A 69,704-nucleotide genomic window follows, 5' to 3' on the forward strand; every position below is an offset into this window, starting at 1 on the left:
TCTGCTAACAAGATAAGTTTGCTGCTTGTCTCCTTGCACCTGCCCCCCACCCAAATTAGCTAGGGAGCTGGATATTAGCTAGAGGTGGGTATTACGACCTTATTCTTTCAACATGAAGATCTCATGGGGGTAGTTATTATCATGAGCTTGACTGCTAAATTAGTGTGTTGTTTTTTCCTTACCATTCTCCCTACCCCCTGCTATTTAAAGAATATTCTTAGGAAGCATCTGCTTAATACAGCTGCTAACAGCTAACCTTACCCTGCACTGAGGGTGGTACTAAAGCTGTTCACACAGAAAGTGAGCCTGGGTCAGTGAAAACCAGAATTTGGGCAGTTAAATGATAACAAAAAAACCCTGAACAATAAGCACCGTCTCTACAATCAGAAGTTGCCTCTTTGAGGCAGGAGGAGAGAAGCACACAGTCCTTAGTTCCCTGAATTAAAGATGCCAGGGAGCAGAAGGGAGTTGTCCTGGTGGATTTTGTGTCCCCCATTTAGGAGTTACTTTTAGAAGGGGAGTGAAATAAATTTGGCTTAATAATTGTGTTCTGACTGAACTTCCTAGTTTTTGTATGAAACTCCATGGTATGATATTGCCTCAGCTGTTCTTTTAGTATAATATTGACAAACACTTGGTAAAGTATGTTATCAAAGGTTATCATGGCTTCAGCCTTCCCTCTGCACTGACTGAGTTGCCTTTTCTAGGATGATTCCTGTTTTATTAGTGAAAGGATATGAAGTGTCTCAGGGATTTCCTTTTGATGAGAACCTGAAACTACCTGGAGAAGAGTTGGAACTTTCTGGACTGCTTTTGTAAAAACTGCTTTGTACTTGTCACTTCCTTAAATATGTACCTTGATTTTGCTCTAAGGGTCAGACAAACAAAATATTTAGCTTCATTTCTTACCCCTCAAATAAATCAGAATTACTCAGATTTTCCTGCCTTCTACCAAAGGTACAAGGAAACTAAGCCAAAAGGTGAATATATTGGGGGAAAGAAAAAAATTAATTAATTAATGGTTATATGTGCCACTGATCTCAACTACAGCATTTGTTGCTGATATAGAACATGTGTGTGTATAAGTCTGTACACATGGCATGTATATAAAAATCCTTCACACTTCTAGCAGTGTGTACTGGGTATTGTAAAGGGGCACTGTGATGATACTTCACAAACCAGATGGGAAAGATGCATTAATAGCCACAGGTGACGGTAAGGAGCAATTCAAGAAAATGTACAGATTTAACCAAAATTTGTCATGAATTTTGGCATTGAGACTGTCTTCATACTATGTATATATAATAGACAAACATTTCATTTTATAGTAAGTGTTAGCACAGCCGAATACCTGAATTCAGGCAAGCAACACAATTCACTGAAGTGCACCCTATGGAAATGTATCTGGATTAAGTTTCTCCACTTAAAAAATGGGTGCAACCAGAGTAAAAGTAGTAAATGGGCGCAAGGGAGTGTGAAAGGTGACAAACCATTGGCAAACAATTACAAGGCCAGTACTGAGGCCAAATTCGAGAGCAGGTGGTTAGAGACAAAGGTAAGTTCAAAGGGCTATGTGCTGCACCTCACTGGGAAGGAGGCAGGACTCCGCTGGGCTCTGAAACTTTACTGGCGTTGGGTAAAAACCTCGGCTCTCCGCCACCTCGTAAGGGACCCTCCGGGCAGAACCAAGATGGCGCGCAGCATCAAAGAGGCTCCTGTGTCACGTGTGAGGGAGCGCCGGGGGGGCGGAGGCGTGGCCTCGAGGGAGTCGGTCAGGCCCCGCCCTTGAGGTGGGGCCAGGGACTGTCAGTAGAAGGAGGGGGTAGGACCTTGAGGAGGGGCGCCACGGCGCTGGTGGAGGCTGCAGCTACGTCCGCGCCTGCTCGGCTCCCTAGGACGCGTCGGGCTCCCGGGGTCCGGGGTGGCTTCTTGCTCGAATACGAGCAGCCCGGCCTTCAGTGATTGCAGGCAGGTGAGCGTCCAGAGCCCGGGTTGGGGAAGGATGCCTCTTTTTCCCACTTCCAGCTCCCCTCACAGTTTGGGGAGGGGGTCTCAGTCTAGCGGTTCTTGGGAAACAGCACCTTTTTACTCAAATGTGTCGTCTCCTTTAGACTTCGCTACTGCTTCTTCTGCCGCCCCTCACCAGCCTTTGCAGTGCCCTGTGCCCTTGGAGGTGAGAATGGGGGGGACGATGCCCGATTTGCGGGGAGGCCGTGGAGTTCGCCTTCAGCTCCATCAGCTTGGGGGAGGGGGGGCTGAGTTGGCAACTCTCCCGGTGGGAACTGGATGGACTGCGCCCTCATTTCCCCTCCAGGAGAGTCAGAGAAGAAGCGCCTGGGCCAGGTCCGCTCCTTTGGCACAAGAGGTACTGAGGTCTTCGCTCTTCCCGGGGGTCTTATTCCTTCCCACGTTGCTCATATCACCCGTTCTTAATATTGCTAGCTCTCCATTCCTCGAACTGCCAGTCTCAGGCTGTGCCAGAGATGCCCCCGTCTCTGCAGTGCCAGGGCGGTGGAGTGGAAGGAGCGGCCAATCCGAGGTCTGGTGAAGGTGGGGTTGAGGGTGGGCGCAACCATAAGAGAGTGCTGGAATACAGATTCCTGAGCTGGGAGGGTGGGAGTGGGGAACTGACTTTCCACCACGCAGTAGGGATGTTTTCCCCGTACAGTTTGGTGGTGGGTGGGAAGAGAGAGGTCCGGTTGAAGGACTTGGAAACGAGGTGTGGCTGGGTTTTTTGTTTTGAGGAGGAGGGATTGAGGACAAGGTGCCACCAAGTGCTGATGTCACCTTTGAGGAGAGGTATGCTGGTAGAGGGGTCGGGGAATTGGGGCTGCTGTCCTATGTGGTGAGCAAGTGGTTAAGGAGGAGACTCTGCTTAGCATGGAGATGCCCTCCTGGCGGGAGCTTAAGGGGCTCCTCCAGTAGCCACGTTTCAGGTTCTTCCCTCAGTCTTCCCCGTTGGAACTGGTACCTAGTACTTTGTTTGACATCCAACAAACATTAATTGGGCACCTACTATAATGCCAGACACCATGCTAGGTGCTAAGTCTTCTGAAGGCAATTTAGGGCTATGGAGCACCTGAAAGGTACACACAGTAGACACTGTTAACAGCTCTGCACACCGCCAGGCCCCCCTCCCCGCCCCCAGCCCCAATTTTGTTACATTGCTATTAGATTAGAAAAATCCAGAGCCCTGTCCACATCCTTTCAAATAACTGTCTGAACTGGATTCCAACCCATCCACCCCCTACCACTATTAATCAGCAGGCAGTCCCAAGGAAAGCTACCTTAGCAAAAGGAACAGTTTGAATGATTTCCTTTGGCTATTTTCTAGGACTTTGTCCTGAGGTGTGAGGAGGCTGCCTGGGATAAAAGGTATCTCAAGATAAAAATGAGACAATGAATGGCACAATGGTTATCGGGGGCCAAGAATGCACTAGACACCCAGCACAATGGGAGACACCATCTCTGGAAGATAGAAGAGTGGGGGTGGGGGGATGTGAAAAGGAAATCTCGTCCAGTGGCATCTGGGCATGTGCAGCTGAGCACGTCATGATGCCGGAACTGTGGTATGTATAAGGAAGGTCTGGCAGATGGGTGCTAAGGAGGGACTGGAGGGGCAGGGCAGGGCAGGCAGCCAGGCTGCTGGGTCTCCTCTCTAGGAGATTGCTGAAATCTTAGAGCTGGAAAGAGCTGTCAGGGATTGCTTGTGGATCCTTTCAGAGAGAGCCTCTGAGGATAGCAGGGTGAGAGCTAGGGAGAGGAGCAGGGCCAGGGAGGTGGGGGCCAATGGGGCTTTAGGATATGGGGGAGATATCTGAGGTCTTTCTGTGCCAGGGATACTCTACTCTGGGGCTTTAGGCCCTTGGATGGGTTGACATAGAAACAACGTGTGGTTTCTGAGTGGTATGGAGTTGTGTGTGGTGTGTGTGTACTGGAGAGGAGGAGTTGGTATGGAGCAGGGAGGACTGAGTGAAAGCTGCCTCAGAGTCTAGGTCCCAGGTAGGGAATTGGGAGAAATGGAGGGGAGGGAGTGGGGTCAGAGGGAGGGGTGAGTGTGTACTGCAGCCACATGAAGTCACCATATGTCCCCCCTCTGGCCTGCTTGCTCACTGAGCTATAATTAGCTCTGGAGGGCATGTGGTGCTGGCTCACAGGAGTGTGGCACTTGGGATGGCCAGCAGAGTAAAGAGTACTCAGAGAGGTGCTGGTGCTGGGCGAACTCTGAGAGGGGGTGTTTCTAGGGGACCTTTGCTGAATTGGGAGTGGCCTGTTAGGAACTGAGAATGTCATGGGGAAATAGCAGTGGGGGAAGGAGCTCTAAGCCAGGATGGTATGAAACTCCAGGGCTGGCAGAGCCTGAGGACTCCCGTCTTATCTTCTGGCCGCTGGCTCACCAGTCACACAAGAAGCATGATTGCTGCCCAGCTCGTTGCTCTGCTTTCAGAGAGCATTGGGAGCTGCAGCCCCCCACCTCCCTCAAGTGTCTTCTGTTCCCCCAGGTGAAGTTAGTTCTAATCCAGAGCAGCTTCTTGCCTGTCAGTCAGGGGCTGAGAGGCCTTGGCTGGGGTTGCTTCATTCTCAAAGAGCTGGAGGAGAAACTATCACCAGTTAATTCAATTGGTCATACTCCAAGTGGTGCTCAGTGCTGACCCCCAGGCTGTGCCAGAGACTGAATATTTGATCACATGCTACTCTGTATTGCTCCCAAATGATTACTTATATATCTTATGTTCTTTCAAGTAGACTGTGAACTTCTTAAGGGTAAAGATTGTATCTTACTTGCCTTTTGTATCCATAACAATTCCTAGCTAAGTAAGTAATCTACTACAGCATAGGAAATCTACTCACAGTAATCGTTGGATTGAATTAAAGAGGTCTGTCTTCAGATCCCCTGGGATCAATGAAGCCTCCTTGCAACTAGAAATATTTAACCAGGAGCAGAGGATCCTCTGGGGACCCAATACAGTGGTATTACATCAGAGGGAGAATTAGATTCTATAGGCAGTGAAGTGAAAATTCCTAAATCTCCCATAAAACCATGGTATGTGGTTTAGGTTTATAACTCTGAATAATAATACTAATGTACAGATATAGTATATATTATAGAGTAATTATAAAAATACATAATGTATACAATGATTTAAAAGAGTATTTAAGTACAAGTATAATTTTGTAGTTAAGTGTCAGATGAAATAGCTGGTTTGCATTTAGAGGCCTTTATTGCTCACTTTGCCCAGCCAGCGGAATTTAATTTATTCTCATAAATTAAATGCATGTCTGATGTGACTTCATGGCCACTGTCTTCAGATAGATAACTGTCATTTTAAAGGAGAGATAGGTTTCCATTTAATTTAAGAAAAACTTCCTTAGGACAATGAGGGATTCCTCATTTAGTAGTGAGCTCCTTATTCCTGAAGGATAATCAAGTAAAGACTGAACTGTCAGGGATGTTGTGGAAGGAGCTCCCTCCCAGGGTGGGAGGTTGGCCTGCATGACGTCAGAAAACCATTCAAGCAGGGATCTGCAGTTCCAAGTACGGGCAGGGGTGGGCGTGGGCACTGGATGATAGAGGTTCTTGACAGCTACTACAGAAGAGGATTTTCCTGTGTTTAGCTTAGAGCAGGGGTCCCCAACCCCCAGGCCGCAGACAGGTACCAGTCCAAGGCCTGTTAGGAACCAGGCAGCACAGCAGGAGGTGAGTGGTGGGCCAGCGAGCGAACCTTCATCTGCCGCTTCCCATCGCTCCCCATCTCTCACATTACCACCTGAACAATGCCCCCGCCAACACCGTCCGTGGAAAAATTGTCTTCTACGAAACCAGTCCCTGGTGCCAAAAAGGTTGCGGACCGCTGGCTTAGAGGATAGCTGCTGAGAGGAGGGCCTGGGAAGTGCGGCCAGGCCAGGAGCTTGGCGTTGACTGTTCCATGAGGAGTGAGCATTCTGGGAGACTTAGGGGGTGACCACCGCCATCTCTAATGCACACGGAGCCCTGGGCTTGGGAGATTAGGCAGTGGAGCTCTGATGGATGGTGGTAAGTAGAAGGGTAGGCTGGGACCAGTTCCTTGACCTCAGCTCACACTAGGCCAGTTGTGGAGTACCCCAAAATTTTGGCCCTTGTTTGGGACAGAGCACATGGAACAAGTGGAATTTTCATTCCTTCATTATTATCCTCATCCTTCCCTCCTTTCCTTCTCATACATTCTCACAGAAATTCAGGACCACATATACTCTTATACTCTTTCATGACCAGTGATACGCTTTCATGATCATGCACACACACAAAGCTCTCACGGCACCCATGAGCTCTTATGAACATACATGATTTCATGACTCCCAGATGCATTCTTATGACTGCACACACACATGCATTCTCACGACCACAGTCGTATACCATCATGAGCCCTGACATACACTTATGACCACACACATCCACACACAATCTCACCGTTATACATACCCACTTATGCTCTCTCATGCACATGCGCTCAGGACCCCATTTTCATGACCATACTCTTACACACACACACACATGCTTCTCTTTCATGATTACACATTTACACCACAAATTCTCATAACTATGCACTTACACACTCTGTTGTGTGAATATACATGCCTTCCCCCACGTTCTCTCTGTGTCATAACCACATATAGCCCCCACACTTTTGTGACCACATACACTTACGCACTTTTGGTGGTGCCTACATTTCTCTGGGCAGTTCTGTGTACTCTGGACCTTTCACACCCCAGCACCTGGCAGCACTCCCTTCTGGTGTTCCTGATTACCCCTGAGCAGTTCTGTTTTCTGCTATGTGACAGCTCTCTAATCTGATGGGCTGACCTACTAATGTAGAAACTTGTGGGCAGTTTTTTGTGAACACCAGAGGACCCATATTCGTTCCACACAGACCTCTAGTTTGAAAGATTTTTATCCTCCAAATAAATGACATTTATTACTTTGTTTCTTCTTTTGCAAACATTATTTGAAGACATCTATAAGTGTTAATCAATGGCTCTGATTAACAGAAGATGGTTAGGTTTACTGTACTTAATGATGTAAGTTCAGCGAAAGCCAGGTCCTGCCTATCTTAGCTTTTGTAAATAAATGATCTCTACTAGACATTTAGAATGTGGGTCCCCAGTGTCACCTGTGTAGCCTTCCCAGGTTTTTTTCTCTGTTGCATTGATGTGCTGCCTCTCTGAGAGAACATGTATTTATTTTAGCAGAGGTCTCTGTAGACAATACTTACCAGGGATCTTCTAACCTCTTTTTAGGCTTGGAACCCTTTTATACAAATGAAACCTTAATCAGATGTCCAGTAAAATTGACAGACTTGGAGTTGATGAGATTAAAGAAAGGAAAGAGAGTTCAGAGCCCTTTGTGTCTGTCTCACCTCTTTCCCCTTTTTTCGTCCTGGGCTGCCCCAAAGGTACTCTATCATAAAGCCCAGTTTGCAAATCCCTGGCTTAATTTAAAGAGGTAGTTGTGGTGGCTGTAATTTTGGTTATTTTAGAAGCGGAACTATTTTGGAGGTGCACAGAGACTTTCAGTCCTCCTTTCCCCACTAGCCTTTGACATTAGTCCTCCTGGGGTGGTGAGAATGCGAGTAACCATACGGCTAGGCATGCCCGGGGCAGCTGCAGTTTATATCTGTGTCCTGGTGTGGTTGTTAACAGTGCCTCCATTCACTATCCTGGTTTGGACAGAAAGTTGTTTGCTTACCCAAATGATAGGCCATGTCTTAGCAAGAGGTGGTTCATAACTAACTCCTGGGGAGCAGCTGGAGAGATGGGCTTCACAGATATGGGCCCAGAGGAACCTGTCAGATAGAGAGGCCTCTTCCTGAATCAACTGAATGTGCCGACATTCAGAAGTTGAGTATCTGGGCTGGCAGTCAGTGCTAACCTGTGCTTGGGTAGCATTTTATACTTTTCAGAACAGTTTCATGTCTCTTAACTCCTTTGACCCTCATGACACCCTGTATGATCACTGTATCGTGTTGTGTGTTATGACCTTCATTTTCCAGATTTGGGAACCTGATGCCCAGAGAAAGTCTAACTGCTGGCCTTTTAGGGGCCCAGGGAACTGGATGATTTAGAAGTGATTTGTGGCCAGCAGTGAGAAACTGTCAATAAAGCTTTTCCAAGAGTGTTTTCCCCTTGGAAGGCTTACTGTAGCTAATATAGATTTTTAGTTTTCTTATTGTAATTGGAGTGGGCCCAGCCTTGAGGTGCTTCAGGAGCCTGGGGTGCTAAGAGTTAACACTTACTGTTTGCTGGACACTGATGTCAACACTTTGCATATGTTAACTCTAGTAATCCTCACATCAGCTATGTGAGGTGAATATTATTATCATCTCCACTTCACAGATGAAGAACTGAGGCTCAGAGAGATTAGGTATCTTTCCAGAGTCACATGTCAGTGGAGGAGACAGCCCATCAACCTGCTCCAGAGTCTTCCTTTCAAGGCAGGAGTGGCCTCCATCTTGCTGTAAAGAAGCTTTAATTTTTCAGAGGGGAAGATAAATGAACCTATTCCCAAGCCTTGAGTCAGTATTTTCTATTTTAGAGTTCCCCTTCTTTAAAGTTGGTCAGAGATGCACTTCCCAGAATGACTCTGTCACATGTATCCATTCAGCTCCATGTATGTTAAGACCATGGTAAGTGTTGGAGCATCCAAAGATAATTAGTTTATGGTTCTCACCTTAGAGTCTTCAGATGAGTCTATGTTGCACAAACAGAGGGAAAGGCTGTGCTGGGTCCGTGGAAGAGCCAATCTTATGTATGGGGGGGAATCAGAAAAGGCTCCATGGAGAAAGTGGTATTTAAGATGAGCTTAGAAGGGTCATCAGGAGTTTCTTAGGCTAACATGGAAAGGAAGACTGAGGCAGGCCAGGTGAGGTGCTAGAAGCTCATGAGCAATAGGTGGGCTCTGGGAACATGACAGTGAGCAGAGCTAGGGAGTAGCAGGGGAGAAGGGGCTTGACTGGGCTTTGGAGAAGAGGATGAGTGAGGGCAAGTCTTCTTGGGATGTTGAGCTGGATAGGGAGAGGAACAAGGGAGGAGGAGAAGCTTCTGGATTAGAGGGAAAGAGAGGTGGGGAGTGAGACTTCATTCCACTGGGAGGATGGTATCTGAAAACCCCACAGGGTGAGGGGAGCTGAGGGCTCAGAAGAATGTGTTCTGTAGTTCCTGTGAGAATGTGGTATGGTATGGGGAACTCAGTCAGTCTCCTTACAACTCAGTATGGAGCCAGCTAGGCAGTAGATGGAGAGAATTGGGTAGGTGGTAGATGAGACAGGTCACTTCCAATGGGGAAGTGGCTGCCTCATGACCATGATGCCTGCTATGCAGAGGCCTTCGCTCAAGCTAGAGGAGGATCAGTGGAGGAGGGCCGAGGTGAGCTATCTCTAGGCTGCCATCTCCCTGGATGAAGGCGAGAAGGGCCGGGGCCCAAGTGCCTTGGCCTCTTGGAAGAAACACGATGCCTGAAGGAGTCATGTCCACTCCCTCTTCCTCCATCCCCTACCCCTCTTTGGAGTCAGACTGGAATTGAATCCTAGCTCTTCCTCTTACTAGCTGTATAGACTTGATTACATGACTTAAGTCCCAATTCTCACATCTGTGAAATGAGAAGAAGAATTGTGTCTTCCTTGCAAGGAACTGTGAGGATTAAAGTAAGTTAATATATGTCCACTGACAACACAGTGTCTGGCACATGGTAAATATTGAATAAATCATAGTTGCTATTATAATTGTTATTATTTTCCTAGATGACCACTTCCCTCCCCATTTTCTCAGGTCTTCACCCTACCTCCAATTGGGTGGGTATCAGACCTTCCTCTTTTACCTCTTTACCTTGAAGCGCCCACTTTGTGTGGCTCATGGCCCACTTAGACTTGAGCACAGCTCCTGGAAGCTTTGCCCTGGCCCTTTGGCTTCTATGGGAGCTGGTAGCTTTGCCTTTGCTGAGCTGTCTCACCATGGTGGGGCCTGCCATCTGGCAGGGCAGTGGGGAGCCAGCCTGTCTGTGTGTGCATGTGGCCAGCTAGAGCATCAGACCCAAGTGCCCATCCCTCCTGTTTGTTAGGGAAAGATGGGGGTGATTTTTGGGGAGCCAAAGAGGCCTCAGAGTCTGCCTCTTCTGTGTTTATAAGCCCAGAGGCCTGGTTTTCATCTGATCCCTCCCTCCTCACACACACATAAGCTCAGTCTGGAGCCCTTCTCTGTTGTGTCACAGCCTGCCCACACTCCTCACTGGCAAAACCCCTCACATATGTTTGCTTTGGGGGCTGGTAGCTTTCACCTCTGAATCAGGACTTGTGAGTGTTACTTAGAAATTATGCAGGAGTTGAGGAGGCTTCTGTTAAGCTGAGATGATAATTGCGCTATTTAAAGATGGCCATGGAACCAGAAAGAGCCAGGCGTCCCGACGTGGCTGTCTTCAAGCTCCCTTCTGCTCACCATGCTTGTGCAGTTTGTGGGGACAGGGATAGGAAGTCCTGGACAGTCATCTCAGGGACATCTGTCTGGCATACATCTCTGGCCTCATCTTCAACCTGCTCTACATGATGCCAGTTCACTAGGGGAAGTGGAGTCGCTACCTGGCTCTTGGTTTGGAAGGAGGCTGGGAAAGGGCTGATGGCACTGAAGCCAGCTTCTCAGTTACCAGAATGACTAGGAGGATTTGAGGAGGCCAAGTCAGACCAAATAGCCAGCACATCACTGTAGGCAGCCTGAGGTCCTATGTTTCCTTCCTGAGAACTTCCCAACTGCTTTCCTATAAGGAACCATAAAAAACCCACCCACAGGCCCACCTTTGCCCACTACTAAGGTAATTCATACTCCCCTACAATGGTGGGGTGCTTTCTGCTTTTCTAAACTCTTTATCCATGATCTCATCCCTCTGAGGTGGACTAAATAAGGGTTGTGGCTTCTGTCTTACAGTAGAGGCCTTAGTAGGTCATGACAAGCCCAAGGTCACTCAGCTGGTCTGTGGCAGAACTGCAGCTCAGGTCGCCAGAGTCCCCGCTCTGGACTCCTTCCTCTATATTACACTGCAGGCTGCCTGGAGATCTGTTGGATTGAGTCCCTGAGCTCCTGAGCACATTATACTCTTTTCCAAAAGACAGCCTTTGCCACAGGGGCCCCCTTCCCCAGACTGGCCTTCTCTTCTGCTTCTCATTTCTTCTTGGGATGGGGGTAGGGGAGTGGGAAGGGATGAGGGTCTGGCTGTTGATGAGCTTGGAGAGGTATGATGGGGCCAATGTGGCCTTTAAACCTCACAGATTGGAGCTTTAGGGTGAAGTGGGTGGGAGAATCAGAGGACTTGCTGTTATTAACATTAGTGAGATGGCACCTCTGGCAAGACTGGGGTAGCAGCCCCTCCTATCTGCTCCCAGCTGCTCTGTGGGGCAGTGATGTTGGGGTAAGGTAGGGTGCAGACCAAGGTGCTACTTTTCACCTCTTGGAACCCTGCCCTTTACGGTGGCTGTGCGGCTTGGGGAATGGATCCCTGGATCAGAGTGTGTATCCAGTTTCTGTGTCTGGGAACATGTGTATGTCCTAAGTCTCCAAGTTCCTGTGTCGCCCTGTGTGCATGTGTGGGCACGCCCACATGCTGCCTGAACTACTGGGCCCTCTGGGAATGGCTGTGGGTATGAGCTTGGGAGTTCTCAAGCTGGCACTCTAACTTTTATCTTATCCAGGCCCAAGTTCCTCCCCAGCCTCACCTTGGCTATCCCCCATTTCTGGGGGAGGGGATAAGAGGATGACAGGGGGTTCAGGTAGAAGAGACTTGGCCCGTTTTTGGTTCCCCTGCTAGGTTCAACCTTGCCACAGGCCAGAGGTTCCCTGTGTCTGACTTTTCACCTCACACTGGGTCCAGATGCCGCCTGTCCTCTCCCTGACCCTCCCAGTCTGCCTATTGCCCAGTCTGCTACCTGAGGGGTGAACAGGAAGCTGTCCCTGTGTCTCCCAAATGGGGATGGGGTAGGGAAGGAAGGAAAGCACCATTTACAGGGCTTCTCTGAGTGTTCATCACTGTGCTGGGTGTCTCACATCCCATCTCTCATAAAACAGGAGCTCTGAAGACAGCTCCCTCTGAAAACTGATTAAGGTGGTAGCCTTCCAGCAGTGAGCAGGGAGGTTGGAACCTGATGGCAGGCAGAAATCCCTAGCTGCATGCTGCCTTCCTCGGTTCACCTTCCTTTGCTCTGACCACTGGGATTCCCTGTGCCAGGCTCAAGGCGTTACTGCCAGGCTGTGCACATGCTAATCACCCTAGCTGGTGACTTCTGACAGTGCCAGCATTGGGCAGTTACATGGAGGGAGAAGATTCCCAGACATGAGCAGGGGCCCCACATGGAAGCCCTGCCCTAGGAGAGTAACATCTCCCCCACCTACCAACATCAATCCTTTACATCATTCTGCCTCTGCTCCAACCCAGAGGTGGTAGGCCATGAGTTCAGAATGGAAGCCTGCTGTCTGCCAGGTTTCAGGAGTAGGGGATGACTTGAGCCAGAGCCTCCTCCCTGAATGATGGGCATGGAGCAGGTCAGGGCTGTCTGCCTGCCCCAGTGTCCAGCCTGTGCCTTTTCAAGGAGCCATGTTGTGCCAGTGGTCAGGGTAGGAGCTACTCTCTCCCTGTTTCCTACGAACCCAGTAGTCCATCCTGTATGGGACTCATACCCACTAAGAGCCCTTTAACCCCTTCTGTGCTTGCCTTGGCCTGAATGTGGGGGAGAAACCTATGGGGTGGGGCAGGGACCCTATTTCCTCTCCTCCCACTCTCAAAGCCCCAGGTCTCAGGAGGACTCTGGGCAGCCTTCCGGCTGCTCCCTTGCCGCTTACTGAATTATTTCTATATTTGGCCAGCAAGCCACATGGGTGGGGGAACCACTCCACTGCAGCTGCACTTCTGACAGCTGTGGGTGGGGGAAGCTGGTGACAGAGGCTACAGCAGTGGGCATGTGCATTTCTTGGGAGAACTAAGGAAGGCACCATCTGAGTGAGTAAGCCCAGAGAAGCGGCACGCACCAACTCCCCACCCTCTTCCCCCACGTTCTGGTCCAGGTTCCTGCCTCCTCTCCCCTCACCCACCTCCTGGATGCCCTTCTCTGCTCAGCTGTTTCTCACAACAATCTCTTCTCCAACAGACCACTGCCCTCCAGAAACGATGGTTGTCGCTGGACCCAGCTGGGACTCTGCCAGGCTCCAGTGCTCAGTCTAAGGAAAGGGCCCTCTTCCAGCCCTGCTCTCCCTGTCTGTCATGGCCACACTCAGCTGCTGCCTCCTTGCCTGGGGACATAGGGCACCCAGCCCCAGCGCTGAGAGGTTAAACCAGGCCCTCTTGCTCCATTTCACAGGGGCACTCTGGGCACCAGGCCCCTTTCAGACCGAGAGCAACTGATGCCATGGGAGAAGCCCCTGCCCATCTGTTCACTCACCTGGCACTGCCTGCTCTGAGACCCCTACACGGGTCGCCCTGGAGGTGCCAACCCTGTGAACCCCTCCCCTGTGCCCTGACACTGAGAAAGCCCTGCCCACCCCCACCATGTGTGAAGTGATGCCCACAATCAACGAGGGGGACCCCCTGGGGCCTCCCCATGGAACGGATGCTGACGCCAACTTTGAGCAGCTGATGATGAACATGCTGGATGAGCGGGAGAAGTTGCTAGAGTCCCTTCGGGAGAGTCAGGAGACTTTGGCGGCGACACAGAGCTGGCTCCAGGATGCCCTGCATGAGCGAGACCAGCTCCAGCGCCACCTTAACTCTGCCCTTCCCCAGGTAAGGCCTGATAGTCTGCATCTCCCTCATCCCCTCCCCTCACCCAGCCTTTCAGAGCCCTCAACTTCTGGGTCCTCAGCTCTCTTCATCTATTAGCATCTCAACAAAGGGAATTCACAGAGCATTTACTCTCCTTCACCTTGCTTCATAATACTTTTCCCTGTTACTCCCAAGCTCCTCAGGCTGAAATTGGCTCCACCTGGAGAAAAGGATGGACTTTGATGCAGGAAGAGAACCCAGCCTTAGTTGCCAACTGCAGTGAACCCATGCAGCCAGAAGGTGGCAGGCTGTACTGGAAAGACACCTCCACCTTGGCTGCTCCTCACCAGTGTCCTATTCTTGGAAGTGGTGGGTGGCGAACCACAGAGAATGGAGATGGGAGAAGCCTTAGAGGTTATCTAGTCCACCTCTCATTGCACAGATGAAAAAAACAAGAGGCATCACATGGAAAATTATAGGCAGAGCTGTGATACCCCTCTTATTCTCCTCAATCAACATGACTACTAGCAATAATAGTCACCATTTATTGTGTTTTCTGTGTGCTAAGCACTTTGACTGGAATTTCCTTCACTAAATTCCACAGCGATGAAGTTAGTGCTGTTATCGCCATCATCTCTAATTTACAAATGATGAAGCTGAAACTTGAGGAGATTGGTAAACTGCTCATGGCCACCCTGCCTGTGGGGGTGCTGCAAGGGTTAGGGAGGCAGCCCTGAGGGGCCACACTGCTCAGGACTCAGCTCCAGGCCCTCTCCCCACGTGTGGGGAGAAGAACCAGAGTGGCTGAGTTTCCTACCCAGGGTCCAGAAGGGTTCGGGGGGCAGAGTCTTGTGATGCTTTGTAGATAGGAATATGGAGCCCTGGTGAGGGACTGGGGTGGGAAATGGGCCCATCCTACCCCACTGTGTTTGGAGCCCTGAACAAGCCCTAGGATGAAGGAGTCAGTCCCTGCCCCCAGGGAGCTCGTACACTAGAAAGGAGATAGACAAGAGCCCAAATGATAGGAAGAAAATGTGGAGGAAGAGAAGAGGGGCCCCCAAAGGATTGTTAAAACAGTGTCAAGACCTAAAATAGCTGCCAGATAATTGATCCTCAGAGCAACACTTGAGGGAGGATTATCTTTCGGATTAGAGGTTCAAAGGGGTTAGGTATCTTGTCCAAGGTCACAAACGGGCAGAGCTGAGATTTGATCTCAACCTCTCACTGGGAGCTTCATGAGGGCAGGGATTATGTCTTTCCTGTTACCGTGTTTCCAGTGACCAGCACAGGAGCTGGTACATGGTAGGTGCTCACAGTGCTGGTGTTCTTAACAGTTTTCAGAGGAGGGAGGAAGCCTTCCACTGGGAAGTCTGGAAAGGTCCCAAGAAGGTGTGTCCTTTGAGATGGGCTTTGAAAGATCAGGTGTTGACAGAAGATTGGGCTTTCAGGGGTGGGGGGAGCCCACTGAGCAAAGGTGTGGAATTAAGAAGTTTACTAGTGACTGTCAACAGCGGTTACCCAGGTTGACCAGGTCTTAGGGTGTATGGAAAGGAACTGTGAGAGAGAAGCTGGAAACCAGGATAAGAAGTTTGTATTTAATGGTGTAAACAACATTGTGCTTTGGGAGATTACCCTGGCAGCAGTGTGTCAGAGGGGTTAGAGTTGGGGCGGGACGTTACTAATATCAAACCGGAAGTGAAACTCCCCTCCATCCACTTCTAAAGGGAAATGTCACTGGATTGTTGGAGAAACAGAAATACAAAATGGGAGGGAGGACATAATCAGGTTATATTGGTGGCTGGAGGGGGAAGGGGCCGCAGGGCTGACTTGGTGACTTTCTCACTCTTATATCTAACTGTATTCCCTTGCACCCTACTACATACTTGGAATGCTTCCCCTCTTGAGAAGCACATGCTTAGTAGTATGGATGGATAGGGATTTTTCTGGGGACAGTTGGTGGAAGTAAGGGACGAGTGAGAGGATCCCACCACTGACTTGGGCGTGCAGGATACTGCTTAGGTGGTGGATCCCCAAGCACTGAGGGGCCTTGGGGGTTTTCAGGAATTTGCCACCTTAACCCAGGAGCTGAGTATGTGTCGGGAGCAGCTTCTAGAGAGGGAGGAAGAGATATCAGAGCTGAAAGCAGAGCAGAATAACACAAGGGTAAGTGGGGTGACCTGGCGTGTGTTTGTGCTTTGGGGGTGGTGGGTATGACCAAGGGAGCAGGCATGGCCAGGGCCAGGACATCCCCAGCCCTATCCTAAACTCCTCCTGCCTTATATTCTGGGGTGATAGTCAGTTTGTTCAACCATCAGTGCTAGGCTTTTCACTTCTAGTTCGGGGTCATGGGAAAGGTTGGGGTCTTGGGAGAGAGGCTAGGGCAGGTATTCAGTTGGGGCAGCAGCTGTTTACCCACATGGAAGTATTTCACCATTCTAACAATGGTACACATGGCAGTACTCGTGTCTGCTGGGTGTTCATGTGGACCCTGCTTATAGCCCCTGGGGCATAGGCTCACAGCCCTTCCTCTTGCCCTCCCCTTCTCTCTGCCAGTTGCTTCTGGAACATCTGGAGTGCCTAGTGTCCCGTCATGAGCGGTCACTGAGGATGACTGTGGTGAAGCGTCAGGCTCAGTCACCTTCAGGGGTTTCCAGTGAGGTGGAGGTGCTGAAGGCTCTCAAGTCACTGTTTGAGCACCACAAGGCCCTGGATGAGAAGGTACCTAGGCTGGCCCACAGCCTGCCTCCACCCCCAATCCAGCCAGGCTTCCCCAGAGCCTCTGTGCATCCCTTCTCTGAGATTTCTGAATCCTGTGTTTAGGGAAAACTGCCGTCTAGCTTCGTAACTGGCTCCCTCCTACAATTAATCCAATTTCCAGGTCCTCCTATTAGGTTCCCTCTCAGAAATTTGCCTCTTGGCAGGTCCTTCTCTTTGCCTTATGCTCAGTGGTGGTAGACCAAACCCAGCCTTCTCCAGCTTGAGTCCAGTGGGGTCCCTGTTTCTTTCTTCATCTCCCCTTTTATCTTGGACAGGTGCGAGAGCGGCTCCGGGTGGCCCTGGAGAGAGTGACCACCTTGGAAGAGCAGTTGGCGGGTGCCCACCAGCAGGTAAGCTGCTTGCCCTCCCTCCATCTGTAGACTACAGCTCCTGGAAGCCAAGGCTGGTTTACCCCTTTTCCCCACTCTGTTCCTCATCAGATTTCTCCCCTCTGTCTTAACTGGAGACTGTTAGCCAACAGGAGACATCTCTCTCTAGGAGATGGGAGACTTGGAAGTGTCTAGAATATATAGGAGGTTCTCTTCTCTTTGACCCACTGCCCTGGGGACTGTGCCCTACAGGTGTCTGCCCTACAGCAGGAGGCAGGGGTTCAGGATGGAGTGGCAGAAGAGGAGGGGACTGTGGAACTGGGACCGAAATGCCTGTGGAAGGTGGGTCATGGGGAGCTGCATAGAGGGGACATGTCTTACCCCAGACAGGAGGTGGGGGCCCTGCCCTGCCTTAGTGCAGTAGAGCAACTGCTTGAATTAAATTTGGAGCTTTCTCCAATGTTACCATCTCTCTTTCCTGCTCTCCCCTACCCCATCTGCAAAGAAATCTACAGATTTTTGTTTTAGTGTCCAGTACATACACTGCTAAGCATATAATGTGTTTGTCCACTTGAATTGTTAGGTGCCATGTACCTAAGAGATCACTTTTCTTTCTGAGCCTCTGTTCCCCTAGTCATGCCCCTTTCTAGGTTACAAGAGGCTGAAATAGCAGGTAAAACTAGAAATGATTATGATTTCAAGAGATACACAGGAGAGTGAGAGTGTTCGGTCATTGTCTGGAATGAGCTTCTGGAGCCCAGAGGAAGAAGGGTGTACCTGGAGGTGTGCTCTAAAATTGAGGGCAGAGCTGTGATCTGCTCTGGTTGTGCTGTCCCTCTTCCCACCTCCCCAGGGCAGGGCAGGGGAATGGGATGCCCAAGGCTCTGATGACTGACTGATAGTTCACTGTCTCTGGAGCATGACGCGGGCCAGGTAGAAGAGCTGCAGGAGCTCCTGGAGAAGCAGAACTTTGAGTTGAGCCAGGCCCGGGAGCGACTGGTCACCCTGACAGCAACCGTGGCCAAACTTGAGGAGGACCTGGGCACGGCCTGCCGGGACCTTATCAAGTCGGAGGAGCTGAGCAGCAAACATCAGCGGGACCTCCGGGAAGTGAGCAAGGGCCTGGGCCTGACCCTATCTTTCTGGGTGCAGGTATTTGGCACTCAGGAAGGTAGCTGCTGGATGTCCTGGGTGTAGAGGGAGAGCCAGGCAGGGGCTGAGGAGTGTAAGACTGAACACTTGGTAGGGTCCAATGTGGGGAGGAGTGGTGGGAGGGATGGATCAAGGTCAGAAACTGATAAGGTAATGTGGAGGAGATATAGCCAGCCAGATTTGGTGGGGAGGTGCGGACAGGATGAGGGCAGGAAACAGATGATGACCTTCATCTCATCCTCTCCTGTACCGCTCAGGCTCTAGCCCAGAAGGAGGACATGGAGGAGCGAATAACCACACTGGAGAAGCGCTACCTGGCTGCTCAGCGTGAGGCTACATCGATTCATGACCTCAACGACAAACTGGAGAATGAGCTGGCCAATAAGGAGTCCCTGCACCGCCAGGTAACTCATGCAGATGGGGTTGGGGGACACTGTACTTGACCGTGGAGGTCCTAATGATCGTGCTGGAACCTCCCCTTGGTGGCCCAGGAGACCCTGAGGTGCTGGTCACCTTGGGAAAGGGAAAGTCAGGTATCTCTAGGTAGCCAAGAATCAAGATTGCCCCCTGCTGCTTCTGACCTATCACTTGCTCTCTACTGAGGATGGGCCAGGGGGTGGGGGAAGCTTCAGTGCTCCCTCTTGACTCTTCTCCCCACCCCCCACTTTGCTAGTGTGAGGAGAAAGCCCAACATCTGCAGGAGCTGCTGGAGGTAGCAGAGCAGAAACTGCAGCAGACGATGCACAAGGCTGAGACACTGCCAGAGGTGGAGGCTGAGCTGGCCCAGAGAATTGCAGCCCTCACCAAGGCAAGTGGGCCAAGGGCCTGGGAATCTTCCTCTGTTCCCTGCTTCCTGAGCTCTTATGTAACCAGGCAGTGAATGGAGAGAGTGGGAGGCACGTTGGGCTGGGGGCCAGGAAACTGCTTCTCATTGCATGACTCCAGGAAACACACTTTGTTGTGTCTGTCAGATGGAAGAGTAATCCCTGCCCTCATCACCTCACAGGGATGTGACAGTCCCATAAGAAGGGATGTAAGAGTACTTTAGTAAGTAGAAGAAACTGTGCTGATGCAAAATATTTTTATTATCATTTATACCATTGTAGTTAATACTTCCTTTTGGGGGGCTCTGAAGTGGAAAAAATAGGACTTTCATTTCTGGAAAGGTAAAATCTGAGAGGAAATATGATCAAAGTTTATACATCTCTGAATGGGGTGGGAGTTTAGGCTGAGCATATTTTTTTTTTTTTTTTTTTTTTTTGTCAAATTGAAGCATTCTAGATCTAGGGACCATCCCTAGCTGTTTGAAGGATTCAGCTTTTGGACAAATAAAAGGGAATATAATTTTACCCAATGGATAGTTAACTTCATGGAGGTATGCAGGCTGAAAACATCCTAGGTCTGGAAGAGCTATGTAAATGCATGGACATCTACATGTGGTGGCTTAATCAAGAGAATTTAGGAGTGTTTACAGTGGGTCGGAGGCTTTCAGGGGTGCCTCATGTGTGATCACCATAGCTATCCACTCAAGCAATGGAGAGAAGAAAACCAATATTTAGTAAGCATCAGACCCCAGAGCCTCTGGAGAATAGAGGCTGGCCATTGTGCCAGTGTGGCAGCTTGGGGGCTCTGGGGATGGAACCTGCAGCCTGGCTGTACCTCAGTAGACTCAGGACCACGTTTGCTTCTGCCACTGACTTGCTCTGTGACCTGGGAAAAGTCACTCCCTCCCTAATTGGGTGTCTGTGTCATTATCTCTGTGATGATGTCATCATCTCTATAATGATGGGGTTGAATTTGGTCATCTCTAAGGCCTTTCAGGCCCCTAGGAATGAAGGGCAGAGTTTAAAGTGCAGCAGAAGACATTATGTGTGGGATGCTGAACAGTCAGGTTTAGTAACTCTCAAAACTGACAAGAAAGGATGGACTGAAGTGATTAATATGTTCAAGGGAGTCATAGTAGAAGGGCTTTAAGGAGGGATTTCCTGACTGTAAGATGTGTGATTGTCTGGAATACCTTGTCAGAAGAGGCAGTGGGATCTCCATCTCTGAAGATGCATGAATGGAAGGGGAGACCACTCTACTCAGGCTGGTTTAATAACAAAGGTAATCACCATGGCTAACATTTGTTGAGTGCTTACTGTGTCCTAAGTGTTTGCCATGGATTATCACCTTTAGTCCTTGCAATGGGCATAGGTGCTGTTACTACAACTGAGGAGATAAAGGCTCAATAGTGGTTCAGTAACTTGCCCAAGGTCACACATCTGGGAAGGGAGGGAGCCAGGATTTGAACCAGTCTGGTTTGAGTCCATGCTCTTAAGGGCAATTCCATCTATCTGGAGGCATAGAGATTTATGGTCGCTCATACTTTCGAGTGGAGTTTTTTTCTGGAAGCGTAGGGAGAATTTAGCCTCTTGAGCTGCCAGCTCCGGGATGTTTCAAGGCTAGCCCTGAGCAGGAAGGAGAGGGTGTGGGTGGGGGGAAAGCGGCAGGGTTGGGGTACTTGGGAAGAAAGGCAATGGTGGTGGCAATTATGCTCCAAGATGGTAAGTGGAGAGCTTGGCTTCATTGGTCCCTGAGGCCCTGATTCCCAAGGGCGGCTCTGGCACCTGGGTGCATGGGATACAAGGTCTGAGCAGGAAGGCAGATGATCTTCAGGCTGCACTGACCCATTCCTCCCTCCAGGCTGAAGAGCGGCATGGCAACATTGAGGAGCACCTGCGGCAGCTGGAGGGACAGCTGCAGGAAAAGAACCAAGAGCTGGCAAGGGTGAGCTTACTGGGCCAGACTCTCGAGCCTCCTCTCAACCCCAGGGCGGCATCCCAGGATGGTCTGTGGATAGGGAAAGGAGGAAGAGTGAGAGCTAGGGAAGGACCTGGCTAGGGACAGAGACAGAGCCACAGAGGGGTGGGAGGAGGTGGTCAGGAAAGCTGCAGACAGGGGCCCCCAGAGGATAAGAAGGGGACAGATGAGTGGGCTGGAACCACAGCAGGAATGAGTGGCTCCCTGGGATTGCAGTGAGATTGCCCTGGGGTGGCTTGGTGCAAGGTGGTCTGGTTATGCAGGTGCGCCAGCGGGAGAAGATGAACGAGGACCACAACAAGCGACTGTCAGACACTGTGGACCGACTGCTTAGCGAGTCGAATGAGCGCCTGCAGCTCCACCTCAAGGAGCGCATAGCGGCCCTAGAGGAGAAGGTGCTGTGGGTGGTGGGTCTGGATGGGCAGGGCTGCCCAGAAGGATGGCGCTGGCGGAAAGGGGCGGAGTGGGTAAAGGTGTGGGTGGAGCCGGGTGAGCAGGAATGGTTGGGATGTGAGAGCTTAGTCAGGAGCGGGGCGGGGGTGGAGGGCTGGGCGAGGCGGGGACTGCGGAGGGGTGTGGAGTGGAGTTAGGCTGAAGAGGAGCAGCCTGGTCTGGGGGTGGGGCGGTCTGGCAAGGAGAGGTAGGGCTGGGAGAGCAGACCGGAAGGCAGATCTTGCTGGAAGGGGAAGGCCTGAGCCGGAGTAGAGGAGCCGGGGTGGAGGGGAAGGGGGCTTCTTGGCTCACAGCTGTTCTCCCCCAGAACACACTGATCCAAGAGCTGGAGAGCTCCCAGCGGCAGATTGAAGAGCAGCACCATCACAAGGTACCCAGCTGCTGGCCAGCCCTGCCAGCCTGGGAGGGCTGAGCTTGCTGTGAGGAAAGAACAGGACTGTGTTTCAAGCAGCTGCCCTGAAACCCAGCACTGTGCTAGCCAGTTTGTTAGTCCATGTACACACATTATTTCACTAATCCTCCCTAAAGCCTATCATAGTAGATGCGTCACCACCACCCACCTGTAAAGAAGAAACTTAGCCATAAGCATAGGGCAGAGAGTGGGTAGCAGAGAGTCAGGACACAGTGAAGGACTCGACAAAAGGATTTGGTGGGGCCTCAAACCTGGTGAAGCTCTTGCTTTCTGGTGATTTGGGGCGGATTAGCCACTATCCCTATGCTAGCAATGTCTGTGAAGTCTGGGAGTTCACTGAGGGCCCCTCTGCTGCCCAGCCTTATTTGTCATGCATTTGCTTGTTAGTGAGGGCTCAGCAGGCCTGTTCTGGTAGAGTCCTTCCAGACAGACCTCTCTTCGGGCCCTGCCCCTGCCAACCCTTCTACTCATTTTCCAGTTGGACCTCTTCTCTTTTGGTGTCATCTGTGGGCTTGGCCTTTGGTCCCTGGCTTTGGACTTTGCAGTGCATTCTTCTGCTTCTCCCCAACTCTGCTGTTCTCTTTGTCCTTCTCTCATCTCTCTTCCCCTCCCTCACCCCTACCCCAACCATGGCTCTGCCTGGCACAGGGCCGCCTGTCTGAAGAGATTGAGAAGCTGCGCCAAGAGGTGGACCAGCTGAAGGGTCGAGGAGGGCCATTTGTGGATGGCATCCACTCCAGGTACTGGAGCTCAGGAGGCTGAGCGTGCTGTGATGGAGTCCTGGACGGACCTAGATGGACCCTGGGGGAGGAGACTTCCTCCCACCAAAATACCGCCCAGGACCTCAGGGTCCTCCTTATATTCAGGGTGGGACACTGAGGCTTCGAGAACTTTGTAAAGTCATCCAGCTCACTTGGGCAGTTTAGAAGGGAGCACCTGTCCTCTGAGGGATGCTGAGAGGCAAGTAAAACACAGGATGATCCTTTCCCACTGCCATGAGACACAGAGCATGATTCCTGCTTCCTTGACAGAGGGCACGCCCTTGAGAGGGGTCTGCTGAGTTACATGCTCACCCATGTCCCACAGGGCCTGCTCACAGGGAATATCTGGGTTCACTCTAGTTACTTTGAGACACCTTATTTAGGGCTCTGAACCTAATGCTTAAATTAGGCCCATGTTTTAGGGAACTTCTGGATTTTTCTTCATATTTTGTGAAGCATTTGGCAGTGAACTCAGACCTCAAGCCTGCCCTCAGTTCTTTGCCCAGAGAGGAGACTGAAGTAGATGGTGCCACTCAAGGTTCATGGCTCCTGGATATTTTCTGTCCAAACCAAAGTCTCTTAGATCAGAACACATAAGGTTCCCTATGGTCATGCTCTTGTTATATCAGGGAAATAGGGATCAGCTTCTTTGAAGAGAGGTTAAAGGAGAAGTGTACATGTATATGTGCAGAGGGGTAGGGCTTAAATTAGGGAAAGAGATGTTGAACTTGAAGAAGAGAAGCCTGTGGGTTTCTGGGGTGTTAGAGATTTGGGTATCAATTTCAAGTTTGTTAGGAATTATTGTATAGGAGTGTGGAGAGAAGCAGGGAATAGAGACAGAAAATGGTAGTTGGAATTCCTCATACTTCTCCCTTCCTGTAGGTTGCTCAGAAGAGACCAACTCCCTACGCCAATTAAAAAGGCATAGCTCAGAGTACACCAAGCTATTTGGCACTGCTTGCTTTCCTTAATGGTTGGAAATTCTTGGCTTTGACTATAGAAGCACTGGCCCCATCATGGAATTGGGACTGAGTTGCAGGGAAAAGGGGGTGATAAGCAGAAACTCCCCCATCCCTCCAGATACCTTGTGTAATCTGTTGTAGGCTCACCCTGTTCCTTTGCTCTGGGCTCCCTCAAGTTCTAAACTGGGAAGGCATAGGAAAGAAATGTCAGTAGGGGAGGCTCCAGATATTCCAGAGGATCATTACTGTGATCCTAAAATTTCAGGGTTGGGATAGACCCTTGGGGCAATCAAAATGCTTTCTCTAGCCCATGTCTCTGATACAGTGTCAGGGCCTCCTGAAGCTTCCTGGGGATAGGGAGTATGCCTGGCTTGAATTTTGGCCAGGGACTTAGTCCAGAGGAAGACCAGAGGTAGTTGCTAGGGAGAAGACCACGAAACAAAGACGCTCAGAGTTCAAAGGACTTTTAGAGATCATCCCTTCCAACTTCTCTTGGTGCCATGATCCCTCCCACACATTCTTGTCAGATGGCCAGAGAGTCTCCACCTGAATACCTCTCTGAGGGGAGTTCAGCTTTTTTAAAGCTACCAGTTGCATCATAAGCCAACTCTTGCTATTTGAAGGTGCCTCTTGTGTTAAGTCTAAAGCTGCCTCCCTAGAACTTTCTCCCCTGGATCATACTGATCCCTGGAGCACCAGAGAATAAACCTAATCTCTTGCTTACGTGGCAGCCCTTAAGTCATTAACAAAAGCTCATGTCCTGCTAAGACTTCTCTTTTCCAAGCTAAAGATCCCTTAACTCTTTGGGCCCAGTGGGTGTAAGCTGGGGCTGTCAGTCCTCAGGGCTTGTCTTTTCTCCCCCATCCGCCACTCAAGGGTGCACATAGGCAGTGCAGCAGATGTGCGGTTCTCCCTGAGCACAACCTCCCACGCACCTCAAGGTCTGCATCGTTGCTACTCAGCACTGCGGGAAGAGTCTGCCAAGGTGAGGGGGTGGAGGGGTGAGTGTGGATGGGTCTACCCTGGGGAGTTTGGGGTCAGTTCAGCCACGTGCCTTGCTCCAGTTTCACAGACGGCTGGTGTGTGATGCAAATCCTCCCCCTACCCTCCCCTGTGTCAACGACAGCTGCAGCCTTGGGGTTGGGGCCATCACTGCAACAGCTGTGTCTCGCCTCGACCTCCTGGTGGGCAAGAGGTAGAGGCTGGTGGGTGGTCAGCTAGTCCCTGAGGCCCCACTGAGTCCTGTGCATGTGTACCTGGGTGTGCAGGCACGTATTTCTAGTGGTTGGGGTGGGGGATGCAGGGGCAAGATGGAATTGGCAAGCTTTCTGGAGCAAAAGCTGTGGTTTATGGGTAGATGAGAGAGGATGACAGGTTAACTGGCCTTGGGACGGCACCTGAAGTTTTCTGAGAAGCATGTAGTTCATGTGGAGTCTGCCTAGGGAGATTTAGAGGGAACAGGAAAGATTAGGGGCAGAAAAGGACTGACTTCAATCTTTTGGGGAAGTCTGATTCCTTCCTAGCCCCATAATTGTTAACCATGCTCTGTCTCGAGCCCAGATCCTCTACATGCTCTAGGGCACTAGAAGATATAGGTGGAGAGGGAGGGAACTCCTAGTCTGATGGCAGAAGATTCATCTCTGCCATTAGGAAACCCCTAGTGTGAGGGGGGAGTTGAAGTCTGAAGTCATCTCTTTTTCTCTCTCCCCTCTCTCCCTTTCCTCTGTTTATAAGAACACAGCAGCTGCCCAGGACCTCAGTCTAAAGGCTGCAGGAGTGGGAAAAGAGCCCTAAGGGGATCTTGGGGGTTTGGGTCATACAGGATGGGGTTAGAGATGGCCTCTTTCCTTTTCTTCTGCTGCTCTTCTCACACTCCCAGCCCAGTTCTGTGCTCTTTCTGCTTCTGGGCCTTTGTCTACCGAAGGGGTTTGTAGAATGATTTCTGAGAAGCTACCTCCTCTGAGGGTTGATCAGAGGGTCCTGTAATGTGCTGAAACTCTGAGACACAAGACAGTCAGGCCTGCTTGGCTTTTTCTCGTTCCCTATATCAAGTCACCTTTTGTGTGAGTAGAAACAAATAGCCTTTACATAATGCTTACTTGGTGCCAGACCCTGTGCTAAGTGCCTTACATGCATTTCCTAATTTAATCCTCAGCTACCTATGAAGTAGGTACTATTACTATTCCCACTTTACAGATGAAGAAACTGAGGCACAGAGAGGTGAAACAACTCTCTCATAGCTTGTATTTGGTGGAGCCAGGATTCAAAGCAAGGCAGTATCTGGAATCTGTTCCTAACCATTCTGCTATCTGGCTCCTTGAGTTTGAGTAGTATTTCTTAGACTTTAACATACAAGTAAGTTACCCAGGGATTTTGTTAAAATGCAGATTCTGAATTAGTAGGTCTGGGATGGGGCCAGAGATTTAGCATATCTAACAAGATCCTAGGAGATGCCAGTGCTGCTGGTATAGGTGGGGAGGGTCCTGCCCCTTAGTCATCTGGTGTGTCTTATTACTACTCCTCTGCTCTTCTTCTCTGCTAAGGACTGGGAGCCATCTCCACTGCCTGGGGTGCTGGTCCCCACAGCCACCCCTGCCTTTGACAGTGACCCTGAGATCTCTGATGTGGATGAGGATGAGCCAGGGGGTCTGGTGGGCTCCATGGACGTTGTCTCCCCCAGCAGCCACTCAGACGCCCAGACCCTGGCCATGATGCTGCAGGAGCAGCTGGATGCTATCAACGAGGAGATCAGGTTAGGGCAGGGGTGGAGGGCCTGGGAGGTTCCTTGAAGGACAGAGGCTCTTTGTGTTTGGTCACTGCAAGAGAGATTCTACATGTGTTTGCTTGTCTCTTACAGCTGCACCTTAGAGTGCCACAGTTTAGGGACCCTGTGTGGAGCATCAGGCAAGGTTCTGGCCCAGTGCTGGACAGAGAGGGGTAGGACCTCAGATTGACTTCTTAGGCTTCATTTTCTCTCCCAGGGCTATGGAGACTGTGTTCCTGAAGCTCCTGAAGCTAAACATAATCACTAAGAGTGTAGTTCCCACATACTGAGGCCAACTCAGGGTGAGAGCTTTTGTCAGTCTAATCACAGTCACTGGAGGAGACAACATTATCTCCATTTTATGGACAAGGAAACAAACCAGAGAGATTAAGTGATTTGTCCAAAGCGATGCAGTAAGTGGCAGAGCCAGGATTCAAACTCGGGTCTAAACTCAGTGCACTGTGTCATGCCTCCGGTTCCTAATGAGGCATCAAACAGAAACCATTTGCAGGGAATGTTATGAAGACCTGCACTTTACCCTGCCTTTGTAGAGAGTTTATTAATGTTCATGACAAACAGCAAGGGAAAATCCAAACCAGAGAACATCAGAGCTTTACAGGGCTGTAGGGGTCATCTGGTTCAATGGTTCCCACACTTTTGGATTTCACAGACGAGCTAAGAAGAAAACACTAGACACACACACACAGAAAGAGAAGGGTACTAACATAGGACTGCCAACTTTCATTCTGCAAAATGAAACATTAAAGATAATTACCATTTCCTATCACAACCATTCTACAAAAGAAACGATATTTTAACATCCCTAAAGTTGGAAAGACATGCTCTGAGAATAAAGATAGGTCCTGCTCCTAAAGAATAGTTGGCATCTTTACATTAGTTGTGTGTGTGTGTGTGTGAGAGTGTGTACGTGTGTGTGAGTGTGCATACACACATTCCTCTCTGAGTGCCCCCTTCATACACATAACATTATCACTATTATTCTAACTTTTCCATGGAACAGGGAAAGCTCCATCAGGGATCAGTATCAATTAAAGGTCCTGTGTTTGAGAAATACTGACCTAGACCATTCCTGACATTGGGTATACTGGGAAACTGAGGCCCTATAGATAGTGGTAGGTCAAGAATTCTGACTTCCAGGAAGGTTAATATTCCACTGACTAAATTGCCTCCTTTCCCAGCAACTGCTTTTGTTAAATTAGGGAATTTTGTTACATTAGGCCAGTTAACAAGAAAGAGAGAAAATTGTCTAAGCTGCAGTGGGATAGAACCAACTCTGCCCACAAGGCCTTGTATGTCCCTGCAATGCCGAAAACAATGGGGCACACCTGGCCATTGCCTTCTACCTGGGGTCACTGGGTGGTGACTGCAGGCAGTGCCCACATCTGCCTCCTGCTGGTCCTCTCTGGGGCTAATCATGAGATCCGGTTTTGCCCGCCTCCCAGGATGATCCAGGAAGAGAAGGAGTCCACAGAGCTCCGTGCTGAGGAGATTGAGACACGAGTGACTAGTGGCAGCATGGAGGCCCTAAACCTGACCCAGCTGCGCAAACGTGGTTCCATCCCCACCTCTCTGACTGCCCTGTCCCTGGCCAGCGCGTCCCCTCCATTCAGCGGCCGCTCCACACCTAAGCTTACTTCCCGCAGTGCTACCCAGGACCTGGACCGAATGGGGGTCATGACCTTGGTGAGAGTCTTGGGGCAGTTGATGAACAACCTTGTCATCACTGGGCTTGGCCAAGGGGAGTTGACAAGGCACAGCAGGGCTCACTCTCTCTCATTTGGGCCCCAGCATCTTCTTCTCATGATGTGTGCAGACCCTGGCATACCAGGTCACCAGCATGTCCTTCTGGGTCTGGAAAGGGCTATGTAGTATCTTCCTTACCCTCTCCCTTGGATAATGCTTAAGAAACTCACCCAATGCCCATACCTCTTTCTCTTTTCCAGAGGTAGCCCTGATTTATTTTTTCAAGCCAGTTTTTTGTTGTTGTTTTGTTTTGTTTTGTTTTGTTTTGTTTTGCTGTGATATTCTCTTCAGGCCTGTGTGAGGCACTGAATCCTATCTTCTCATCCTAAGACCACTGGGCTCCCCTTGGGGTAGACTTTCAAGCATCCAAAGGGTGAGTCCAAGCTCACCCTTCACTCTCTCTTCCAGCCCAGTGACTTAAGAAAGCATAGGAGGAAGCTGCTGGTGAGTGCTGCCTGGTGACCCAGGTACTAATAGGTTAATTCTCCCAGGCCTTTCCCTTTTGGCTTCTCCCCACTGGGCCCTTGAGTCTGAGTCTGAACTCTGAGAGGCCCGTAGGGCCTCCCCTCTGCTTTTCTCCATGCTCCTCTGCCTGTCTGGGCTGGGTAGGCAGGCCCCAGATCTCTCCCTCTATCCCCTGACGGCTTCACTGTCTGTTCAGTCACCAGTGTCTCGGGAAGAGAACAGAGAGGATAAAGCCACCATAAAATGTGAGACTTCTCCTCCTTCCTCACCCAGGACGCTGCAGCTAGAGAAGCTTGGCCACCCAGCCCTGAGCCAGGAAGAAGGCAAGAGGTAAATGGAGCAGACCCCATATCGAGCCTCTCCATTCCCAAGTTTATCTCGTCCCTCTCTCTGCCTCTGAACAGGCTGCATCTCACTTGTCCCAGGTGTCTGAACATCTCACTTGTCTTTGAAACACCATCAGGGAAGGACAGTCCCATGTCTCCTTTGGTCACGTGCTCTGATCATATCCCCTTAACCCTCCCAACTCTGACACTTACTGTAAGTTCTTCCTGAAGTCTAACTTCCATCTCTCATGCTGTAATTTAAGTATGTTTCTTCTCATTCCACCCCCTCCTGGCTGTCATCCTGTAGTGCTTTGGAGGATCCAGGCAGCAACCCCAGCAGCAGCAACAGCAGCCAGGACTCCTTGCACAAGGGCGCCAAGCGCAAGGGCATCAAATCATCCATCGGCCGCCTGTTTGGGAAGAAGGAGAAAGGCAGGCTGAGCCAGCTGAGCCAGGACGGAGCCACGGGCCATGGTCTCTGTCTCCTAGTAAATGGGTGCGAGTAGAGGGCAGAAGCAGGAGGGTATCCTTGGATCCAGTCTTCTCTGCCTGCCTCCCAGGGACCAGTGGGCAGAAGCCACAGACACAGAGATTCAGCTCCGGAGAAGAAGTTTTCTGTTAGAGCTATTTCACAGCGGGAAGGGCTACCTCATGAGGTGGTAGCTTCTGCCACGAGAAGTGTCAGGCATCAGTATCAGGCTGTTTATTCAGTATGCTGTAGAAGGGGTTCCTGTATTCAGTGTGAGGTTGGACCTCTGAGGTTTCTCCCAATCTGGAGGTTTTCTGAGGTACTATGCTCAGGACCTTCAGGAGAAATTTCTTAGTTCTTTCTCTAAGAGAGTCAGTTCTGAATTCCTAGTACATCTTGCCTCCAGGACTCAAAATATCACAATGCCTAATCATGACTTTGTAGACATTATAGTCAAGTAAGTGCTTGGGCAAGGGTAGCATTATTAACACCTCTATGATGATATAAAGTTCCAGTGTGTGCTTGGTGTGTGGTAGGTACACAATAAATGTTAGCTGTCTTCCTCTCCCTTCCCCTATTCCTTCTTCCCTTTCTTCCTTTCCCTCCCTTCCTCCTTCTCTTTCCCTCATCTATTCAGTTATTTGTTCAATAGACACGTATTGAGTAACTACTGTAAACAAGGCTTAGTATTAGGTATCAGAGCAATAGTGCATTCCTTCAAGGAGCTCAGTTTCTAATGAAAAGGAAAAAATAAAGAGATGATTCTAAAACAATATTAAGATAGCAATATGCTCTGGGTGCTTCTGGAACTCAGAGGTCAGCCATGGAGTGGTGGGAGCGACAGGAGCAGCTTCCTCTGCTGGGCAACACCTGGGCAGAAGCTTGAAGGCTAAGTGGGAATTAGCCAAGCCAAGAAGAGGTGTGTGTGTGTGTGTGTGTGTGAGGGGAAGGGGATGGGGTAGGGGGGGTCTGAGAAAGGCAAAGATTCATGGGTGTGAGAGTTTTGTAAGCAGTTGAGTTTATTCAGAGTGGGGAGGGAAGTGGGTGGGGGGAGCAGAAGAGGTGAGTTTAGACCCTAGGTTGGGGCCAGCTCATAAGGGCCTTGCAAAATATATTGTGGAGCCAGCCACAGATGGGAGGGGGCAGGGCTGAGAAGGTCCGGTCAGCGGAAGAGGCATCTCGTGTTGAAGCCTTATGATTTCCTATGTTCCCCACACCACATTGGCACCTAAACCTAAGACAGCATCCCAGATTGGCTTCTGGATTACCAACACCCTCTGTCCTCTGTGCACTTGTGAGGAGTGACCAGGGCTTAAATGAATTGTAAAATGCTGCCCCTGCCATGAACTCTAACATCAGTTCAGGAGATCTTTAACGGAAGAGGACAGAGCTATGCATGTTCCCTTTTGCGATTTGTGCAAGTGAGTGGCCCTGAGAAAGAGGCCCAGACACACATCTCTGAACGTGCCTCTTTCCCCACCCTCAACCCAGGTCAGGACAATTCTGTCTAAGCCTCGAAGCCCACTCTGGCTCTCTGGGTTTCCTTTTCCCCTTGGTTTGGAGGAGGGACAAGTTCTGGCTAGGATTCTGCTGCCGTTAGGGTGGAACAACTTCCATCCATCTGGCTGAAAAACACCTCCAGGGCTGAGGTTCCCAGGGGAAGGCTCTCTGGGCTTGGGGTGACCCACTCGATGCCGCTGTGGGACTGCCTGGTTGTAGGGATGTCATGTGGAGGCTCCAAGAATAATGGGTTGTCCCATCAGACCCTCGGGTTGTCACATGCTGAGGAGCCTCCTGCTGGTCTGCTCCCCGGTCCTGGCACAGGCCAAGGGAGGAGAAGCAGAGAGGGCCTAGCTGATATGCCATCTCTTCCCTTCTAGTTCTGCTAACAGACTCTGAGCTCGGTCTGCAGGAGCCCATGGTACCTACCAAGCTGGGGACCCAGGCAGAAAAGGACCGGCGGCTGAAGAAGAAGTAAGAGCCACTGGCCAGGCTCTGCCAGGGTGGGGTCCAACCCCTCACCCACTGTCTTTTCCCTGGACTGCTATGGGACTGAGTTCAGGCAGCCAGAGCCCAGCAAAGCCCTTTCTGGACTGAGTTGGCCTGGTCTAAGTGGGCACAGCAGGGTTTGGGAGGTTGTTCTTAGGATGACCTGAGTGAGAAAGAGACAAGGGTGCTGTGGGAGAGTGACCCAGCACCTGGGGCTCTCTGGCAGAGCAGAGTAGAATGTCTGTGTTTCAGGCCATGTGCAAACAAAGCGAGAGCCCTCACCTCGGGGAATGGAGAGGTGTTGCTGCTTCATGTCTTGGTGTCACACTGCTTCAGGAATAGAGCAGGGGTGGCAGTCCAATGGTGGGGAGAAGGGGTAGTGGGAGTCCAACTCTTGGTCCCATGGTCCCTGGGAGTAAGCATGGTTGAGCCCATGGTCCCTGGGAGTAAGCATGGTTGAGAAAGAAGGAAGGACTAGTGAGTCTGTTGTTCCTCTTCCTGCAAGACACCAGCTGCTTGAAGATGCCCGCAGAAAAGGAATGCCCTTTGCCCAGTGGGACGGCCCTACTGTGGTCTCCTGGCTAGAGGTAAACCTGGGCAAAGGGAGTCTAAGTCTACTCAGGGGTCTGGTGGGAAGGATGTGTGGATTGGGACAAGGACTCCTTGAGCAAAGGGGTGGTATTCCTAGAGTTTTCCCAGCATGTTTCTCCCTTGCCAAGTGCACAGTGCCATACCTAGCACTTAGCCAGAATCGATGCTATATACTGATGCCTCTCGAGTAGCTAAGTCTGGATAAGGGGAATTAATCTTCACTGAGCCATTAAGACTTAACACAGGTGGTTTCATTCTTCCTATAGGTGCCCCCAGGAGCTAATCACCCATGCAATGTTGGTAAAATCCCTTCACCTTCCCAGGCCTTAGATTTTTCATCTGTAAAATGGGAAAAAGAGGCATTTGATGATGGTCATCTCCACATTTCTAAATTCCTCTGCTTTTCATTTGCTGTTCTGAGACCATGGATGAGGCCTGGCCCTTGCCTCTCAGTATTGCCAAACTTTTGCAGTGGAGCCCAGATCTTGGGAAAGGGGCTGAATTTACCCTCTGTGCCCCATATCTGCAGCTCTGGGTGGGGATGCCTGCTTGGTATGTGGCAGCCTGCCGGGCCAACGTCAAGAGTGGTGCCATCATGTCAGCCCTCTCGGACACAGAGATCCAGCGGGAAATTGGCATCAGCAATGCCCTGCACCGGCTCAAGCTCCGGCTGGCTATCCAGGAGATGGTGTCGCTGACCAGCCCCTCTGCCCCACCCACCTCCAGGACTGTGAGTGGCCTCTCCCTCACCCAGGACATTTTCAGAAGCCCCAAAATAGTGTTTACAAAGTCTCATATTGGTCATTGGGAAGATGGCAGCATTTGAGTCCTGCCCCTTACTTCCCATTCCCACAAAGGGTTCCACCCAGTCTCCAAGAGGAGGTAACACGGTTGCTAGCAGAATCCCAGCAGGCCTAGTTCCCTGCCTCCCACGTACCACCCATGAGCTCCATCTCCCCATACCTACTCTGCCGGTAATTTTAGATCTTTGGGCAGAGTTTCCAAAGACAGGACTTCTGGGTTCTGTGTTTTTGACAGATTGGGGTAGCAGAGGGAGTAGGGCATTTGTAAATTCTGGTCCTCCAACCTCTCCACAAGAATGTAAACCTCTCCATGGACCCCCCAGGGTAAAATCTTTCACTGTAGTCCATCTCTGTGATTGGGGTCAGCCCTTATTCCAGATTCACACCATTTATTCATATTCATTCAGGAAACATTTGTTGGGTACTTCTATGTGCCAGGCACTGTGCGAAGCAGTGCAGATACAGTAATAAAACAGAGTTGCTCAGAGCTAGACAATGTGCAGAATTCTGGGCTGGGCCTGTGGGAAGACTCAGGGGAAGGGAGCTATGTCTTGTCCTTAGGGCTCCCAGCCTGATGGGGAGCCTAGGAGCTCACACGCAGGATCAGCTAGGTCTCCTCTCTGCCTACAGTCTTCTGGGAATGTCTGGGTCACCCATGAAGAGATGGAAACTCTGGCAACATCCACTAAAACAGTGAGTCTGGCCCTGGGCCCTGGGCCTGGGGTTAGGGCTGATGACTTGCATGAGGATGAGGGAAAGGTTGTGGGAAGTCAAAGGGGCTTGTAGCTGATCTAATACGAGATTGGTATCCCTGATGTGTGATGGAGTTCTGTTCTCAGGGTGGTGGGTTGGTGGGAAAGAAGTGAGAATGGAAACAGTTTTTGTGTGTGGGGGGGTGGTCTATTCCAGGGGGTCACAAGTTCACCCTGGGCTACTGGTATACTCCAGTGAAGAAGAGCAGGGCTTGGGAGCATTTTGCCCTGCTATCAGCATGAAGCCACAGAGTCCTTACCCTTGTGCTTGATCCTTGGTGGAGGAACAGGGAGGGTTGGGAGGACCTGGCACCTTGCCTGACTGTGTTTCTGCCACACACACATTTGATCCCCCCTCACTGCAAACCCAGGCACGTGCACCAGCCTTCTGTGCTCTCTTAACCTTTCCAACAAGCTTTCCCTAGTCACCCATCCAGCTACTGGGGTGTCTGCTCCTCCTTCTTGATGGGACCTTGGGTGGAGGCTGCCAGGTTTCTTGACTTTGCCTGTTTCCCCCTGACATGCTGCACTCATTCCTAGGACAGTGAGGAGGGCAGCTGGGCTCAGGTAAGACCCCCTCCTCTTGTCCAGAACCAACTCTCAGCAGTTTGGGGTAGTGTTCTCCCAGCAGGTTCGCTCCCCTGCAGGACTCTCTGAGCCGCAGTCTTTTAGGTCCCTCTTCACCTGTCCCTGGGCACAGGTTCTCTCCTCCACTGAAGCCACCCGCCTCCATCCTTCTTCATTCCCCTTTAGCTACTTCTGGTTTTTCACTATGGCAGGTGAGGAGCCTTGGAGGGCTGTGCCCCCAGCATGCCTGCCTCTTCCCCTCAGTTCGACCCTCTTCCCCTCAGTTCGACCCTCTTCCCAGGAGTAATGAGACTTAGATTAGTATGAATCCTCTTCCTCTTCCTGTCCCTCTCAGGGGTACCCCTGGTGAGCTGAGCAAAGGGCTTTCATTTATTCACTTGGTGAGCAAGGATTTATTGAGCAGCTGCTAGGTGTTAGGCCTTTCTATGCCCTCTGGATACAGAAGTGAGCAAACTTAGCCCTCATGGGGCTTATATTCTAGGGGAGAAACAGACAGTAAACAAACAAATAAATGGACAATATATCAGATAGATGTAAGTGCCACGAATAAAAATGAAGCATGTAGCACTGTTTATACTTGTTGGGCAACCCCATCAACAGGAGACTGGACAGATCAGTTATAGTATATTCTCACAGTAAAACACTATTTAGCAAAGGGAATGGATGACTCAGACATATAGTGTAAAGTGAAAAGTGTAAGTCCCAAAAGATTTTCTATTAAAACTCAAAAACAAGCAAATTTAATCATATTATTTAGAGAAATATACCTTGGTGACTATAAGAACATTTTTTCAAGCAGGGGCATCATGGACAGAAAACTCAGCATGGTGGTTACCTCTAGAGGGGCAGTAGGGCATAAGATGGGGAAGAAGAACATAAGGATGGATGCAACAGTGTGGATAACATGGATGGTGTCCAAGGATGTTAACTTCGTTTTTATGCTTAGTAATGAACATACGCTACATATGTTTTATATGTATCAATCGTTTTATTTTAAAAGATAACAAAATAAAAATTTCAATTCTAAAAAAATCAAGTTGGGTAAGGAAAGAGAGTGATGGAGGGTTACCATTAAAATTCATTCTAAGGATAGATGGTTAGGGAGGTCCCTGCCCTCAAGGCAGGAGGCAATGACTAAGTGGAGCAGGCTTCTCAGAACCAGACTGGGTGGGAGGTGGGGCGCACGGTGTGTGGTGGGGTGGGGAGGCGGCACACGAAGGACCTAGGGAATCTCTGGAGAGACAACCAAGCCTTAGAGAAGAGCGCTGGCAGGTGCAGTTCACCTTACTTCATTTTTTTATATCTTTAGCCAAACGTAACTCCCTGTGGACCGTGTGAGGCCAGTTTCCCAAGTGAGACTGGCTTTCTTTGTCACTCTGCAGGCCCTCTGTAATGCAGCCTATCCCCTGGGCTCAGCAGGCTTGAGGCTGACTGAAAATCAGGAAGGCAAGTCTGCCTTACAGCACCACAAATGCATTTCAGAGTCGATGGGAAGGATTTCCTATGATTTGCTGCCTAGGTAGTTGCTTCTGTTCATTAGTGTAGATAACTGATAAGTGAGTGGGAATATATCATTTCAGGATCTTAAAAGCTCCATTTAAAATCCCCACCTCCCGCCTCTACCAGCCCCTCAGTGAAAGTAAGCTGAAATTGTATTGAACTGCTAGCTGCAACCTGCTGGCACTGCCTTTGCCCCCAGCCTCCTCCATCTTGTTCTCCAGACCCTGGCCTATGGGGACATGAACCACGAGTGGATTGGGAACCAGTGGCTGCCCAGCCTGGGGCTCCCCCAGTACCGCAGCTACTTCATGGAGTGCCTTGTGGACGCTCGCATGCTGGATCACCTCACCAAGAAGGACCTGCGGGTCCATCTGAAGATGGTGGACAGCTTCCACCGGTGAGCCAGGCTGGAACCCAGGGCCACCTCCCTACACAGGTCTCCCCCAACTCTGGGGGTCTGTCTCCAAGAATAGAGGTGCTTCCATCTCTTTCTTTGCCTGTTCTGGGTGGTAACAGGTCTCCCTTTGGGGAAAGCCAAATCTTTGTCTCCCCTGCAGTTTGAGGGTTTAGGCCTCTCACCTCCAACCCTTAAGACACAGTCATTTCTCTTTAGCTTCATTTGGAAAATTTTCCCCCTAGATATGAATTTTATTTCTTGTCATTGAGCTTGCTGAATTCTCTACATTTACCCTGAGAAGACTCACACTGAACCCAGCATCTATTTTAGGTGTCTAATTCCTTACAAGATGAGAGGAAAGTTCTTTCTGGATGCTTGCCCTGCCAACATCCCAGATCTGAGCCTCTCAGTTTTAAACACACATCCTTTTGTACAGGAAGTCATCCAGTGTTCTCCTCCTCTTTGTTGAAAAGATCTTCTGTGCAAAAGTATCTGCAGTGGAGGTCACAAACTGGTAGCCTGAGGGCAGAATTTGGCTCACACATGTAATTTGTTTGGCCTACATTGTATTTTTAAAATTATGACCGTAGCTGCCAATATTTAAACACTAGGAAATGTTAAACAAAGTTCTGGATGTCTGGCTTCTCTTGAAAAAGAGAAAGCTCTATGGGCACATCCCAGCATGGAAACAACCAGCTGGAGCTAGGGAGGCAGCCCTCCTAAGACATAGGTTTTCGGTAATGGTTCCAGGAGTTGATGGTTTTTAGGAAGTCCTTTTTAACATCCAACTTCAAATCACACAGGCTGCTATTTGAGCCAGGTCTTTTATCTTGAGTAGTTAATGTGACAAAGGGTGGAGTTAGGAGTGTGTGGCTTTTCAAGGTTCTTTTAGGGCTCTGCAGGTGTCCCTTGGTCTCTCCAACTCATAAACAACAGAAAGTTATATTTGGAAGGGATCTAGTTAGCCTCCATATTTTATGGGTGAGGAAACTGAGGCATGGGAAGGAGCAGCGGCCCGAGGTCACTCAGGGATGCTAGCAAAATGCAAGTCTCCTGACTGAAATCCAGTTCTCTTGCCACCATATTGCAGAGCCGCCTATGCTGGAACCCCCAGCTGTGTCTGTGCTGAGCACCACCCCTCCCTCACCACCGGGGCTGAAAGGGAATCTTTTGTTTCTGTCAATCTGGGAGGCTGCCAGGCCTAGCTGCACCTGTTCCCTCCTCAGTGATTGATAGGGCTGGGGAGAGAAGGGCCATTCCCCACCAAGCTGAGATGTGCCTCGGTTGCTAGAGGATCAGGCAGCCCGACCCTATACAGCATTATGGAAGTCCTCCCCCGACCCTTTGCCCATGAGAGACTCTCAGCCTATACACACGGTTCCAGATTTAGCTCTAAATCTTGGGTACTTCACAGTTTCTAAAACATTTCCACATTCCTTACCTCAATTAGGTATATAACTGCTTTTTTTCCACTTAATATTTCATAAGCATGTTCTTATATCTTTAAAAATTCTTTTAAATCATACTTCTTTAACGATGAGAAAGAGTTATTTAAAGACTCTCCTTTCACAGATGGGGAAAACAAGTCCAATAGAGATTGAGTGTCACCAGGTCACTCAGCCAAGTGGTTACAGAATGGGGCCAGCATCCTTCTTTCTTGACACCCAACTCAGAGCTCTTTTCCTTAGACCATAGTGTTCTATTGAGCAGGTTTCCATGAGAATCTCCTATTTTGATAGGAGAAAAAGCACACACAATAATTAGTAATGTCCTCCCAAAAGTGGTACCATTACTGAATGCCTCTGATGTTCAAGAGCTGGTCTAAGCCCTTTCATACAGGGTCACCTTTAATGCTCACAGTAACTCTGCAGGAGAGGTATGACCCCCATCTCACATATGCTGAGTGCCACTCAACTGGGAAGTGGCACAGCTGGCATTCAGATCCAGGTGGATCTGACTTTAAGGCCTTTATATTTTTGCTAAGCTGTGCAACAGCTTTGAAAGTCATAGGAACTGAACTGAAAATTATAGTAAGTGAGATTGAAATTAGAGGCATTTCCATTTAGGAGGTATGTGTGCATCTGCCCCCTCCAGGGGACCAAGGCTTAAACCAGTGGCCTTGAGCCAGATCCCTTAGAAGTGGTGTCTCTGAGCTATAAGGGTTTGTTCTAGGCAGATGGGCTACCTGGGTAGAACTGAGGGGAGAGAAGTAGGGAGCAATCAAGCATAATTTAATCTCACAAAGCAATGGCCTCAATGATAGAGTCAAAAGTATTTGGAATTGGGAGAGACCTTCTATTCTATTCCTCCACTTTGTAGATGACAAAACCCAGAGAGGCTGAATGACAGAGTAGTGTTCAAGTTTAAAGAAGAACACTACAGGGAAAGCTGCCCAAGATGGAATGAGCTGCATCAAGAGGTAGTGAGTTCCCTGTCACCAGAGGTGTTTAGGCACAGGTGTTCATAATACTCAAAAGGATGTTACAGAGGTGACTCCTGCATTAGGTGGGGGGGAGCTTGGACTGATAGTGTGTGGGGTCCCTTCTAACCTACAGATTCTTTGGTTCGTGGCCTGGCTTAGTAATTATTTATTGAGTGCTTACTATGCACCTGGTACAGTTTAAAGTACTTTTAGTACTTTATGTGAATTATTTCACATCATTCATTTAGCATTTATGGTGTTTACATTTGTGGAATGTGTCAGGCACCATCCTAGGGGTTTGAGATACATCAGTGAACAAAACAAACCTCCTTGCCCTCGTGGAGCTTACATTGTAACTGGGAGAGACAAACAAGGAATTATAAATATATAGAATGTTAATAGATAAAAGGTGGTAGAAAAAAAAAATTAGACCAGCGTAAGGGGGATTGGTGGTGCTGGTGATGTTGCAGTTTTAAATCAGGTGGACAAGGTAACTACTGAATTTAAAATATAACATTTGAGCAAAAACTTAAAGGAGACAAGGGGGTAAGCCACGTAGCAGACTGGGGGGCAGGGAGGGGGTGTGTTCCAGGCAGAAGGAGCAGCCACTGCAAAGGCCCCAAGGCACATAGGCCAAGCATTCCTGCCATGTTTGAGGAACAGCAGGGCTATCAGTATAGGGGCAGATCATGTATCACATTGTAGGCCATTGTAATGACTCTGAGTGAAATGGGGACATGAAAGAATATCTGTAGGGTTCTTTGTCATTCCAGTGCCTGGAGAGGGAGGGACATGTTGCTATCATTCAAAGAACTTTCCTTTGTCAATCAGGCCCACACCCTGGCTGAGGGGGAGGACTTGGGGTAGGCAGAGAGAGGGAAGTGGCCTTGGGATGGATTATGTCTAAGCCCTGGAGGAAGGAGGAGAAGGAGCAGGCTGGGATGTCTCTGTGCTGGAGGATATAGGTCTTGATGGGCTGTGGTTGGTGCTGGATATGGGGCAGATGTGGTAGAAACGTGGCCCCACTGAGGCTCTGGCTCAGGGGGGCTGTGTCCCTGCAGAACCAGTCTTCAGTATGGCATCATGTGTCTGAAGAGGCTGAATTATGACCGGAAGGAGCTGGAGAAGAGGCGGGAAGAAAGCCAGCATGAGATCAAGGGTAAGCTTGTCAGGCTCAATGGAGCCTCCTCTGAAAGTTGTGGTGGGAGTGGCCTTGGGGGAGCAGGGACCTGCCTCACTGATCCCTGCCTTGGGCTGAGTGAAGGGAGGAGAGGCATTCTGTGCCACAGGGAAGCTCCAAATCTAAGAGGGAAGACACAGCCCTTAGGGAGCAGGGAGCTCCCAGTCTGATGAGGGAGACACAATCCATGCCCAAAGGATGCTGCCATCTGGTGGAGGAAAAATAGCCCCTGCCCAATCAGCTGCAACATCCCCCTCCCCAACACATTAGACAATGGCCACCAACTAGACAAATGCAATGATCCCCTTGGGATAATGCTATAGACTGGTGTGAGAAAGTGCTCGTGGAACTTGGTGATCTGGGTGGGGCTGGACAGGAAAGAAAGGCAAGTCTTAGAAGAGACCTTGAAGGTAGAAAGAATAAGAAGAGGGCCATTCCCGCCTGGGGGCAGGGGATGACTGGTACAGGGGCTCTGGGGAGAAAGCCTATTAGCCTGACCCTGAGTCTTGCAGTGGCAAGAATGGAGTGGTATGGGGCTGGTTCTCCAAGAGCCCAGGTGCCAGGGAGGACAGAAAGAAGATGTGGAAAGTTGAGGTGGGTAGGGGTGGGTAGGAGCCAAGAGAACAGGGTGGACTGGGGCTCTGGGTCTAGGGACCTCTATTTCTGTCCCTGGAGGGGCCTTGGCCAAACCTGTCTCTTTCTACTCCTTTTCTTCCCCTGCCCTCCAGATGTGCTGGTCTGGACCAACGACCAGGTGGTTCATTGGGTCCAGTCTATTGGGCTCCGGGACTATGCAGGAAACCTGCACGAGAGTGGTGTGCATGGTGCTCTGCTGGCCCTGGACGAGAACTTCGACCACAATGCGTTGGCCCTGGTCCTCCAGATACCCACGCAGAATACCCAGGTAGGCTGTAAGTCTCAATCAGTCTGATCTTGGTCATCAGTCTCAATCTTGCTCTCTCTCCCTCTGATATGCGCAAGTTTATGGATTGGTGGGAGGGCTTTTTGGAGGCCTGTTCTAGAGGGGATCACAAATGTCCTCAAACCTCCAAGTGGTCCCTATGCATAACCAAGTCCCCAGGAAACAAGTGCCCTTCACATACAGAGCACATTCAGCACAGGCCTGGAATACTGTGTTAAACCCCACACTGCAGTGGGCACCCCCATCTCCTCCCAGCCCCATCTTTACAGCTGACACTTTTCCTCTACTTGCTTCTCTGACCTGACTATTCATAGAAGAAAACTAGCCCTGGGGCCCACAAGGACCAGAGAACCCATATCCCCTTTGTTCCCCACCCCCGGGGATCTGTTCCTGGGTCCCTAGGTTTTAGAAAGCTAAATATACCAAATAACACAGCCCAGAGCTTCTCCATGTCAGGGCTTTGTCTCCCTGTCAACAGCTCAAAAGATTAGACATCTCCTTCCATTACATTTGATAATTATTATGGAGCTGTCATCTAAGAATATATATAAATTCTCTTGAACCTATTTATATGTTTGGCTTTTTTAACTTCCTGTGGGTAATGGACTCTAGAATTACTACCTGTTGTGTAAAGTACTTCCTAATTTTATTTGTCCTAAATGTACCCACAGTGGGCTCCCCCGGGGAAGAGAATTGCCTCATCCTAATTGTCTACGATTTAGTATGGGTATTTGTATTTGACTATTTCTCACCTTCTGTGATTTCATAAACTCTGATTGTGTTGCCTCTGGGTCCAAGCCTTTGTCTCTCCAGACAGAGTGGTCTTAATTCTTTTAGCCTTTCCTCATATAGACTTGTCTCCATGCCCTGATCATTTTAGCTGCCCTTGTCTGGACTGTTTGCAGCTGTCAGATCTCTTGAAATTCAGCCACCAGAGCTGCACAAGCTATTCTGGGAGCAGACGAGTTTTCACTTGTGTGAGGATAGGGCTGAGTTGTCTTATAATTTTGGGTGGAGTGTTGGCCTTTTAGGGGTGATGGCAACACACAGGGCCAGGGCGTCCTACAGTCTCTTTGCAATGACCCATCCCAACCAGTCAGAATGGATAGCACAGATTCCCCTCATTCTCTAGGAAGAGCTGAGATTTCCCCCTAGCTGCAATTTTTCTTTTTTTAATCAAGGAGTCATTTCTAATTGTATTTATTTATTTATTTATGGCTGCGTGGCACGCAGGCTCAGTAATTGTGGCTCGTGGGCTCTAGAGTGCAGGCTCAGTAGTTGTGGCACACGGGCTCAGTTGCTCCACGGCATGTGGGATCTTCCCGGACCAGAGACTGAACCCATGTCCCCTGCGTTGGCAGGCAGATTCTTAACCACTGCGCCACCAGGGAAATCCCAATGCAATTTTTCTATGCTTGCCAATCTCCAACCCCAGCAGCTGCTTTCTTGCCCACTCATACAACTTTGTGAAATGTTTCTGAAGTTTGTAAATGTCATAGTCACCTTTCACTACCCAGAGGAACAGTGTCATCTGGATACTTGAAAATTAACTATGCTTCTCCTTTCTGATCACTTAAAAAATATTATGTTCCCAATACCAACAAAGACTGTCCCCACAGAATTCTATGGTTAATATTATCTACCCAGAAATGGGCTTGTTTTTCTCTCATTTCCTATCTCTAAATACATTTGTGGACAGCAGTACATCTGTAAACAGTAGCAGGGCTACTGTCTGTTGCTCTCTAACCAATCTTATTTTTCTGACCCATTCATTTAGCTTAGCTATTAGGGGAAGTAGGATCTGACCCAATATGGAATCCTTCATTAAAAATGGTTCAGAAGGGCTTCCCTGGTGGCGCAGTGGTTGAGAGTCTGCCTGCCAATGCAGGGGACGCGGATTCGAGCCCTGGTCTGGGAGGATCCCACATGCTGTGGAGCAACTGGGCCCGTGAGCCACAATTACTGAGCCTGCGTGTCTGGAGCCTGTGCTCCGAAACAAGAGAGGCCGTGATAGTGAGAGGCCCACGCACCACCATGAAGAGTGGCCCCCGCTTGCCACAACTAGAGAAAGCCCTCGCACAGAAATGAAGACCCAACACAGCTGTAAATAAATAAATAAATAAATTTAAAAAAAATGGTTCAGAATATCTGGTGGTAGTTTTGAAAATTTTCTTGTTTCTGGGATTTCTCAAATCTCCTAGTGAGAAATAGCTGGGAGGCCTAGAGAAGGCCTTTATGCCCCACTCAGCCCAAGGGCCACCAATATCCATGACTGAGCAGTTTTCCTAAGTTAAATTTTTGATGTGGAACTTTATAAAATACATTTATATAATCTAAATAAGTTAAATCTTCATTATCCATGGTCTACATGCTTATTTACCCCTCCAGAAAGATAGTATGGCATGATATTCCCCTATAGAGACAAACTGTGGGGGTTTTTTCCCCAGTAGGTGAAGTCTGTCCATCCACGTGTTCTATGATCCTACTTTTTAAAAAATTATAGTTTTCTAATTTGCTCCATATGAAAAAAATCGTAAGGTTAACATTTTGATTCTCAGAGGACACCAAGGTTAGCTCAAAGGAGTGGCATCAAGGGCTAATGGGTTAAATGCACTGAAAACCCCATCTCTGCCCTTGGACCCCCTAGGAAACAGGTGAAAGATGGCATTAGAGGTCATTAACCATAGTGCCTCCCTTCTCTCCCTCTTTCACCCTGTGGACTCCAGGCACGCCAGGTGATGGAGAGAGAGTTCAACAACCTGTTGGCCTTGGGCACAGACCGGAAGCTGGATGATGTGAGTACCTGGCTGTGAACTGGGGGCCTTGAGGATCTGGTCACTGTTGGTTTGTTGGAGTTCATGAGTTCTGCTTTCCTTGGGCTAATGATTGGTGGGGTGGCCTAAGGGAGGAGAGCCATAGAGGATGGGGATGATATCAGGGGGTTGGGGAGGCAGGGACAGGCCTAGCAATAGGCCTGGAGAAGTCTCTATGACACTCCTTCTGGGTACCTCTAGCCTCTTCCAACTCTGTGCCCCAAATCTCCTAACCACACAGGATCAGAGGTTTCCCCCAAAGGTCATCTCTTTGGGATCATACCTTTTTCTTTATCTCTTAGACACCCTCTCTTCAGTGCTGTGAGCACAGCATACCTCCAGCCTGCTAAGTTTCCCACCCATCCAATAGTGTGGTTGTTTGGAGGTAGACATTATTCTGAGGTCATTAAATGACAGGTTTGCTCACATGTTCCTCAGTGCAGTTTGACACAGCTAAACACATGGCTCAGGCTTCTATCATCCCAGCTTCCTTTCTAGATTTACTCTTACGCCCCAGGTCACTGAAGAAACAGTCCCTTCCAACTGGGTTTCATCAGGCCTTCTCCTTGAGTTTAGGTTGGACTATGTCTGGGAAGACTCCAAAGTTCTGGCCATAATGCCAGAACTGTTAGAGATGCCTCCTAAAACATACGTGTTTCCTGAGGGCACAGCCCCCTCCCCAGCCCCTGCCTCCTCTCCCCTCCCTCCTCCCTACTCACTTTCCTACCATTAACCTTGCCTGCCTTCGCTGTCAGGTTTGCCTTAGCTGCCTTGGTTCCAACCAAGTTAAAAAAGAGCCCAGACTGTTTATTTTTAGCTGCTCCATCTTCAGTCAGATCTGTTTCTGATCCCCATTTTCTCTGCAGCACCCCTACCCCTACCAATGCCTCTGTTTAGACTTCTGGGCCTCCTTGTGGGACACCATTAGTGTTATCTACTTATCAATTAGTCTCTTCTTAGTTGGGTTTAACAGGGCTAAAACCCACCTTTGTGGAATGACTACTGCACCTCGGTAGGTAGGACACACTCAGAAACATACAGAATTTGTGGAGGGGTGTTTTCTTCACAGAGGTACCTTGAAATTTGGATTGTGTTATTTACACACACACACACACACACATATTACATACATATTACATATGTATATGTGTGTGTGTGTATTCCAGTCAAGGAGAGAAACTGCCAGACCCCACCAGATGTCTCCACTCTGAGATCTGAATCTTCCCAATGCCCCTGCAAGGTGGACCCTCCTACTTATTCCCCACACACTAGGTTTTAAGCTTTCTTTGATACAGCTTTCCCATATATCTTTGAATAGTGCTTTCTAATTTAGAAAACTCTTTACTCCTTCAATCCTTACAAAAATATTCTTTGAATGCCTACTCTGGGCCAGGCATTGGGCAAGGCATGGTGGTGCAGTGAGGACAGACATCTTATTTTATGCTAACAATCATCATGTGAGACAGGTTATCATGCCATCTTACAGATGAGGAATTGAAGCTCAAAGAGGTAACTTACTTGCTGTCACAGATAACTTACCTGCAGTCACAGGCTGACATGTGGCAGAGCCAGACTGGAGCAAAAGTATATCTGATTCCTGTGTTCTTTTTCCTACCTCCTGCTGCCTCCTAAAAGTGGAGATAGCTGGCCTATCAGGCTTCAGGCACTGGGGTGGAGTTACTGAGTAGGTGATATCATCTTGGCAATGCAGTGGGCTTTCTGGGATGCAGCTAGGTGTGGGGCTGGAGAGAACTGATTCTTTAAAAGGAAGCTTAAGTAGAAGGCCAGGTCCTAGGAATAAGGTGAGATTTGGGGGTGGGGGGAGTGGCAGGTGGGAGGTTGGAGATCCAAGAGACTGCCTCCTGTCCAGCCGTCCAGCACATCATCAGCAACCTTGAGCTGTCTCTTGCAACGGTTTCCTTTGACAATTCTGGTTCTCAGTTTCCCCTCTCAAGCTTCAAGGCCCTGGAGGGCTATATCCAGTTCTCCCATGCATGGATGTCAGGACTCAAGGGAAATGAGGAGATGAGGAACACAAAGAACATCTGACTATTAGGGGACAGGGGAGAAAAACAGAAACAAGTTCTTAGGGTTGGCTGAAGATAGAAATGGAGAGAGAGAGAGCGTGCAGAAGAGAAGGGTCTCTAGATTAGGTTAAAGATAGGATCATGGCGAAGACAGAAATGATGAGGAAAGTTACTGATAAACTCAGGGATGGGATGCCTGCATAGGGAGCCAGCTGCCATTTAGCAAATATTTATTGAGTGCCTACTGTGTTCCCAGGCACTACTCAGGTCTGCGGATATATTGGTTGGAACAAAAAGGATCAAAATCTCTGTCCCATGAAGCATAGAATTTGAAAGGGGTAGGGTGGGGGGAGGAAGAGAGGGAGAGAAAGGAATTGATGAAATAATCTCATAAGTACATTTAAAAATGCTATGATGAATGCTATGACAGACATACGTGGTGCTAAGAACTGATGGGGGCATTTGGCCTACTCAGGGCACAAACAACAAACCCTAATGGGGTTGGGAGAGGTTGTTTAGGTGAGAACTGGTGGGTTAGTGTCTCTTACTCCTGCTGCTAGCACTCTACCTGCACCAGTTCCAAGAACACAAGCGTTGAGGGGGATTAGGCATGGCTGCCAAGCAGGATGGTTGTAAGCTGTGAAGGGTGGGGTGGGAGGCTTGTGCAGAGGGACATCCTGTAGAGTTATGGCTCTGGGTGCCCTCTGGCAGAGATAGTTATTTTGGAGACTTGGCTGGCATGGGTGAGAGGGCAGATAGCAGGAGCCTTTGGAGGAAACTGCCTCTGATTGGCCATCTGCCTGACCCATCACTGTCAATGGGTCAGTGTTCTCCCCTGATCCCCTCAGGGATAGGCAGCCTGAGAAATATGTAGGGCAGATGATGTCCTATTTTACATTTACAGATAAGGAAACTGAAGCTCAGAGAGGTTACTTGCTCAGGGTCACATAGCTAGTATTGATAAAATGGAAGCCAGGTCTCCTAACTCCTGACCCAGCGCTGCTTCAGCACACCGGTGCTGCAGCCATACGGAGGCCCCAGAAAGGCAGGGAGGAGTGAACGGAGGCTGGCTGGTGACTACTTCCCATGGATGAGGCTGAGAGGAGGAATACTTTAAAGGTCAATGGGCATCCCAAGCCCAGTTTGAGATGATTGGGGTGGGCAGAGAAACCGAGTTCAACTGCAGGATGCCACATCCGAACAGGGGGACCCCACCCCGCCTAGAGACAGGGAACTTCAGAGTGGCAAGGGCTCCCCGCAGTCATCCACTTTGCCCCATTCACTTTACACTAGGAAAAGCTGAGGGCCTGAAAGCGGACGTGACCTTGCTCCCTTCTTTCCGAAGGGAAAGGTACCCCTAGAACCAGGCATTGACTATCCTACCCCAGGCAGGGAGTGAGGATGGCAGTTCCAACGTAGCCCTGGTCCTCTGCGTGTCCCCACGGTGCAGGGGGAGGACAAGGTGTTCCGCCGCGCGCCCTCCTGGAGGAAACGCTTCCGGCCACGGGACCACCACGGCAGCGCCATGCTCAGTGCCTCTCGCGAAACGCTCCCGGTAGGCTTCCGCGTGTCCACGCTGGGGCCACTGAAGCCTCCACCGGCCCCGCCAAAGAAGATCATGCCTGAAGGTGAGTGGCAGGCTAGCTGGGCATGGCCGCGGCCCAGCAGGACCTAGGTGCCCGGGCGGCGGAGTGGGGCGGGCGCTGGCGCTCAGGCGAGGCCGAGGAGGGCGCGCGGCTCCCGCGCCGGCGCTGCACTAACTAATGGCCGCCGCGGGCAGGCGCGGCCGGGAAGGCCCCACGGGCGAGCTGTGCGCGCGCTAACCCGCCGCTCTGTGTTCTCCCGCGGCTGCCGACTCCTCCCAGCCGGGACAGCGGGGGCGCAGAGACTGGAGACCTCCACGGTTCGGACCTACTCCTGCTGACCCCGCCTCCCGGCCCGGGTCTGACGGGGCTGTGCCCGTGGCTCGGGGTAAGTGGGCCAGGCCCTGGTCACGGGCGCTCTTCGGCCCGCCCTCCGCCCGCACAAGGCCTCCCCGCGCCTGTCCCTGGCCTCCGGCCGGCCGTGCCGCTCCAGGCCTGCTCGCGCCCACTGCCCGGCTTGCCCTTCCTGCTTTCTCTGGCCTTGGGCGCTTGGAGCTTGCAAGCACGCCGCAGATACCTCGCAACCCGTCTCTCAGGGACTCACTGCCAACTCACCGCGCAATGCCTGTCTCTTTCTCTCTCTTTTAGCTCACTCTCACTATCTCTACGGACACATGCTCTCCGCCTTCCGGGACTAGCTACAGCCCCCAAGGCCAGCTTTCTCCTGCTTGGTTTCACAGGCTCGGAGAGCCCTTAACCCTCCTGCTCGGTCCCCTTACTCCACGGCTCCTAGTCTCGTATCTCAGAATATACTCTCTACCCCCTAGCCATCCCACTACCCCAAGTCCAACGTGTGTCCCTTGTAAGGCTCTCTGGAATGTGGCTGGGTTTCCTGGTGTTGTGGAGGCAACCAGGTTGTGGGTCTGCGGGAGGGAGAGGAAGGCAGCCCAAGATGGATGGACTCCACCTTCTCTCTTCTGCATCTAGCTGGTCTGGACTGCAAACTCCACCAGAGACCAGGACACGTGTCAAGGGCGGGGGATGGCCCTTCCACGAAAATGGCACTTCAGACTGCCTTGCTTGGGTTATTTGGCTTTCTGGTTTCTGTCCACCTCTTGGTTGTACTAGATGGTCTACATCTGCTTTTGGCACCCTCGCCATTATCCCTCCCCCAACTCATCTGCATAGCTGCAGCTCCTGCCTCATCTCCAGGACCTCCTTGGGGGCTGGGAAGGGCTGTAGAAGGCCCCATTCTTCCTCAGGATGATGAACCTGGGAAGAGGGAAGGCTAAGGTGGAGATTCTAGGCCCTGGTTTAAGTTGAATCCCAAACACCAAGCATAAGGATGGGGAAACTCAGCCCTCCTGCCCAGTGAGAGGTGCAGGCAGGTCAGCTAGAGGGAGAGCCAATGGCCTGTGGTAGCCTTAAGCCCAAATGGCAGCGGGAATGCCTCCTGCCCCAACTGTAGGGTAGAGCTGCTGCTGGGCTGGGGGGAGGGGGAATTGTGTGGATCTTGGCTCTGGATCAAGCTAACCTTGCACTGCCAGCTATGCTCCCAATATTCCTTCCCTTTCTGTCCCCCTTTGCCCCACTTCTTTGATAATCCCAGCCCCATAAGAATATACCTAATGGGTGGATTGAGTATATACATTGACTTTAAAGTCTGGTTTGGGAAAAAGGTAATCTGAGGCTTCCTTCCTCTGATCTCCTAGGAAGAAAATAAAGCTTCCCCTCTAGTGAATCATGTCCTAGGTCCAGGAAATCCAGTGTTGGTGAAGACTGTCATTCTCCTGCTTGTCCCCAAACCACTACCCCTTGTTCAGGGCTCTTTTGGTGTGCAGGGACTGCTTCGTCCAGAAATTCCTGAGACCTGCCCAGTTTCAGTTGCTTTCCCCAGTAGCATGGCAGCATCCAGGGCCGAGGGATACAGGTCCCACTTTGGTAGGAATGTTATTTCCAAGAAATCCCTCTTCTTAACCCATGTACTCATCCTGCCAAGGTGCCTGGAAGTGTTTGGGACCCAAGTTCAGGGTGAGCTGATGGAACCTAAGGTTTCATCCAAGTGAAAGGAGAGGAAAAGTGCCTGAAGCATGTTTCCTGGAGAGGAGCCAGTGAAGTGCCACCCTGCAGGTGGCTGAGCAGCTGGTTTGCAAGCTGATGACTTGGATTCTGAGTGGTGGCAAGGCTAGCAGATGGGATGATGGGTCAGAGCACCCTGTCCAGAAGGAGTGCTGGAGCCTGGGGCAGTACCAGGCTTACAGGTTTCTGCTGCTTTTCAGTAGAGGAGAGGCCCACCAGTGGTGGGGCTGGGTGGGCTCCCATGGATATGGGCAAGGCATCCAACTTCCCTTGCTCTCCCTCATTGTTCCCTGCCCTTCCTGTCTGTCAGGCCACTGGGAATGGAGCTGGAGGAGTTCTTGAGCAGAAAATAAGTTGGATGGAGAGAAAGAGCTCCTATCCCTGGTTAATGGATGTTAAGATTATGGAGAAACCCCAGATTCCTAAGATTGGTGAAGCTGGAGACCACAAGGCCATCTGACTCCTTCAGGGAACTCTGATAGGCTAGCATAGTGGGAAATTCAGCCCCAGCCTCTCCTCTACAACTCAACCCTATCTTATTTAGTCATGTCATAAGGCAGCAGCTGGCAGGACCCAGGTCTGTTCGGGGCATCTTGGGATTATTGCAGGGAGGTGATGCATACAGTGATGGAAGGCTCTTGTCTTGGTGTATCCCTTGCCTCACAGTCAATGTACTTTTTATCTGGGGAGTCACTTGTGACCCATACCCCCTCACCAGCCTCCTGTATCTTGTCAGGTCTCTTCTCAGTACCGTACTGCTGGCACAGTGCATCAGGAATGGGTGTATGGGTGTGTATGAGTGTGAGTGTGTGTGTGTACATACCAATAAATAACCTGGTTTTGAGACAACATACAAATGGCTTTGGTCTTTTTTTTTTTTTTTTTTTTAACTTTGAGCTTACCTGATACATCTAGCTTATTCCACAGTCCTAAGGGCTGCTGTAATCTGGAAAGTAAATATCAGAGTTTTTAAAACTTGTAGTCAGTCAGTAACCTTCTGTTTACTTACATAACCATGGGTTGATAGGTTAGTGTTTGAGCTACTTGTGCCAAGGGAGTATAGGAAAAGGAGTGAGGAGTCCTGACTGCTGGGATTGATTTATTTCTTTTTCTTCCTCTGTACACACCTGCTTCACTATCCTCATAGACTTTCATACTGATGCAAGAGTTACTGATGCTAAACACCCATTAGTCATATCACACTGCTGTTCGCTTTTGTAGCAGCTCCACTGCTACCACTGAGGTCCAACTCCTCGGTGTAGGACAAGAGGCCATCATGACTTGTTCCAGTGCCCTCTCCTCCCAACAATCTTGAGTCCACGTAACTCAGAAATGTTGTGTCTACCCAGGCCCATCACCAGAAGGCAGCACAGAATACTTCTTTCCTTGCCTTTGCAACTGTGAACCTTCCAGACCCACTTCAAGCATCACCTGGGAGGCATTGCCTGCCTCTCCTCAGAAGAATTAGATAACCAGCAACCTTTTGCACCCCTGGCACTCTGTGATGCTGCCTAGTCATTGTCCTCTCTTTGTCTGTTTCCCACTGGGCTGTGGGGAAGCTCCTTTAGGTCAATCTCATTGATCTCTGTGTCCCTAGATGTATATACTTGAATGAATAAATGAACCAACCTTATCTCAGAGGGGTTTTATAAGGATTATTATTAAATAAAGCTAAAAATTATTGAGAACTATTGTGTGCCAGGCACTGTTCTAAGCATGCTAAATGTATTAGCTCATTAAATCCTCCCAACCCTGTGATGTATCATCATCACCATTTTGCAGAACAGGAAATTCTAAAGCTGAGACAATGCAGCTGGTAAGATATAGATGTACAGATGTTTGTTAAAACTTCTGGCCCAGTTCCAGGAGTGCTTAACAGATATTACTTGCTTCTCTTTTAAGTGAGCCCAAGACCCTGCCCTGAAGTTAAGCTTCTCGTAGCTCCCTTTCTCAAACTCTTACATCTGTACCACTCATGTGGTACTTGGCTCCTGTGATTTTCATGGAGCCTTGTTTCTTCTGTTCATCTGAATGGTGAACTCCCTGAGGGCAGCATAATCCACCATCCAGCCTTGTATCCTCTCCAAGGCTAACTGACCCACTGATGATACAGGATGGCAGAGTCCATGGGCACAGATGGCAGGATGGGAGCAAGACAAGGCAACTTGTGACTCAGGGAGGCCAAACAGGCAAGGAAAGATGCTGGCCTAGTGCCTACAAGCCTCTGGGGGTCCCCTCCCACCCTCTCAATGATCAAAGGTAGAGTTGACCAGCCTTGGTGACCAGCTGGCTACAGGAGTGAGATCTGAAGGAATCCAAGAAAACTAGTTTCCCAGAGTTGCCATCTACTGGGGTGGGGAATGTAGAGGGAACAGGCTTATGTGAAAATGTGAGCTTGATATTGGACATGCTGCATTTGAGATGAGACCCCAACATCATGTTTCTGTCAGCATTTGTAAAAAAGAAAGAAGACTCTAGGTTTCTTTCCTAGAACACTTTCCTTTGCCTTCCTTAGGAATGGTCCCAGCAGAGTGAGAGGCAGAGAATCTGGATCAGGTGGTTGCCTGTGGCTGAGGGGGGGGGGGTGAGGGACAGCCAGAATCGCTGTGGGGTTTGGGGATCCCATTTGGGCCTAGGTGGTGCCTCCTTAGCCAAGATCCTAGCCCAATTCACAGCCTTCAGTTCTTTCTGAGCTTTAGCTCACCTCCAGGCATCTCTGCCCTAGCCTGGAGCCCAGAAACCAGGAATTCAGACAAGTCCAGGGGACGTGACATGGTGGGTCTTATCCAAGAAACAGATACCTGAGCTGAGGGGGCTCCTCTTCTCTCACCCTCCATTTTACCCCCTTTACCTCCCTCTCCAGTTGGTCCAACCACTTACTGTACCTGCAGCACTTAAAAAGGTTTTTCACTCTGCCAAATAGGTTACTTTGAGAAGTTAGATACCTAAGGATGTTTATTGGAGTGCAGCAAATAGTACTTTAAGCATTCTGCAATTCACACTAATTATCTAAACACTCCAAGAAGTTCCTCTCTACACACTGACAATTGGTATGTCAATTTCAAATCTTATCTTTTTATTCTAGCAGATTCCCTAAAGTCCGTTATTAGGCAACATTTGTTTAACTTTGATTTATTGCATGTGCTTCCACTGGAGACCAGATTTAAGCTAATTTCCCCAAAGAACTATCACTCATTACTCATTAATTGGAGTCTTATCTGTAATTCAGTTGTGAAGGTCAAGCATTTGTTAATTTAAGAAAGTCCCTGTGCTTTGATGACAAATGTTTCTTCTGTGAAAATAATGAGTGAGGCTGGGCTCCAGTTTGCCATTCACACAGGTGAAGTTCTAGCAAATTGTTTCTTCCTGGTGGGAGGCTTAAGGACTTGAAGACTGAAAAAGAAATAAGCAGACAATGACTACACCTGACAATGGTCAGGAACAATCGACCTTAATAGCCATTGCTTAGAACTGTTCATTCGTAACAGATTATGAATATGAACCTCAGATTCCAATTGACATGATAACTGAAGAGGAATAAACTTAAAAAATATATCCAGCAACCTGAGAGCCTATCAGTTCCTTAGTAGAGATGAGTGCCTTTCTCTTGGCCAGACCAAGCCCACAGTAAGAAGGAGGGCAACTGAAGGCAGCCGGCTTATATCTACCCTAGGAGCTTGGGAGGTACCAGGGGCAGAGGAAATGAACCTGAGGGAAGAAGATCCCCCTTGAATGGGTAGTTCAGTATTATTGGTGCATAATAAGGGAGTGAGTATAGATTGTAGAGCCAAGGTGTTGCACCCACACATGTTACTCTCCTCATCTCCAAGGGCAGTGAGCCAGGGAGAGCTAAGAGTTGTGGCAGTGACCTAGGTATTCCTCTCCAGCCTTTCCAAGAAGGTAAAACTGTGTCAACTGAAGAAAAATGCACAACCTAAAAGTTGCAAGATATGTTTTACTCAGGGAACTTACTGAGGACTATAGCCCAGGAGACAGCCTCTCAGATAACTCTGAGGAACCGTTCTGAAGAGTTAAGGGAGGAGCCAGGATATATTGGAGTTTTTGCTGAAAAAAAATGTAGTCAAATGGCAAAGATTACTGCTAATCACAAAACACAGGCATATCAAATTAATGATTTTAGTGCTTTTCTATGTATGGGAAGATGCAAGAGTCCAGGCTCATTGAAATTATTCTTTAGGTATGCATGTTAACAATCTAGGGCCAGTATCTGAAGCACATAATGCTTCCTGTTTTTTCTCCATCCTGGATTCCCCTCGGGGAGTACCTTGCCACTACAGTGGATGATAGTTTGATGGCAGGCAACATTTGTTGTTTACTAGAATGGCAGGCAACATTCCCTGTCCACAGCTGTAAACACAATGACATAAACCCAAGAAGAAAATCCCACAAACGGGGACAGATTAGGCCAGTTTATGATTCCCAGCAGGCCCAGCCCTGACTGGTTTGGGATGAGCAGGCGCTGGGGGAGACCCTCCCTTCTGCACCCTCACCTGAGTTCTGTGAGCCTACTCCACCTTTTGCTTAAATGGAGTTTCTGGAGAAACCTCTGGGAGCAGTGTGTTGACTCCCCTCTCCAGGAGCAAGTCAAGAGGACAGGTATGGTAGGCCCAGCTGAGCCCAGAGCAAGTGCAGAATGGGCATCAGGGTCTGGTTGATAAAACTGGGTTAAGTGTTTTATAAAGGGCCCTGAAGAATTGAATGCAGGCTGGAATGTACCACACTCTGAATCCCCTGACTTCTGTAATGATTCTAAAACTTATAATTTGCAATAAATCAGACACACTTAGCGTGAAGCAGTTGGAATTAATAAAGGCTATAGTCCATTCAAATTCTAGCTCCTGATGCCTTCTCAGTTAATATTATGTGATCTCTATCCAAATTCTTTCTCCTCAATTCTTCACCCACCTTCTCCCCCTCAGGAAGCCAGTCTTTGGAAAATAGCATCCCATATGAAGAGAGCCCCAGCTTTGTTTCCTTTGTAAGCCCCTTCCCCTACCCCCAGCAGAATTGCCTTCATCCTCTGAGCTGTAGACAGGGACCAGAATCTCTTGCAGCCTGGAGGAATGGAAGGGTGTGGTGAGGGGACATGCTAGTTGACCTGGAAGAAAGTGAGAATGTCTGACCCTAATCACCCTGATTGAATTACCTCCCACTTCCTCACAGGACTCCTGCTAATGTGGCACCAGAGGAGAGGCAGGGATTAGAGAGGGGAAACCCACAAATTCCAGCTCTACACCCCTGTCTGCAGGCTGTGGTCTGAGTGCTAGGCATATGAGCATGCTCAGTTAATTGGAAGGGAATGGACCTATTGGGATATAAGATGGAGTGCAGTAGACTGTGAACAGTGTCTATGAATTAGAGTGCAACAGAATGCTCAACGGAATTTCCTGCATGTCCCACGAGGATTTCTGTAGAATCTTGTCTTCGCTCAGCCAATGGACCAGACCTGGCTTCCTTTGTAATGGTAAAAAGAGCAGGGATCCCAGCGCCTAGTGACCACCAGCAACATGGTGCCTCTGACGCTTTTGGAGCCCCATCTGCTCCACAAGCCCTGGCCCTGCCACGTGTCTGGACCACTGAGGTGGGAGAGGCTATAACGTTAGTCATCTCCTCCCTCTATATCATCACAGACACTCTTCTAGCACCCAGTCTTTATTCATTTTTTAAAAAAGAAATCCAAATAAGTTAGCAAAAAAAAAAAAAAATATACAAAACAATGGCAAAACCACACGATGCTTAGTTAACAAAATAAATCACCCCAGGAGTCCCTGCCCACCCGCCCCCCCCCACCTGTCCCTGGCAACTTCAGCACAGAGACCTTGGTCAGATGGCAGCTTTACAAACAACACACAAAACAAAACAAAACATAAAACCATTGGAAGGTTCCCAGCATTCACTGCAAAAGCTTGGCCCCCCAGTGACTTGGGAACAGAGGATTGTTCCTCTCCCTTCTCTCAATTCAGGGCAGGCCCAGCCTAACCCTGGCATAGGAAGAGACAACAACAGGAGATGTGCATAGTTTGTCCAGGTCAGGACACTGTCTTCGTCTCTCAAAGTGTATCTTTTCAGGGGGTGGAATTGGAGGCTGCATTATGATCAAAGGGAAGCTCCTGAGTTGCCCCCTGAGCCAGGGGGCTTACACAAGGGGGCACTCCGGTCCCCTGCTTTATCTCCCTGGAAACAGAACTGCTCTCTGCTCTAAGGAGTTAGCTAAATGAGAGCATCCATTCCCTCTCTGGGTGGTGGGTTAACCTTATATGGATGAGGAGGGGGATAGTCTGGCATTTGGCAGCCCCAAGACTGGCTTCCTGGCATCAGGACAGCCTGGCTTAGGAGAGCCCTGCTTCAGAAGTGGTGGCATCTGTGGCCAGCTTGGGGGGCTCTCATGGTTGCCCATTTTGGCAGACAATCTCAGTTGGGCATGGTTTCATCTGGGAAGGCCACAGCGACATCCTCCACTGTGATGCTGTCCACGATGGAGGTGAGGGAGTGCAGATTGTGGGCATCCGTAGGGTCAGCTGTGAGCAGGTGATCTGTAAGGAGAAGGTAGGAAGATGTTACCTGGGTGATAAGTGTCTTAAGACCCAAGACAGGGGCTGAGCCCTTTGGAGTGGCACGGGTTTTCCTGGACAGATGGGTGAGAAAAGCTCAGGGTCCTACTCCCCAGCCCATGCCTTTCCTAGTGCTGTGTGCACGTGTGTGTGAGTATGTGTGTGTGAACGCCAGTGTGTCCTCTCTGATATCACCTGGTGGGGTTAGAATTTGGAAGCAGTTATTCCGAAGTGGAGCCAGAATGGTGTATCCTGGGAGACTAGAACTGCCCTTTGCTGGCCCAGTTTTGCAGCACTGACTCAGCAATTCCCAGGGACCCTTGGGGCAGGGACATTGTCCTCTCCGTGGGGAAGGTCATCTACCAGGCACCAGCTGGGGAGTTGCAGGAGGCCTAGACAACTCCTTAGCTGGTCAAGGCTTCAGGGAGGCACATGGCCTTCTAGCCCACCATTTGGGGCCCTGGATTCAAAAGGTCCCTAGAGAGGCCAAGGGAAGAGGACTAGAGCAGGGAGTAAGATAAGAGGGGAGAACTGGGCTTAGAGATAGCCTGTGGGATTTGAGTCAAAGTAACCAGGGTCCTGGTCTCACTTACCCCCTGGGTTGGGGCCAAACTCCAGTGCACTTCCCCACTCTGGACTGCAGGAGGCACTATGGGAGCTGCATTCACTGGGCACCTGCAAGACAGGGCGAAGGCCCAAGGTCAGGGCACTGCCATTCTTGGTGGTATCTCTTTGTCCAGTCCCAATGGGCAGAAGTACCTGTGGTGGGGTTGGAGGGTGGGCCAGAAGCTGCAGCCCTCCAGCCTGGCCCACCCCCTGTTCCAGAATCTTCAAAATCACCTCCTTTCATGCCTTTCTCTGGCCACAGAGCCCCTGCTTCAGGGCCATTCCTAGCACCCATCCTGCGTGGTGATTCTGCCCTCATAGGACACCCAGCCTAAGGGGGTCTGTGGTTTTCTTGACCCTGGGATAAGGGTGAAGGAGGCAGAATGTCTGGCCCAACCAGGGCCACTTTTGTGCAGGCCTGTTGGGGTTCCATGAGAGACCGAGTGGGTTTGCTCTCTGCTCAGCCATACCCAGGAGGGGGTCGGGTGAGGGGCAAAGCAGTCTTCTCAGGTACACTCGGCCTTGCCTTTTAGGCCCTGTCTTCCCCCTCATCCAGCTGACTCTGGACTTGCTCCTGGATCCCTCCTTCAGTCCTGTTCCATCCCCCGCCACATGCTTCTTCTCCCCACTGCCTTTATCTTGTCTGGAAAGGACACAGAGACACAGGAGGTCAGCTGGGCAGCCCAGCTCTAACAAAGGAAGGCATCCTGCAGCCTCTTAAGACCCTGTCTGGCTCCTGCTCTAGCCATCTGACTGAGCCCCACCGCGGGGTCCTCCAAGGCTGTCCAGGTGCCTCCTGTCCCCCCTCCCCCTGGGGCAGGTGGGTGGGATGGCCACTTACCCCTGGTTGGGGTCCGCCCCCGCCTCGGTAGCGGAGATCGCGCTCCTCCTGGTTGAGGGAGCTGAGCAGGGCCTGCAGGCGCTCGATGTACTGGATGGCACTGCGCAGGATCTCCACCTTGGGCAGCCGCTGGTTGGGGTTGAGCAGGGTGCTCCTCTTCAGGGCCTCAAAGGCCTCATTCACCTTCTTGAGCCTGCGCTTCTCCCTCAGCGTGGCTGCCCGCCGCCGGTCCACAGACACCGACTTCCTCTTGCACACCTTACACGCCCACGGCAGGCACTGGCCTGGGCAGTGCTCGGGGGTCCCTAGCCCCTTGTCTTCGAGGGGCACTCGGGCCTCGGGGCTCAGGCTGAGCTCAGTCCGCTCATAGCCCGGTGGCTCAAAGCCCTGGAGGTGGACGGGCAGGTAGTTTTCCCCGTCATAGAAGTGGGGTTCCTGGTAGAAGTAGGGGGATGTCTCATACAGCTCCATGGGGTCAGAAAAGACTTGTTCCTGCCACCAGCCCCCAAGCTCCTGCAGCCCCTCACGCCAACTGCTGGGTGCCATTTAAACCCTCCCCGCTGGCATGGAACCAGAGATAAATATAGCCAACGCCACAGAAACCTGAGCCCCCCTCTAAGCTGTTGCTGCACATCAAGACGTTTACAATGGATTAGATGTGATTCCCCTTCCCTCTCCCCCTGCACACCCCCACCCCTGCCCCCAGCCAGCCTACCCCCAGCCGGCTCTTGTGCACGGGTAGGGAGGCCATAGGGTGTAATTTGACTAGTTTTCATTTCTCAACAGCCTCCATGGGGGCTGGGGAGGTGGGGGAGGACACACATTCTCCTCTCATCTGCTCCTTTCAATTACTCCTAGCTGGGCGGCCTGCCTGCTTCTAGTCCCAAAGAAGCGGGATGGGGGTGGAGGGAGGAGTAAGGAAGGGGTAAGTTTAGGCTGGAAGAGGCCTTAAGAAGTCAACTTATTCATCCCCCTGCTTCCTCACAACACCTTACCCAGACTATATCAGTCAGATGAAACTCTTAGAGAGATTCCCCTCCCAGAGGGTGAGAGTGCTTTAAATTTGGGGCATGTATTGATACTCAATGTCTGAGGTAACAAGGATTGGCTGATGGATTCAACTTCCGGGTTTTCAAAGAAGCTTTGACATCATATGTCGCTTAAGTCTCATGTGATTGGGGATAAATTGAGGCAAAAGGAATTTTTTGGTCTTATTTTTCCTTTTTGGTGTGTGTCAGTGGAAGTTTTCTCTTTAGTACAGCTGGCCAGGGTCAGAGCAGAGATTAGAACTTACAGTCTACACATCTCCACCTTCCCCACAGAGGCAAGGTCAAGATCTATTAAGCCCTCTGTCTCCTCCCTTTCTCACTCTGAATCACTTATCTGTCCTCCTATGTCACCTCTTCAACTTTCTTTCCTGCCCCATTTAGACACCAGGATTTTCCTGGCTCCTTACTGTGGGTGGGGTAGAAAGGAGAGAAAGCAGAGACCTTCAAACTCAGTTTAAATATGCCCTCTCCTTGACCACTTGGCTTGGTTGTTCTGGTCTTCCCTTCTGAGCCATCAGCTTTATATATATCATGCAGATCTCAAATATCAGGTGGAGGAGAGACTACTTAATCTTCGGGCTTCTCAGTCCACGGATATCTCTCAGCAGAAGCTTTGGGGTCTGAGAGGACAGTGGTCCCAATATAGTAGGCAGACCTCAGAAATCAGCAGTGAACAAGGCTCAATCTTGGGACTGAAGGATTACAGGGATGCTCAAGGCAGGGTCTCTACCCTTGAGGACCTTACCATCTAGTAGACCCTGCTAGTCACCTGGTTCTACCCAACCCCTGATGCCCAAATCCCCTTCCCAGTGGCCATTGTCCAACATCTGTTGTCCTCACAAGGCAGCCCATTCCACTGATGTGCAGGGAGGCCTTCTGGGTTTTGAACTGCAATCTGCTCCCTCTACTATCTTCTATCCTGTGGTCCCAGTTTTTTCCCTGGGACACTCTGGACTAAGTCTGATTCCTCCTCCTAAGACAGATGAGGCTGATGTTATAAGTTCCAACCAGTGGCAAGGATAACAAGAAGAAGAGGAACTGTGCTAGGTACTCAGGGAGGACTTCCCAGGGAAGGTGAGATCTGAATGGAGCTTGAAAAACCCAGCTTTTCTCCCTCTCATTGTCTGTGGTGAGGAGCCAGGAAAATGCTGGTGTCCTTTTGGGGTAAGGAACAGAGATGAGGAGGGGACATAACTAGACAATTTTTTAAAAAACCCAAGGATTTTGAGGGGGAGCAGCAAGGTCTTAATTTGGTTTTTGGCCTTACCACTATGATACAAAGTGGCAGCCTTGGGGCTGTGGGTTGTAAACCTTGCTTTGACTCTGACCAGATAGGCTGAAGAAGAATCTCTATTTCTAACATACATCCCATCAAGAAAAGAAAAAATAAAAGAAAACCCTTGTCTCAGTTTACACTCTAATCCTCTGAGCGTTGAGAAAAAAAGTGATGTTGAAATTACTATAGAAACCCAGAAATTGCACTATTTTGTCCTTTTGGGATCCAGTCTGCCTCACCCCTAAACAATGTGCCCACATCCTCTAAAAATGGAAGCAGGAGAACTGGGCTTGTTCTGTGATTGTTTCTAGGATCTTACTCTCTGGTTGGTGAGTGTGGACACTGTGTGAATGTTAAATTACAATGCAAGAGAGAGCTATTTTAATTCAGCAGTAAACATGGGGGCCACAACCGATTGTAAATGAGTGGCTTCATCAAATGAGTGTTGAAGTTTACAGAAAATCAAAATCACCGAAGGCTGGAAGGGGAGGAGAGCCCTGGGCTGGGTCTTGGAGAAAAGGTAGGATTTGGATGAGAAGAGGAGAGGAGGGTGAAGGGAGCATTGGGTAGATGGGTTTGTATGGAGCTCAGGGTTCAGGTAAGTGGATGATTGGACAAGCCTACAAAGACGAGAGGAGGCCCACCTAGGCAGAGTGGAGGGACTTGAAATCTGAGGCAAGGAGATGGCACAGAAGACCATGACAATGACCCAGGAGTGAAGTGCTGAAGACCTGAACAAGCCACTCAGAGGCAAGAGGATGGATTCAACTGGGAGAGGATGTATGTTTCAGCTGGTAAAGGGATGGTACATGCGTATTATAGGGGAGTGGTTGTTGTATTGATGAAAGGGCACCTGGCACATGGAAACACCTCCAAAACATTAGTCCCCTTACTTGCTTTGTCCCCTTCTCCACTCCTGGCCTCTCCCTCAGGCTATTTCCCTGGCTGTCTTCATTGCCTCTGGGGGACCAAAACAGCAGGGAAAACCTGGCCCCACCCCGTGTGTGTATATATTTATTCATTCACTCTTTCATTCAAGGAACAGGTATTGTGCACCTTGTGCTGGTTGTGAGAGTCACTGATGTGAATAAGATGTGGTCTTTCTGCCTGCCAGGTACTCACAGTTGAGTGAGGAAGATGATTATACAAAGTAGGTGATAACAGAGTAGGCTAGAAAAAGTGCTAATATAATCCAGAGAAGGAATTTATTCATTTACTCCTTTCTCTGCTCAACTCAATTTCCTGAGAGCCCACTCTCTATTATTCCCCGGGCATTACTGGACATAGGCAAGAGCAGTAAATAAGATGAGTCCCTGCCCTCAGTTTGGGTGTGAGTTTGGCCTTAGGTCTGTGTGATGTTTGCCTCTGACCAAATGTGAGGGCAGGACTGGGAGGTTAGGGTGACCTTGTGTGTCTAGGTTTCAATGAATCCCTGTCTGTGGATGTGTTTGTGTATGTCTGTCTAAGTAAGTGGCTTGGGGACTATGTCATATCTCAGCTGTGAGGCACAGACCCTTCCAGAACTGAGAAGATAGGGTGGCCCAGGTGTCTCTCACCTCAGAACCCTAATGGAGCGATTGACCCTTTTCTCTCCTTGTTCCTCTCTTAGAACTGAGCTGAGGAAAAGCTGCCCCTAGAGGCTCCCCCTGCATATTCCTCCACCCCGTGAAAACTGCCCTCTGATGGATGGGAACATATTGGTGCCAAGCACAGAACAGCCTTTGTGCTCTGCCACCAGTGGTGATCCATCAGCTCTAACTTGACAGCAGGGCGTCAGGCCTTAATCCCCACCCCTGCTGGCTTGGGCACTCCGGGCCCCCTGCTCTGACTGTAGTCTCCTCCTCCAGCAGTCCTGCTCCCTCCAGAGGAAGCCCTTATCCCTGGCTGGGGCTCCAGGGCCAGGTCGTTTGTGCCCCCACCCTGACTGTCTCAACTTGATTCTGTCTATTTGCATGCTGGGCTGATCTCATTTGCATGGTAGTGCTTGGATTTCAAAATGCTCAGAGATCCCCTTCACCTGCTCCTGACTCTACCCTTCCACATCTGCTGCATACCCAGTCCCAGGCCTCCGACTCCCAGCATCTTCCAGTCCCTACTGACCGCACAGTGGGGCTGACCTGGGCTGCTAGTTTGCTTGACTCACATCAAAGCAAGTTTCCCATCCCAGAGTCTCACATACCTAGGTATAGAGGATCAAGGAGAAGGTTCTGGAAGAGTGGGAGCCTCTGGCTTCTCCAAACAGGCCCCACATTGTGTTTGCCTAGGCTAGTTCTCTGGTATTATGGATGAGGACCAGGTGGGAGGTGGGTGGCAGGTATGCATGTACATTTCAATAGGACCTAGATGCAAGAACATGTCATGCAAATCAGCATTATTTGTGGGGCTTTGTAGCAGGGTGAGAACAGATCACAGGATCATAGAATGTCAGAGGTGTAAGGTAGTCTAAGGATCAGCTAGTGCACCTTCTTCCTTCTACATACTGGGTGCACAGAGCACTAATGTCAGAAGTGTGAAGAGCGTTGGCTCTTGGACTACCTAGGCTCTTGGACTGCCTCTTAGGCCTCGGGGCTGAATGAAGGTGACTCATCTCCCTCTCTGAGGCTGACAGGTGAAGAAGGGTGCTGCAGGTGAGTACATGCTTTCCAGGTGAGGCTGGGGCCAGAGGTGGGAGGCAGTGAGGGAATTGGAGGTGCTCTAGGTTTCAAATGGAGCGTTCAGAGAGACATCAGGAGAGGTAGTGATGGAGAGATGAAAAGAAGACACAAGAGAAAGGTGAGAGACAATAGGCTGGGGAGACCAGGGGGAATCCTGAGGGCTTGAGACAGGAGGAGAGGTTTGGAGGCAGATGGGAGCCAGGGTGGAGAGATGAGGGGGAGGGGAGGGCTCCAGGCCTCCAGAGGCCACACATTGTTTCCATTGAGAACTGAGCATCAAATAACCACTGGGAAATCCGTCCCTGCCTGGAATCTGGAGCTCAGAGCCAGGCTCATTCATCAAGAATCTCTGGCCTTGGGGTGGGGAAGTGCAGGTCTGGAGGTGGAAGGGGATAGGTCCTTGGGAAGTTAGAGTCATGGAGAGGTGATTGGTAGACACAAAGCACAGAGCTAGTTTTTTAAATAACCAGACCAGAGCTTGGGAGAGTGTGTGGCAGTGTGAACCTGAGGGCCTTTAGAAATATAGGTGAGGATTTCTTATGAAATCCCTATGAGGGCTGGAACTTCAGCTCCTGGTTGAGACAAATACTGTGAGAAAGTTCAGGGAAAGAGGAAGAAGAAACCCTGGATAAGGAGTCAGGGCATATTACTATCATTTCTCCTCTCTGGTTCTCAACTCCCCTGTTTGTAAATCAAGATGCTGGATTGAATGATTCAAACAGCCCTTTGAGAGGTGACATTCTTTTTCTGACTCAGCATGTGGGACTGGAGGAAGTGCTCCTGTGGTCAGGGGTAGGAGGGCTGTTTTGAGTGTTGTTTGAATCAGACCTAGCTCTGAAGGTGAACTCATAGGATCAGAGAGGGCAGGTTTCCTTGGATATTTTGTCCCATCCCATCTCCACTTCTGCTCCCATATTTAATCTCACTGAAAGGCAACTGGAATGTTCTCTGGACCCATTTCAGCCTACCTAGAACTGCCTGGCATGTATTTGTCATACTCATCTCTGAACAACACCCCCACTCCTGTCCCCCTTCCCTTCCAGCCTCTCAATTCTGCCCTCCCTGTGGGCCAAGAGCCCTAGCATGCCACCCCACCCCCCTTCTACTCCCTGGACAGCTTCTATTTCTGCCTCTTTGACAAGTTGTGACATATTTGGGAGCAGCTGCTGACTGGGTGGAGGTGCCTTTGCTTTTCTCCCAGCTCTGTCTTCTCCTCCCCAATACCTCTCCCAATAGCCACCTCTTCCCAGAATGTGTTATAAGACCCTCCCTGCATTCCTCTCTCTGGAACTCAGGCATCTAGCTATTCCTAGGTTCCTGCAGGGGTGACCAAGGCTCTAGACTGATGTGGAGGGAGCCTTGTGGGATAGAAAGTCAGGTGGCCAGGTGTAGGGGATAGGATCTCTTCTGCCATATCCCAGGCTGTATGGTTTGAGGCAAATCTCTTCCCCTCTGGGATTCATTTTTCCATTTTTAAAATGGGGATGATGAGTAATGTCTTCCTTGTCAACCATAGTGGTTTTGCCACCTATTTACTGTAGATGACTAATGCCACCACCCAGTAGTTCCTCTCTATCTCTTATCCTTCCAAATCGAATTAGTCAAAAGCCCCTCAACCTCTGTTCCCCTCTGTATCTTAACAATTCCTAGCTTCACATAAAGCCAGGAATTGTTTGAACTTCCACTAGTTTTAGCAAGAACCTCACAAAACAGTCACACCTTAGTAGTAAAATAAAGTAAAAGGTACTCTAGATCTGCTTTTAAAAAGTTTAAAAATAAGCCTCAAGCAAAGGGTCGAACTAATTTAACTTCCTGCCAGAACAAAGTCCAACACTCTTCAAAGGAATATGATAAAATTCAACACTCAGTTATATAAAATTCACAATGTCAGTATTCAATCGAAAGTTAGTAGGCAGCAAAGAAACAGAAAAAAATGTGACTTACAATCAGGAGAAAAACTAGTAAATTGAAATAGTCAATTGACCCAGAAATGATAGAGATGATAGAATTAGCAGATAGGGACATTAAAAGAGCTATTATAAATATGCTCAATAAGCTTAAGGATTTAAAGAAAAACATGAGCATAATGAAGAGAGAAATAGAAGATATAAAAAGAAATCAAAATTTCACTGGATAAGATTATATATTAGTCTGCTTTGGCTGCCATAACAAAATACCATAGACTGGATGGCTTAAACAAAATTTTATTTTCTCACAGCTCTGGAGGCTAGAAGTCTGTAATCAGGGTACCAGCATGGTTGGGTTCTGGTGAGAGCTCTCTTCCTGATTTGCAGATGGTTGCCTTCATGCTGTGTGCTCACATGGCCTTTCCCTGGTGCACAGAAAGAGAGATCAAGCTCTCTGGTGTTTCTTCTTATAAGGGTAATAATCCCATCAGATGAGGCCCCCACCCTCATGACCTAATTAACTCTCCAAAGCCCCATCTTCAAATATCAATACAATTACATTGATTACATTGAGGGATTAGGGTTTCAACATATGAATTGGGAGGGGGGTGAATACAAACATTCAGTTCATAACAGATTAATAGCAGATGAGACATTGCAGGGAAAGAGTTCATTGAATCTGAATCAAAGCAATAGGAAAAATCAAAAATGAAACACAGAGAAAAAATATTTTAAAAAGAGCTTCACTGACATGTGGGACAATATCAAGTGGACTAACAGACATGTAATTGAAGTCCCAGAAAGGGACAGAAAAATATTAGAAGAAATAATGACTAAAATTTTTACAAATTTGATGGAAACTATGAACTCACAAATCTAAGTCACTTAATGAACCCCAGAAAGGATAAAAAGAAAGAAAACCACACCAAGGAACATCATAATCAAACTTCTGAAAATCAGTGATAAAGAGAAAAATTTTAAAGCAGTCAGAGAAAAAGAGGCACACTATGTAAAGAGGAACAAAGAGTTTTAAAAGCTGCTGATTTATCATCAGATACTATGAGGGACAGAAGACAGTAGAACAACATCTTTAAAGTGCTGAAAGAAAAGAAAATCTATCAAACAAGAATTCTATACCCAACAAAAATATCTTTCAAGAATGAAGGTGAAATAAAGGCTTTTTTTCAAACAAAGATAAGCTGGCAGAATTTATCATCAGGAGATATTCACTATAATAAACGTTAAAGAAAGTTCTTTAGGCAGAAGGAAAATGATACAAAATTGAAACTTGCATCTACATAAAGGAATGAAGAGTATCAGAAGTGGTAAACATGTGGGTAAATATAAAAAGACTTTCCCCCCTCATTAAAAAATTTCTTTAAAAGATAGTTGTCTATTTAAAGCAAAAATAATAACAATATACTGTAGGGTTTATAACATAAAAATAAAATATATGACAACAATAGCACAGAGAATGGGAGGTGGGAAAAGAAGTATGCTGTTGTTGTAGGGTTCTTACTTATGTGAAGTGGTATAATATTATCTGAAAGTAGCCTGTAATAAGTTAAAGAAGAATATTGTCAAAACTAGAGCAACTACTAAAAAATAAAACATAGAGCTATAGCTAATAAGTCAATACTGGAGATATACTGGAATATTAAAAATTACTCAGTTAATCTGGAAGAAGACAGGAAAAGAGGCAAAAAGGAACAAAGAGTGATAGGATAAATTGAAAACAATTATCAAGATGGTAGATTTACACCCAACCATATCTATAATTGCATTAAATATAAATAGACTAGATTAAAAAAAATAAGATCCAAATATAGGCTGTCTAGAAGAAACTAACGACACAAATACACAGATAGGTTGAGAGTAAAATGATAGAAAAATATATACCATGAGAACACTACTCATAAGAAACCTGGAGTGGCTATATTAATATCAGAAAAAGTAGGTTTCAGAACAAAATATTACTTGGCATAAAGGGATACATTATGTAATGATAAAGGGCTCAATTTATCAGTAAAACATGTTAATCTTAAATGTATATGTACCTAATAACAGACCTTCAAAATACATAAAGCAAAAATTAATGCATAAAGCAAAATACATAAAGACAAAACTGAAGGGAGAAAGAGACAAATCCAAAATTTTAGCTAGAGATTTCAAAAATCCTCTCTCAGTAATTCATAGAACAAGTGGATAAAATCAACATGGAAATAGAAGACTTAAACAACTTTATCAATCAATTTTGCCAATTGACATTAGTAGGATATTCCACCCAACAATAGCTGCACAAGGTTGAGATATGCTGGACCACAAAACAAGTCTCAATAAATTTAAAAATATTGATAATAAAGATCATGTGCTCTGACCACAATGTGATTAAATTAGAAATCAATAACAAATTTCTAGAAAACCCCCCAAATATTTGGAAATTAAACTTTTAAATAACTCATGGGTCATTACCTATTGAGCCCTTTCTTCCAGGCCCTATGCTAAGTGCTAGATAACCTGTAATTCATTTAATCCTCTCAATAATTCCTTAAAGGTACTATTACCACCATTTTGCAGATGAACACCCAGAATTCAGAGAGGGTAGGCAGCTGGTGAGTTGTAAAGCTAGGACCAGAAACTCATATCTCTCTAATGCCAATGCTCAGCTCATGATCAGTATGTTATTTAACAGTCAACTAGTTAGAGCATTTGAGATGGGTGCCCCAGAGAGAGCCCTGTTGGGCTTGGGGGTAGGGGAGAATGTGGCTCAGCTGTTGACATGCTGTTGTCTCCTGATCAACTCCCCATCCCCAATATCACTTTCAGGCTTGGTGCTCAAGAGCCTTCCCTATGGAAAATCTCCCATTGGATGTTTCCTTGTGTTCTTCCCAACCCCAATTCCTCTCTGTTTTGGGGCTCCTCTGTCCCTAGCCAGCTCTCTCCATGGCAGGCTCATGGACCTTTCTCAGGTGCTCTATCTAAACTCTTCACAAGACTTCCTGGTCTTCCTCCTCTAGGAGTCTCACCTTCACTGCCCTCACTTCTGGCTTCCTAATCTCAGCAGGCCTGCTTTCTGCCCCAGGCCTGCTTTCTGCCCCTTATCCCTGGGCCCTGAGCTCCAAACAAGCCTTAAGACTGCCCATGCTCCTGAGGCAGCCTTCTTGGACCAGAACCACTGTTGCTGGTCACCTGGAATCACCAGTAGTCAGAGTATCCCCAGACTGTCCAGCACTGCCTAGGGGCTTGCTTTTTCTTTCTCTTTTATTTTAGAGACCCTTGAGCCAGACTGCCTGGGTTTTAATCCTAGCATTATCACTTTCTAGCTGTGTAAGTGGCTTGACCTCTCTGTACCTCCATTTCTTCATCTGTTTAATAAGGATAAAAATAAGACCGCTCTCATAAAGTTATTGTTTGGATTAAATGAGTTCATATTTATATGAATGCTTTTCATGTAGTATGTACTCAGTAAGCTTTAGCTCCATGATTATTATTGAACCTACCTTTGTCTGTGTGTCCCCCATCAGACTGGGAGCTCTCTAAGAGCAGAAGTAGTGTTTATTCTATCACTCTGTCCTCCTGGGAGCTCTCTGGGGAAAGGGGCTGAATCTCCCTAAAGAGTGAGAGCTACCTGATGTCTCCCCCTTCACACAGGAACTGTGTCTGTGCCTGAATTTCCTTCTTTGCCTGCCCCTAATCACTCTGGGTGTGATTATGTCAGTCCCAGTGGAGCTCCTGGGCAGTGAGGTTGTCTTGGAGAGTGGTCCTGGGAGATGTCTGATCCTGGTGAGAAAACCATGGGATCCTAGACAGAGATTCCTACTCAGGGCAGGGTGGCCCCCAGAGCGAGCTGGGCAGCTCCAGGGACAAGGTCACAAGGCAGCCTCCAAGGACTACTTCTGCTCTTAGGAAGGGGCAAGCCGGGTGTTCTCCCTAGACCTTCTGTCCATGCACACCATTCTGAGGATGTCAGCCCCAGACACAATCTTACTCCTTTCTCTCTATCAGAAGACAGGAGATGCAATGTGGTGCAGAGCAAAGATCAGATCAAGATGGCATTGAATCCTAGCCCTGACACTTGCTAGCTGTATGACCTTTTATTCATTTAATATCTTGGAACTTTCATTTCCTCATAGGCAAAATGGTAACTAGAAACCCTGTTTCTCTGGGCATATCATGTACTCAATAAATGTTTGTTGAATGAATGATTGCATATTCATTTCCTTTCTTTTGGGGGGTTTAGAGAACAGTATAACCAGCCCTGCCTCTGGTAAGTTGATTCCTGCATCTGTGAGCCAAACAGGTCATCAAGATGACATTTAGTTCACTCGCAGCCTTTAATCCATTCCAAGCACACACTTAAATAAGTTCCCAAAATGGAACCTTTGGTAATACATTCCCATTCTTTGGTCATGAGAAAATCCCTTCTAACATCGCTTCATCCCCTCCCTACCCCATCTCTAACGGCACATCACAGGCATGTTTTGTCTTTGACACTTTTCTGTAGCTGGATGGTAGAATGTGTAACTCATTGGGTCAAGAGTCAGGACATCTAGACTCTAGTCCTAGGTCTGCTGTTAACCCCAATGTGACCTTGAGAAACAGAAGCTAATATTTACTGTGTCTCTACTGTGAGTTGGCCACTATGCTAAGTGGTCTACATACATTACCTCACTCACTTCTTACAAGTGACACAGTCGCTTTACAAAGAAGAAATCTAAGGCTCAGAGAAGTTAAGAAATTTGTACTAAATCACATAGCTTTTAAGCGGTGAATTCATGTCTCCCTGACTCCACAGCCTCTTTCAATTGTGCTATGCTGACTTCTCTAGGGGCCTTAGTTTCCCGATCTGTAAAATAAAAGAATTAGATTCCGTGTTCTGGAAGGTCCCATCCAGTTTGACCTTTTGTCACTACCTGCTCAAGGCCTCTGGAAGGATCTTAGGAAACTTCTGCACAGCTTCCTGGCTTTCCCTTTCCTGACCTTTTCTTTTGTTAGTCTGTCTCCAGGCCATCCTCACAATCCTCTACAGTGAGTCTGTGTGAGACAAGGAACCAAATGTTTCCCCAAGTCAGGGCAGTTCCATCTGCTGCGTTCCCTGCATAGCGAGCTGTGGGAACACTGCATTCCACTCTCCAGATCCTGGTGCCTGGAGTATTTTCCCTGAGCCATATTGCCTCTCTGCATTCCCCTCTTTGTGGGTGCTTGGGCCAGCCCAAGGCAGGACCCATTTGCTTTTCTGCCTCTGAAAGCATGTAGCCTCCTGGTAGTAAATGTGTAGTTGGGTCCAGGGACTTTTCCTCAGCAGGCTGTTTCCATTCCTAAAGTTCCAAGCTTCACACTCTCAGACCACCCATGGAATTCACACATCAAAACGTTCACCAGCTCGTATGTTCCATGTCCTCACCCCATCTTGGCTCCTTAATGGTGGAGACATAGCCCTGACTTCAAATTTCTAGCCATAGCTCACATAGCAAACTTTGCTTTTCTGCATTTATAGATGGGGAAATCAAGGTCTTGAGAGGTGGGTCAGGGGACCAGACTGTGATAGAATCTCAGGCATCTGCCCTTCCCTCACTCTGTTCCTCCATCCCTGGTCTCTTAATAGGGCTGCTTTCACAAACCTGTGTCTGGCTTCCGAAGTCTCCAGTTGTCTTTCTCATCTTTCTTGACTGTATCCAGATTTCTGAAAGTGACAGTTTCCTTTGTTTGCTAGTGAGGTTCTCATGCTTCCTGGTCCAGGAGTGAGGAGAAATCTTTTCTTGTACTCCTGAACCCATAGCCAGCTGCATTCTCCATCTAGTATCACCCAGTGGGTGTTGGATAGTCAGGGAAGTACCCTGGACCTGAAGTAGGATTGACTCAGGGGGGACAATGTGACCATCGTCACCATGTCATCGTCAACAGCTACATCATCATTTAGGACTTTCCTGTTTGCCAGGCACTATTTTGTCTCTACAATGATTCTATGA

General features: G+C 49.1%; 2 protein-coding genes across 21 annotated transcripts; one reads left to right on the forward strand and one right to left on the reverse strand.

Moving 5' to 3' along the window:
- The first annotated feature begins 1,827 nt into the window (after positions 1-1,827).
- On the forward strand, positions 1,828-49,681 carry PPFIA4 (PTPRF interacting protein alpha 4). 20 transcript variants are annotated; one of them, XM_036847554.1, is made up of 33 exons: positions 1,828-1,972; positions 2,112-2,173; positions 2,315-2,365; positions 13,158-13,789; positions 15,830-15,931; positions 16,322-16,486; positions 16,801-16,875; positions 17,107-17,196; positions 17,773-18,006; positions 18,264-18,410; positions 18,680-18,814; positions 20,692-20,775; positions 21,072-21,203; positions 21,569-21,631; positions 22,322-22,413; positions 24,273-24,381; positions 25,940-26,148; positions 27,624-27,864; positions 28,333-28,368; positions 28,586-28,719; positions 29,023-29,189; positions 31,065-31,158; positions 31,679-31,760; positions 32,294-32,494; positions 33,198-33,260; positions 33,860-33,886; positions 35,629-35,804; positions 39,288-39,385; positions 40,135-40,310; positions 43,055-43,123; positions 46,619-46,796; positions 47,034-47,139; positions 47,400-49,681. In XM_036847554.1, the coding sequence occupies exons 4-32, from the start codon at positions 13,556-13,558 to the stop codon at positions 47,090-47,092; spliced, it is 3,672 nt and encodes a 1,223-aa protein (XP_036703449.1). In that variant the 5' UTR covers positions 1,828-1,972; positions 2,112-2,173; positions 2,315-2,365; positions 13,158-13,555; the 3' UTR covers positions 47,093-47,139; positions 47,400-49,681. The 20 variants fall into 20 exon arrangements, 11 of the variants coding, with proteins under 11 accessions (XP_036703449.1, XP_036703447.1, XP_036703451.1 ...); XM_036847552.1 differs by lacking the exon at positions 2,315-2,365; XM_036847556.1 differs by lacking the exon at positions 2,315-2,365 and having other exon boundaries at positions 39,294-39,385.
- A 4,806-nt stretch (positions 49,682-54,487) lies between these two features.
- Positions 54,488-57,370, reverse strand: MYOG (myogenin). The gene is made up of 3 exons (XM_036847551.1): positions 56,850-57,370; positions 55,996-56,077; positions 54,488-55,384 (listed from the first exon to the last, which is right to left on the reverse strand). The coding sequence occupies exons 1-3, from the start codon at positions 57,318-57,320 to the stop codon at positions 55,263-55,265; spliced, it is 675 nt and encodes a 224-aa protein (XP_036703446.1). The 5' UTR covers positions 57,321-57,370; the 3' UTR covers positions 54,488-55,262.
- Positions 57,371-69,704: the final 12,334 nt, after the last annotated feature.

Source organism: Balaenoptera musculus, chromosome 3, assembly GCF_009873245.2.
Source record: "Balaenoptera musculus isolate JJ_BM4_2016_0621 chromosome 3, mBalMus1.pri.v3, whole genome shotgun sequence".
Taxonomy (NCBI): Eukaryota; Metazoa; Chordata; class Mammalia; order Artiodactyla; family Balaenopteridae; genus Balaenoptera; species Balaenoptera musculus.

What these genes read in the sequence shown, in the direction of transcription:
- PPFIA4 (XM_036847554.1), top strand. Translation starts at nt 13,556, where the DNA reads ATGTGTGAAGTGATGCCCACAATCAACGAGGGGGACCCCCTGGGGCCT. An exon ending in GTGGATGGCATCCACTCCAG is followed by an intron (nt 22,414 to 24,272) that starts GTACTGGAGCTC and finishes CCGCCACTCAAG; the next exon opens with GGTGCACATAGGCAGTGCAG. An exon ending in TGGCAACATCCACTAAAACA is followed by an intron (nt 33,261 to 33,859) that starts GTGAGTCTGGCC and finishes ACTCATTCCTAG; the next exon opens with GACAGTGAGGAGGGCAGCTG.
- MYOG (XM_036847551.1), bottom strand. Translation starts at nt 57,320, where the DNA reads ATGGAGCTGTATGAGACATCCCCCTACTTCTACCAGGAACCCCACTTC. An exon ending in GGGGCGGACCCCAACCAGGG is followed by an intron (nt 56,078 to 56,849) that starts GTAAGTGGCCAT and finishes CCTGTCTTGCAG; the next exon opens with GTGCCCAGTGAATGCAGCTC. An exon ending in GTTTGGCCCCAACCCAGGGG is followed by an intron (nt 55,385 to 55,995) that starts GTAAGTGAGACC and finishes TTCTCCTTACAG; the next exon opens with ATCACCTGCTCACAGCTGAC.